This window comes from Microtus oregoni, unplaced genomic scaffold, assembly GCF_018167655.1.
Source record: "Microtus oregoni isolate MIOR12 unplaced genomic scaffold, Mior012 000041F_ref0000270, whole genome shotgun sequence".
Lineage (NCBI taxonomy): Eukaryota > Metazoa > Chordata > Mammalia > Rodentia > Cricetidae > Microtus > Microtus oregoni.
The window spans coordinates 16,645,563-16,717,651 of record NW_024543208.1 but is presented as its reverse complement, the minus strand read 5'-3'; positions in this window follow the sequence as shown (position 1 = coordinate 16,717,651).

The following is a 72,089-nucleotide window of genomic DNA, read 5'->3' as shown; positions in this document are numbered from 1 at the left end:
TTCAAGGTAAAACTGGGCTACATTGTGAGACCTTCCTTCAAAAACAACAACAAAAATCATGAAGAATAAGGAGCAGAAAAATATGCTGAAAGACACTGTAACCTATATCATCGTTAAACATGTTTAAGAAAAATGAAGAGGAAATGAAAGGAAAATTAGAGTTAGAAAAGTTTGAAAAATTAATAAAATTCATGAAGTTGATGTAAAAGAAAACTCGTTTCAGAAGAGAAAGCCAAACACAAAACAGAATGCCTTTAGTTAAATAAGAAAAAGGATAAATCAAAAACATATTAATCACAATTGGTAAAAAAAATATACACAACCAAAAGTAAAGGTTAACAGAAACCTGCAAGGAAAAAAATGAAAGCATCGGAGCTGACCGAATGCTATGCATCATGCAATTCGAGAGTTTCTGCAAACACACGATCCATACATGAAGAATACATTGAGTATGTGCAAATACCAACCGAGAACGCCACACACACACACATGCAAACTCTAATAAATGAGTAGACCAGGAAGCAAGGGAGAGCGGGAGGGGCAGGCAGGGAGGGACAGACTGACTGGAGAGAGCTACTGATCTGGCTCTGGCTTCAGAATGACCATGAAGAAGAACGCTGCATACTAGAGTCATTAGCAATGAGCCTCATACCCTCCACTTCTTTAGTCTATGTTCAGTAAGTAGCTTTAAGGCTAAGATATATCTTCCTAACAAGATTTTAATCAGAAAAGAATGGAGGTAATGATATGATTTCTTTTGTAGTATCTATCCGTTTCCTTTGAGTTCTGCCATGAGCCTGTTCCTGAGATACAGAATCTCTGTGTGCGATTAAAATGGAGTATCTTGACCCAAGGAATAAAAACAGTCATCATAAAGCTATGGCAAGTTCACCAACCTAAATGGCATTTTTGAGGGTTTCTGATGTTTCCTACTAAGAAATGAACCACTTACCATACTTGTAGCTTCTTCTGCCACATCCTCCTAGGCTTGGCTTTAATATCCTACCTACCATACTTTCATCTACCAAGCTTTTCAAGTGACTGCCGGGATTGACTTGCCACCTGCACCATTCTGGACCCCAGGGATACTATCCTAATGGTGGCGCCATCATCCTACCTGTGCAGCTTGATCTTCCTGTGTCTGCTTGAGCTCAGTGCGCAAAGTACTAATGATTTTTTCCTTTTCTTGAAGCTGCTGCTTCATCAGGCTGAAATCCTTCATCTCAACCAAATTCTTGTCCAACTGAAGGGGAAAATATTTACTTAAGTAATGGGATTGGCAACTTTTAGTTCTTTTGACTTTCTCATTTGCCTTGAATACCTACCCTATTTTATACTAATTTCCACTTTAATGCAAAAAGAATTTTATTTGCTAATTTATAAAGTATCATTGAATTGCCAAAACTTTTCAGAAGAAGACAGAAGCAATAGCAATACGCTTTTCAATTTCGTTGAAAGCTAACATAGCAAAGAGACAGACCAAATAGACAGTGAGAGGAAACATGGAAATCAGTAACAATATGTAAAAACTATCCTACAAACCTTGCACTAAACAAGTTAAGGGCAAACCAGAAAAATTGGGATTTTCTTGGCATTAGAGAATATAAAATAATAATGATAAAAAAGACAGCAATAGAGCTACATCTGATGTTCCTGTGAAATAGGGAAAAATCCAAGGTAAACAAGAAGTATTTGCAGGAATAGGTGGCAGCTAGTATTAGAAGAGATGCAACACTTCCCATTCTTTGATCATGGGTAAATGCAGGCCATCCACAGGAAAAAAAAAAACCCAAATGCGATCTGTATAGACGTTTAGCAATGGTTCAGTGGCAACTAGCACTTGCTGCTCTTGTGAAAAGATCCAGGTTCCATCACAGCACCCACGCTATCTGTAACTCCAGTTCCAGGGGATCTGATGTCCTCGTCTGACCTCTGGGGGTATGTAGTGCATATACATACATGTAAGCAAAAACATTCACACAAAAGATGCATGAACAATTACATAATATCATTCAAAAGTCAGGCATGGTGGCTCATGCCTATAATTCCAGCACTCAAGAGGCTGAGACAGGAGGACTGCCACAAGTTCAAGGTAAAACTGGGCTACATTGTGAGACCTTCCTTCAAAAACAACAAAAATCACGAAGAATAAGGAGAAGAAAAATATGCTGAAAGACACTGTAACCTATATCATCGTTAAACATGTTTAAGAAAAATGAAGAGGAAATGAAAGGAAAATTAGAGTTAGAAAAGTTTGAAAAATTAATAAAATTCATGAAGTTGATGTAAAAGAAAACTCGTTTCAGAAGAGAAAGCCAAACACAAAACAGAATGCCTTGAGTTAAATAAGAAAAAGGATAAATCAAAAAAATATTAATCACAATTGGTAAAAAAAAAAACACACAACCAAAAGTAAAGGTTAACAGAAACCTGCAAGGAAAAAAATGAAAGCATCGGAGCAGACCGAATGCTATATGCATCATGTAATTCAAGAGTTTCTGAAAACACACGATCCATACATGAAGAATACACAGAGTATGTGCAAATACCAACCAAGAACACCACACACACACACAGACACACACATGCAAACTCTAATAAATGAGTAGACCAGGAAGCAGGGGAGAGCAGGAGGGGCAGGCAGGGAGGGACAGACTGACTGGAGAGAGCTACTGATCTGGCTCTGGCTTCAGAATGACCATGAAGAAGAACGCTGCATACTAGAGTCATTAGCAATGAGCCTCATACCCTCTCCACTTCTTTAGTTTATGTTCAGTAAGTAGCTTTAAGGCTAAGATATATCTTCCTAACAAGATTTTAATCAGAAAAGAATGGAGGTAATGATTTGATTTCTTTTGTTGTATCTATCCGTTTCCTTTGAGTTCTGCCATGAGCCCGTTCCTGAGATACAGAATCTCTGTGTGCGATTAAAATGGAGTATCTTGACCCAAGGAATAAAAACAGTCATCATAAAGCTAGGGCAAGTTCACCAACCTAAATGGCATTTTTGAGGGTTTCTGATGTTTCCTACTAAGATATGAACCACTTGTATACTTGTAGCTTCTTCTGCCACACCCTCCTAGGCTTGGCTTTAATATCCTACCTACCATACTTTCATCTACCAAGTTTTTCAAGTGACTGCCGGGATTGACTTGCCACCTGCACCATTCTGGACCCCATGGATACTATCCTAATGGAGGCGCCATCATCCTACCTGTGCAGCTTGCTCTTCCTTTGTCTGCCTGAGCTCAGTCCGGAAAGTGCTAATGAGTTCTTCATTTTCTTGAAGCTGCTGCTTCATCAGGACAATCTCCTCCATATCAGCCGATTTCTTATCCAAATGAAGGGGAAAATATTTATTTAATCAATGGGATTGGCAACTTTTAGTTCTTTTGACTTTCTCATTTGCCTTGAATACCTACCCTATTTTATACTAATTTCCACTTTAATGCAAAAAAAATTTTATTTGCTAATTTATAAAGTATCATTGAATTGCCAAAACTTTTCAGAAGAAGACAGAAGCAATAGCAATACGCTTTTCAATTTCGTTGAAAGCTAACATAGCAAAGAGACAGACCAAATAGACAGTGAGCAGAAAAACATGGAAATCAGTAACAATATGTAAAAACTATCCTACAAACCTTGCACTAAACAAGTTAAGGGCAAACCAGAAAAATTGGGATTTTCTTGGCATTAGAGAATATAAAATAATAATGATAAAAAAGACAGCAATAGAGCTACATCTGATGTTCCTGTGAAATAGGGAAAAATCCAAGGTAAACAAGAAGTATTTGCAGGAATAGGTGGCAGCTAGTATTAGAAGAGATGCAACACTTCCCATTCTTTGATCATGGGTAAATGCAGGCCATCCACAGGAAAAAAAAACCCAAATGCGATCTGTATAGACGTTTAGCAATGTTTCAGTGGCAACTAGCACTTGCTGCTCTTGTGAAAAGATCCAGGTTCCATCACAGCACCCACGCTATCTGTAACTCCAGTTCCAGGGGATCTGATGTCCTCGTCTGACCTCTGGGGGTATGTAGTGCATATACATACATGTAAGCAAAAACATTCACACAAAAGATGCATGAACAATTACATAATATCATTCAAAAGTCAGGCAAGGTGGCTCATGCCTATAATTCCAGCACTCAAGAGGCTGAGACAGGAGGACTGCCACAAGTTCAAGGTAAAACTGGGCTACATTGTGAGACCTTCCTTCAAAAACAACAACAAAAATCATGAAGAATAAGGAGCAGAAAAATATGCTGAAAGACACTGTAACCTATATCATCGTTAAACATGTTTAAGAAAAATGAAGAGGAAATGAAAGGAAAATTAGAGTTAGAAAAGTTTGAAAAATTAATAAAATTCATGAAGTTGATGTAAAAGAAAACTCGTTTCAGAAGAGAAAGCCAAACACAAAACAGAATGCCTTTAGTTAAATAAGAAAAAGGATAAATCAAAAACATATTAATCACAATTGGTAAAAAAAATATACACAACCAAAAGTAAAGGTTAACAGAAACCTGCAAGGAAAAAAATGAAAGCATCGGAGCTGACCGAATGCTATGCATCATGCAATTCGAGATTTTCTGCAAACACACGATCCATACATGAAGAATACATTGAGTATGTGCAAATACCAACCGAGAACGCCACACACACACACATGCAAACTCTAATAAATGAGTAGACCAGGAAGCAAGGGAGAGCGGGAGGGGCAGGCAGGGAGGGACAGACTGACTGGAGAGAGCTACTGATCTGGCTCTGGCTTCAGAATGACCATGAAGAAGAACGCTGCATACTAGAGTCATTAGCAATGAGCCTCATACCCTCCACTTCTTTAGTCTATGTTCAGTAAGTAGCTTTAAGGCTAAGATATATCTTCCTAACAAGATTTTAATCAGAAAAGAATGGAGGTAATGATATGATTTCTTTTGTAGTATCTATCCGTTTCCTTTGAGTTCTGCCATGAGCCTGTTCCTGAGATACAGAATCTCTGTGTGCGATTAAAATGGAGTATCTTGACCCAAGGAATAAAAACAGTCATCATAAAGCTATGGCAAGTTCACCAACCTAAATGGCATTTTTGAGGGTTTCTGATGTTTCCTACTAAGAAATGAACCACTTACCATACTTGTAGCTTCTTCTGCCACATCCTCCTAGGCTTGGCTTTAATATCCTACCTACCATACTTTCATCTACCAAGCTTTTCAAGTGACTGCCGGGATTGACTTGCCACCTGCACCATTCTGGACCCCAGGGATACTATCCTAATGGTGGCGCCATCATCCTACCTGTGCAGCTTGATCTTCCTGTGTCTGCTTGAGCTCAGTGCGCAAAGTACTAATGATTTTTTCCTTTTCTTGAAGCTGCTGCTTCATCAGGCTGAAATCCTTCATCTCAACCAAATTCTTGTCCAACTGAAGGGGAAAATATTTACTTAAGTAATGGGATTGGCAACTTTTAGTTCTTTTGACTTTCTCATTTGCCTTGAATACCTACCCTATTTTATACTAATTTCCACTTTAATGCAAAAAGAATTTTATTTGCTAATTTATAAAGTATCATTGAATTGCCAAAACTTTTCAGAAGAAGACAGAAGCAATAGCAATACGCTTTTCAATTTCGTTGAAAGCTAACATAGCAAAGAGACAGACCAAATAGACAGTGAGAGGAAACATGGAAATCAGTAACAATATGTAAAAACTATCCTACAAACCTTGCACTAAACAAGTTAAGGGCAAACCAGAAAAATTGGGATTTTCTTGGCATTAGAGAATATAAAATAATAATGATAAAAAAGACAGCAATAGAGCTACATCTGATGTTCCTGTGAAATAGGGAAAAATCCAAGGTAAACAAGAAGTATTTGCAGGAATAGGTGGCAGCTAGTATTAGAAGAGATGCAACACTTCCCATTCTTTGATCATGGGTAAATGCAGGCCATCCACAGGAAAAAAAAACCCAAATGCGATCTGTATAGACGTTTAGCAATGTTTCAGTGGCAACTAGCACTTGCTGCTCTTGTGAAAAGATCCAGGTTCCATCACAGCACCCACGCTATCTGTAACTCCAGTTCCAGGGGATCTGATGTCCTCGTCTGACCTCTGGGGGTATGTAGTGCATATACATACATGTAAGCAAAAACATTCACACAAAAGATGCATGAACAATTACATAATATCATTCAAAAGTCAGACAAGGTGGCTCATGCCTATAATTCCAGCACTCAAGAGGCTGAGACAGGAGGACTGCCACAAGTTCAAGGTAAAACTGGGCTACATTGTGAGACCTTCCTTCAAAAACAACAACAAAAATCATGAAGAATAAGGAGCAGAAAAATATGCTGAAAGACACTGTAACCTATATCATCGTTAAACATGTTTAAGAAAAATGAAGAGGAAATGAAAGGAAAATTAGAGTTAGAAAAGTTTGAAAAATTAATAAAATTCATGAAGTTGATGTAAAAGAAAACTCGTTTCAGAAGAGAAAGCCAAACACAAAACAGAATGCCTTGAGTTAAATAAGAAAAAGGATAAATCAAAAAAATATTAATCACAATTGGTAAAAAAAAAAAACACACAACCAAAAGTAAAGGTTAACAGAAACCTGCAAGGAAAAAAATGAAAGCATCGGAGCAGACCGAATGCTATATGCATCATGTAATTCAAGAGTTTCTGAAAACACACGATCCATACATGAAGAATACACAGAGTATGTGCAAATACCAACCAAGAACACCACACACACACACAGACACACACATGCAAACTCTAATAAATGAGTAGACCAGGAAGCAGGGGAGAGCAGGAGGGGCAGGCAGGGAGGGACAGACTGACTGGAGAGAGCTACTGATCTGGCTCTGGCTTCAGAATGACCATGAAGAAGAACGCTGCATACTAGAGTCATTAGCAATGAGCCTCATACCCTCTCCACTTCTTTAGTTTATGTTCAGTAAGTAGCTTTAAGGCTAAGATATATCTTCCTAACAAGATTTTAATCAGAAAAGAATGGAGGTAATGATTTGATTTCTTTTGTTGTATCTATCCGTTTCCTTTGAGTTCTGCCATGAGCCCGTTCCTGAGATACAGAATCTCTGTGTGCGATTAAAATGGAGTATCTTGACCCAAGGAATAAAAACAGTCATCATAAAGCTAGGGCAAGTTCACCAACCTAAATGGCATTTTTGAGGGTTTCTGATGTTTCCTACTAAGATATGAACCACTTGTATACTTGTAGCTTCTTCTGCCACACCCTCCTAGGCTTGGCTTTAATATCCTACCTACCATACTTTCATCTACCAAGTTTTTCAAGTGACTGCCGGGATTGACTTGCCACCTGCACCATTCTGGACCCCATGGATACTATCCTAATGGAGGCGCCATCATCCTACCTGTGCAGCTTGCTCTTCCTTTGTCTGCCTGAGCTCAGTCCGGAAAGTGCTAATGAGTTCTTCATTTTCTTGAAGCTGCTGCTTCATCAGGACAATCTCCTCCATATCAGCCGATTTCTTATCCAAATGAAGGGGAAAATATTTATTTAATCAATGGGATTGGCAACTTTTAGTTCTTTTGACTTTCTCATTTGCCTTGAATACCTACCCTATTTTATACTAATTTCCACTTTAATGCAAAAAGAATTTTATTTGCTAATTTATAAAGTATCATTGAATTGCCAAAACTTTTCAGAAGAAGACAGAAGCAATAGCAATACGCTTTTCAATTTCGTTGAAAGCTAACATAGCAAAGAGACAGACCAAATAGACAGTGAGCAGAAAAACATGGAAATCAGTAACAATATGTAAAAACTATCCTACAAACCTTGCACTAAACAAGTTAAGGGCAAACCAGAAAAACTGGGATTTTCTTGGCATTAGAGAATATAAAATAATAATGATAAAAAAGACAGCAATAGAGCTACATCTGATGTTCCTGTGAAATAGGGAAAAATCCAAGGTAAACAAGAAGTATTTGCAGGAATAGGTGGCAGCTAGTATTAGAAGAGATGCAACACTTCCCATTCTTTGATCATGGGTAAATGCAGGCCATCCACAGGAAAAAAAAACCCAAATGCGATCTGTATAGACGTTTAGCAATGTTTCAGTGGCAACTAGCACTTGCTGCTCTTGTGAAAAGATCCAGGTTCCATCACAGCACCCACGCTATCTGTAACTCCAGTTCCAGGGGATCTGATGTCCTCGTCTGACCTCTGGGGGTATGTAGTGCATATACATACATGTAAGCAAAAACATTCACACAAAAGATGCATGAACAATTACATAATATCATTCAAAAGTCAGGCAAGGTGGCTCATGCCTATAATTCCAGCACTCAAGAGGCTGAGACAGGAGGACTGCCACAAGTTCAAGGTAAAACTGGGCTACATTGTGAGACCTTCCTTCAAAAACAACAACAAAAATCATGAAGAATAAGGAGCAGAAAAATATGCTGAAAGACACTGTAACCTATATCATCGTTAAACATGTTTAAGAAAAATGAAGAGGAAATGAAAGGAAAATTAGAGTTAGAAAAGTTTGAAAAATTAATAAAATTCATGAAGTTGATGTAAAAGAAAACTCGTTTCAGAAGAGAAAGCCAAACACAAAACAGAATGCCTTTAGTTAAATAAGAAAAAGGATAAATCAAAAACATATTAATCACAATTGGTAAAAAAAATATACACAACCAAAAGTAAAGGTTAACAGAAACCTGCAAGGAAAAAAATGAAAGCATCGGAGCTGACCGAATGCTATGCATCATGCAATTCGAGAGTTTCTGCAAACACACGATCCATACATGAAGAATACATTGAGTATGTGCAAATACCAACCGAGAACGCCACACACACACACATGCAAACTCTAATAAATGAGTAGACCAGGAAGCAAGGGAGAGCGGGAGGGGCAGGCAGGGAGGGACAGACTGACTGGAGAGAGCTACTGATCTGGCTCTGGCTTCAGAATGACCATGAAGAAGAACGCTGCATACTAGAGTCATTAGCAATGAGCCTCATACCCTCCACTTCTTTAGTCTATGTTCAGTAAGTAGCTTTAAGGCTAAGATATATCTTCCTAACAAGATTTTAATCAGAAAAGAATGGAGGTAATGATATGATTTCTTTTGTAGTATCTATCCGTTTCCTTTGAGTTCTGCCATGAGCCTGTTCCTGAGATACAGAATCTCTGTGTGCGATTAAAATGGAGTATCTTGACCCAAGGAATAAAAACAGTCATCATAAAGCTATGGCAAGTTCACCAACCTAAATGGCATTTTTGAGGGTTTCTGATGTTTCCTACTAAGAAATGAACCACTTACCATACTTGTAGCTTCTTCTGCCACATCCTCCTAGGCTTGGCTTTAATATCCTACCTACCATACTTTCATCTACCAAGCTTTTCAAGTGACTGCCGGGATTGACTTGCCACCTGCACCATTCTGGACCCCAGGGATACTATCCTAATGGTGGCGCCATCATCCTACCTGTGCAGCTTGATCTTCCTGTGTCTGCTTGAGCTCAGTGCGCAAAGTACTAATGATTTTTTCCTTTTCTTGAAGCTGCTGCTTCATCAGGCTGAAATCCTTCATCTCAACCAAATTCTTGTCCAACTGAAGGGGAAAATATTTACTTAAGTAATGGGATTGGCAACTTTTAGTTCTTTTGACTTTCTCATTTGCCTTGAATACCTACCCTATTTTATACTAATTTCCACTTTAATGCAAAAAGAATTTTATTTGCTAATTTATAAAGTATCATTGAATTGCCAAAACTTTTCAGAAGAAGACAGAAGCAATAGCAATACGCTTTTCAATTTCGTTGAAAGCTAACATAGCAAAGAGACAGACCAAATAGACAGTGAGAGGAAACATGGAAATCAGTAACAATATGTAAAAACTATCCTACAAACCTTGCACTAAACAAGTTAAGGGCAAACCAGAAAAATTGGGATTTTCTTGGCATTAGAGAATATAAAATAATAATGATAAAAAAGACAGCAATAGAGCTACATCTGATGTTCCTGTGAAATAGGGAAAAATCCAAGGTAAACAAGAAGTATTTGCAGGAATAGGTGGCAGCTAGTATTAGAAGAGATGCAACACTTCCCATTCTTTGATCATGGGTAAATGCAGGCCATCCACAGGAAAAAAAAAACCCAAATGCGATCTGTATAGACGTTTAGCAATGGTTCAGTGGCAACTAGCACTTGCTGCTCTTGTGAAAAGATCCAGGTTCCATCACAGCACCCACGCTATCTGTAACTCCAGTTCCAGGGGATCTGATGTCCTCGTCTGACCTCTGGGGGTATGTAGTGCATATACATACATGTAAGCAAAAACATTCACACAAAAGATGCATGAACAATTACATAATATCATTCAAAAGTCAGGCATGGTGGCTCATGCCTATAATTCCAGCACTCAAGAGGCTGAGACAGGAGGACTGCCACAAGTTCAAGGTAAAACTGGGCTACATTGTGAGACCTTCCTTCAAAAACAACAACAAAAATCATGAAGAATAAGGAGCAGAAAAATATGCTGAAAGACACTGTAACCTATATCATCGTTAAACATGTTTAAGAAAAATGAAGAGGAAATGAAAGGAAAATTAGAGTTAGAAAAGTTTGAAAAATTAATAAAATTCATGAAGTTGATGTAAAAGAAAACTCGTTTCAGAAGAGAAAGCCAAACACAAAACAGAATGCCTTGAGTTAAATAAGAAAAAGGATAAATCAAAAAAATATTAATCACAATTGGTAAAAAAAAAAAACACACAACCAAAAGTAAAGGTTAACAGAAACCTGCAAGGAAAAAAATGAAAGCATCGGAGCAGACCGAATGCTATATGCATCATGTAATTCAAGAGTTTCTGAAAACACACGATCCATACATGAAGAATACACAGAGTATGTGCAAATACCAACCAAGAACACCACACACACACACAGACACACACATGCAAACTCTAATAAATGAGTAGACCAGGAAGCAGGGGAGAGCAGGAGGGGCAGGCAGGGAGGGACAGACTGACTGGAGAGAGCTACTGATCTGGCTCTGGCTTCAGAATGACCATGAAGAAGAACGCTGCATACTAGAGTCATTAGCAATGAGCCTCATACCCTCTCCACTTCTTTAGTTTATGTTCAGTAAGTAGCTTTAAGGCTAAGATATATCTTCCTAACAAGATTTTAATCAGAAAAGAATGGAGGTAATGATTTGATTTCTTTTGTTGTATCTATCCGTTTCCTTTGAGTTCTGCCATGAGCCCGTTCCTGAGATACAGAATCTCTGTGTGCGATTAAAATGGAGTATCTTGACCCAAGGAATAAAAACAGTCATCATAAAGCTAGGGCAAGTTCACCAACCTAAATGGCATTTTTGAGGGTTTCTGATGTTTCCTACTAAGATATGAACCACTTGTATACTTGTAGCTTCTTCTGCCACACCCTCCTAGGCTTGGCTTTAATATCCTACCTACCATACTTTCATCTACCAAGTTTTTCAAGTGACTGCCGGGATTGACTTGCCACCTGCACCATTCTGGACCCCATGGATACTATCCTAATGGAGGCGCCATCATCCTACCTGTGCAGCTTGCTCTTCCTTTGTCTGCCTGAGCTCAGTCCGGAAAGTGCTAATGAGTTCTTCATTTTCTTGAAGCTGCTGCTTCATCAGGACAATCTCCTCCATATCAGCCGATTTCTTATCCAAATGAAGGGGAAAATATTTATTTAATCAATGGGATTGGCAACTTTTAGTTCTTTTGACTTTCTCATTTGCCTTGAATACCTACCCTATTTTATACTAATTTCCACTTTAATGCAAAAAGAATTTTATTTGCTAATTTATAAAGTATCATTGAATTGCCAAAACTTTTCAGAAGAAGACAGAAGCAATAGCAATACGCTTTTCAATTTCGTTGAAAGCTAACATAGCAAAGAGACAGACCAAATAGACAGTGAGCAGAAAAACATGGAAATCAGTAACAATATGTAAAAACTATCCTACAAACCTTGCACTAAACAAGTTAAGGGCAAACCAGAAAAACTGGGATTTTCTTGGCATTAGAGAATATAAAATAATAATGATAAAAAAGACAGCAATAGAGCTACATCTGATGTTCCTGTGAAATAGGGAAAAATCCAAGGTAAACAAGAAGTATTTGCAGGAATAGGTGGCAGCTAGTATTAGAAGAGATGCAACACTTCCCATTCTTTGATCATGGGTAAATGCAGGCCATCCACAGGAAAAAAAAACCCAAATGCGATCTGTATAGACGTTTAGCAATGTTTCAGTGGCAACTAGCACTTGCTGCTCTTGTGAAAAGATCCAGGTTCCATCACAGCACCCACGCTATCTGTAACTCCAGTTCCAGGGGATCTGATGTCCTCGTCTGACCTCTGGGGGTATGTAGTGCATATACATACATGTAAGCAAAAACATTCACACAAAAGATGCATGAACAATTACATAATATCATTCAAAAGTCAGGCAAGGTGGCTCATGCCTATAATTCCAGCACTCAAGAGGCTGAGACAGGAGGACTGCCACAAGTTCAAGGTAAAACTGGGCTACATTGTGAGACCTTCCTTCAAAAACAACAACAAAAATCATGAAGAATAAGGAGCAGAAAAATATGCTGAAAGACACTGTAACCTATATCATCGTTAAACATGTTTAAGAAAAATGAAGAGGAAATGAAAGGAAAATTAGAGTTAGAAAAGTTTGAAAAATTAATAAAATTCATGAAGTTGATGTAAAAGAAAACTCGTTTCAGAAGAGAAAGCCAAACACAAAACAGAATGCCTTTAGTTAAATAAGAAAAAGGATAAATCAAAAAAATATTAATCACAATTGGTAAAAAAAATATACACAACCAAAAGTAAAGGTTAACAGAAACCTGCAAGGAAAAAAATGAAAGCATCGGAGCTGACCGAATGCTATGCATCATGCAATTCGAGAGTTTCTGCAAACACACGATCCATACATGAAGAATACATTGAGTATGTGCAAATACCAACCGAGAACGCCACACACACACACATGCAAACTCTAATAAATGAGTAGACCAGGAAGCAAGGGAGAGCGGGAGGGGCAGGCAGGGAGGGACAGACTGACTGGAGAGAGCTACTGATCTGGCTCTGGCTTCAGAATGACCATGAAGAAGAACGCTGCATACTAGAGTCATTAGCAATGAGCCTCATACCCTCCACTTCTTTAGTCTATGTTCAGTAAGTAGCTTTAAGGCTAAGATATATCTTCCTAACAAGATTTTAATCAGAAAAGAATGGAGGTAATGATATGATTTCTTTTGTAGTATCTATCCGTTTCCTTTGAGTTCTGCCATGAGCCTGTTCCTGAGATACAGAATCTCTGTGTGCGATTAAAATGGAGTATCTTGACCCAAGGAATAAAAACAGTCATCATAAAGCTATGGCAAGTTCACCAACCTAAATGGCATTTTTGAGGGTTTCTGATGTTTCCTACTAAGAAATGAACCACTTACCATACTTGTAGCTTCTTCTGCCACATCCTCCTAGGCTTGGCTTTAATATCCTACCTACCATACTTTCATCTACCAAGCTTTTCAAGTGACTGCCGGGATTGACTTGCCACCTGCACCATTCTGGACCCCAGGGATACTATCCTAATGGTGGCGCCATCATCCTACCTGTGCAGCTTGATCTTCCTGTGTCTGCTTGAGCTCAGTGCGCAAAGTACTAATGATTTTTTCCTTTTCTTGAAGCTGCTGCTTCATCAGGCTGAAATCCTTCATCTCAACCAAATTCTTGTCCAACTGAAGGGGAAAATATTTACTTAAGTAATGGGATTGGCAACTTTTAGTTCTTTTGACTTTCTCATTTGCCTTGAATACCTACCCTATTTTATACTAATTTCCACTTTAATGCAAAAAGAATTTTATTTGCTAATTTATAAAGTATCATTGAATTGCCAAAACTTTTCAGAAGAAGACAGAAGCAATAGCAATACGCTTTTCAATTTCGTTGAAAGCTAACATAGCAAAGAGACAGACCAAATAGACAGTGAGCAGAAAAACATGGAAATCAGTAACAATATGTAAAAACTATCCTACAAACCTTGCACTAAACAAGTTAAGGGCAAACCAGAAAAATTGGGATTTTCTTGGCATTAGAGAATATAAAATAATAATGATAAAAAAGACAGCAATAGAGCTACATCTGATGTTCCTGTGAAATAGGGAAAAATCCAAGGTAAACAAGAAGTATTTGCAGGAATAGGTGGCAGCTAGTATTAGAAGAGATGCAACACTTCCCATTCTTTGATCATGGGTAAATGCAGGCCATCCACAGGAAAAAAAAACCCAAATGCGATCTGTATAGACGTTTAGCAATGTTTCAGTGGCAACTAGCACTTGCTGCTCTTGTGAAAAGATCCAGGTTCCATCACAGCACCCACGCTATCTGTAACTCCAGTTCCAGGGGATCTGATGTCCTCGTCTGACCTCTGGGGGTATGTAGTGCATATACATACATGTAAGCAAAAACATTCACACAAAAGATGCATGAACAATTACATAATATCATTCAAAAGTCAGACAAGGTGGCTCATGCCTATAATTCCAGCACTCAAGAGGCTGAGACAGGAGGACTGCCACAAGTTCAAGGTAAAACTGGGCTACATTGTGAGACCTTCCTTCAAAAACAACAACAAAAATCATGAAGAATAAGGAGCAGAAAAATATGCTGAAAGACACTGTAACCTATATCATCGTTAAACATGTTTAAGAAAAATGAAGAGGAAATGAAAGGAAAATTAGAGTTAGAAAAGTTTGAAAAATTAATAAAATTCATGAAGTTGATGTAAAAGAAAACTCGTTTCAGAAGAGAAAGCCAAACACAAAACAGAATGCCTTGAGTTAAATAAGAAAAAGGATAAATCAAAAAAATATTAATCACAATTGGTAAAAAAAAAAAACACACAACCAAAAGTAAAGGTTAACAGAAACCTGCAAGGAAAAAAATGAAAGCATCGGAGCAGACCGAATGCTATATGCATCATGTAATTCAAGAGTTTCTGAAAACACACGATCCATACATGAAGAATACACAGAGTATGTGCAAATACCAACCAAGAACACCACACACACACACAGACACACACATGCAAACTCTAATAAATGAGTAGACCAGGAAGCAGGGGAGAGCAGGAGGGGCAGGCAGGGAGGGACAGACTGACTGGAGAGAGCTACTGATCTGGCTCTGGCTTCAGAATGACCATGAAGAAGAACGCTGCATACTAGAGTCATTAGCAATGAGCCTCATACCCTCTCCACTTCTTTAGTTTATGTTCAGTAAGTAGCTTTAAGGCTAAGATATATCTTCCTAACAAGATTTTAATCAGAAAAGAATGGAGGTAATGATTTGATTTCTTTTGTTGTATCTATCGGTTTCCTTTGAGTTCTGCCATGAGCCCGTTCCTGAGATACAGAATCTCTGTGTGCGATTAAAATGGAGTATCTTGACCCAAGGAATAAAAACAGTCATCATAAAGCTAGGGCAAGTTCACCAACCTAAATGGCATTTTTGAGGGTTTCTGATGTTTCCTACTAAGATATGAACCACTTGTATACTTGTAGCTTCTTCTGCCACACCCTCCTAGGCTTGGCTTTAATATCCTACCTACCATACTTTCATCTACCAAGTTTTTCAAGTGACTGCCGGGATTGACTTGCCACCTGCACCATTCTGGACCCCATGGATACTATCCTAATGGAGGCGCCATCATCCTACCTGTGCAGCTTGCTCTTCCTTTGTCTGCCTGAGCTCAGTCCGGAAAGTGCTAATGAGTTCTTCATTTTCTTGAAGCTGCTGCTTCATCAGGACAATCTCCTCCATATCAGCCGATTTCTTATCCAAATGAAGGGGAAAATATTTATTTAATCAATGGGATTGGCAACTTTTAGTTCTTTTGACTTTCTCATTTGCCTTGAATACCTACCCTATTTTATACTAATTTCCACTTTAATGCAAAAAGAATTTTATTTGCTAATTTATAAAGTATCATTGAATTGCCAAAACTTTTCAGAAGAAGACAGAAGCAATAGCAATACGCTTTTCAATTTCGTTGAAAGCTAACATAGCAAAGAGACAGACCAAATAGACAGTGAGCAGAAAAACATGGAAATCAGTAACAATATGTAAAAACTATCCTACAAACCTTGCACTAAACAAGTTAAGGGCAAACCAGAAAAATTGGGATTTTCTTGGCATTAGAGAATATAAAATAATAATGATAAAAAAGACAGCAATAGAGCTACATCTGATGTTCCTGTGAAATAGGGAAAAATCCAAGGTAAACAAGAAGTATTTGCAGGAATAGGTGGCAGCTAGTATTAGAAGAGATGCAACACTTCCCATTCTTTGATCATGGGTAAATGCAGGCCATCCACAGGAAAAAAAAACCCAAATGCGATCTGTATAGACGTTTAGCAATGTTTCAGTGGCAACTAGCACTTGCTGCTCTTGTGAAAAGATCCAGGTTCCATCACAGCACCCACGCTATCTGTAACTCCAGTTCCAGGGGATCTGATGTCCTCGTCTGACCTCTGGGGGTATGTAGTGCATATACATACATGTAAGCAAAAACATTCACACAAAAGATGCATGAACAATTACATAATATCATTCAAAAGTCAGGCAAGGTGGCTCATGCCTATAATTCCAGCACTCAAGAGGCTGAGACAGGAGGACTGCCACAAGTTCAAGGTAAAACTGGGCTACATTGTGAGACCTTCCTTCAAAAACAACAACAAAAATCATGAAGAATAAGGAGCAGAAAAATATGCTGAAAGACACTGTAACCTATATCATCGTTAAACATGTTTAAGAAAAATGAAGAGGAAATGAAAGGAAAATTAGAGTTAGAAAAGTTTGAAAAATTAATAAAATTCATGAAGTTGATGTAAAAGAAAACTCGTTTCAGAAGAGAAAGCCAAACACAAAACAGAATGCCTTTAGTTAAATAAGAAAAAGGATAAATCAAAAAAATATTAATCACAATTGGTAAAAAAAATATACACAACCAAAAGTAAAGGTTAACAGAAACCTGCAAGGAAAAAAATGAAAGCATCGGAGCTGACCGAATGCTATGCATCATGCAATTCGAGAGTTTCTGCAAACACACGATCCATACATGAAGAATACATTGAGTATGTGCAAATACCAACCGAGAACGCCACACACACACACATGCAAACTCTAATAAATGAGTAGACCAGGAAGCAAGGGAGAGCGGGAAGGGCAGGCAGGGAGGGACAGACTGACTGGAGAGAGCTACTGATCTGGCTCTGGCTTCAGAATGACCATGAAGAAGAACGCTGCATACTAGAGTCATTAGCAATGAGCCTCATACCCTCCACTTCTTTAGTCTATGTTCAGTAAGTAGCTTTAAGGCTAAGATATATCTTCCTAACAAGATTTTAATCAGAAAAGAATGGAGGTAATGATATGATTTCTTTTGTAGTATCTATCCGTTTCCTTTGAGTTCTGCCATGAGCCTGTTCCTGAGATACAGAATCTCTGTGTGCGATTAAAATGGAGTATCTTGACCCAAGGAATAAAAACAGTCATCATAAAGCTATGGCAAGTTCACCAACCTAAATGGCATTTTTGAGGGTTTCTGATGTTTCCTACTAAGAAATGAACCACTTACCATACTTGTAGCTTCTTCTGCCACATCCTCCTAGGCTTGGCTTTAATATCCTACCTACCATACTTTCATCTACCAAGCTTTTCAAGTGACTGCCGGGATTGACTTGCCACCTGCACCATTCTGGACCCCAGGGATACTATCCTAATGGTGGCGCCATCATCCTACCTGTGCAGCTTGATCTTCCTGTGTCTGCTTGAGCTCAGTGCGCAAAGTACTAATGATTTTTTCCTTTTCTTGAAGCTGCTGCTTCATCAGGCTGAAATCCTTCATCTCAACCAAATTCTTGTCCAACTGAAGGGGAAAATATTTACTTAAGTAATGGGATTGGCAACTTTTAGTTCTTTTGACTTTCTCATTTGCCTTGAATACCTACCCTATTTTATACTAATTTCCACTTTAATGCAAAAAGAATTTTATTTGCTAATTTATAAAGTATCATTGAATTGCCAAAACTTTTCAGAAGAAGACAGAAGCAATAGCAATACGCTTTTCAATTTCGTTGAAAGCTAACATAGCAAAGAGACAGACCAAATAGACAGTGAGCAGAAAAACATGGAAATCAGTAACAATATGTAAAAACTATCCTACAAACCTTGCACTAAACAAGTTAAGGGCAAACCAGAAAAATTGGGATTTTCTTGGCATTAGAGAATATAAAATAATAATGATAAAAAAGACAGCAATAGAGCTACATCTGATGTTCCTGTGAAATAGGGAAAAATCCAAGGTAAACAAGAAGTATTTGCAGGAATAGGTGGCAGCTAGTATTAGAAGAGATGCAACACTTCCCATTCTTTGATCATGGGTAAATGCAGGCCATCCACAGGAAAAAAAAACCCAAATGCGATCTGTATAGACGTTTAGCAATGTTTCAGTGGCAACTAGCACTTGCTGCTCTTGTGAAAAGATCCAGGTTCCATCACAGCACCCACGCTATCTGTAACTCCAGTTCCAGGGGATCTGATGTCCTCGTCTGACCTCTGGGGGTATGTAGTGCATATACATACATGTAAGCAAAAACATTCACACAAAAGATGCATGAACAATTACATAATATCATTCAAAAGTCAGACAAGGTGGCTCATGCCTATAATTCCAGCACTCAAGAGGCTGAGACAGGAGGACTGCCACAAGTTCAAGGTAAAACTGGGCTACATTGTGAGACCTTCCTTCAAAAACAACAACAAAAATCATGAAGAATAAGGAGCAGAAAAATATGCTGAAAGACACTGTAACCTATATCATCGTTAAACATGTTTAAGAAAAATGAAGAGGAAATGAAAGGAAAATTAGAGTTAGAAAAGTTTGAAAAATTAATAAAATTCATGAAGTTGATGTAAAAGAAAACTCGTTTCAGAAGAGAAAGCCAAACACAAAACAGAATGCCTTGAGTTAAATAAGAAAAAGGATAAATCAAAAAAATATTAATCACAATTGGTAAAAAAAAAAAACACACAACCAAAAGTAAAGGTTAACAGAAACCTGCAAGGAAAAAAATGAAAGCATCGGAGCAGACCGAATGCTATATGCATCATGTAATTCAAGAGTTTCTGAAAACACACGATCCATACATGAAGAATACACAGAGTATGTGCAAATACCAACCAAGAACACCACACACACACACAGACACACACATGCAAACTCTAATAAATGAGTAGACCAGGAAGCAGGGGAGAGCAGGAGGGGCAGGCAGGGATGGACAGACTGACTGGAGAGAGCTACTGATCTGGCTCTGGCTTCAGAATGACCATGAAGAAGAACGCTGCATACTAGAGTCATTAGCAATGAGCCTCATACCCTCTCCACTTCTTTAGTTTATGTTCAGTAAGTAGCTTTAAGGCTAAGATATATCTTCCTAACAAGATTTTAATCAGAAAAGAATGGAGGTAATGATTTGATTTCTTTTGTTGTATCTATCCGTTTCCTTTGAGTTCTGCCATGAGCCCGTTCCTGAGATACAGAATCTCTGTGTGCGATTAAAATGGAGTATCTTGACCCAAGGAATAAAAACAGTCATCATAAAGCTAGGGCAAGTTCACCAACCTAAATGGCATTTTTGAGGGTTTCTGATGTTTCCTACTAAGATATGAACCACTTGTATACTTGTAGCTTCTTATGCCACACCCTCCTAGGCTTGGCTTTAATATCCTAGCTACCATACTTTCATCTACCAAGTTTTTCAAGTGACTGCCGGGATTGACTTGCCACCTGCACCATTCTGGACCCCATGGATACTATCCTAATGGAGGCGCCATCATCCTACCTGTGCAGCTTGCTCTTCCTTTGTCTGCCTGAGCTCAGTCCGGAAAGTGCTAATGAGTTCTTCATTTTCTTGAAGCTGCTGCTTCATCAGGACAATCTCCTCCATATCAGCCGATTTCTTATCCAAATGAAGGGGAAAATATTTATTTAATCAATGGGATTGGCAACTTTTAGTTCTTTTGACTTTCTCATTTGCCTTGAATACCTACCCTATTTTATACTAATTTCCACTTTAATGCAAAAAAAATTTTATTTGCTAATTTATAAAGTATCATTGAATTGCCAAAACTTTTCAGAAGAAGACAGAAGCAATAGCAATACGCTTTTCAATTTCGTTGAAAGCTAACATAGCAAAGAGACAGACCAAATAGACAGTGAGCAGAAAAACATGGAAATCAGTAACAATATGTAAAAACTATCCTACAAACCTTGCACTAAACAAGTTAAGGGCAAACCAGAAAAATTGGGATTTTCTTGGCATTAGAGAATATAAAATAATAATGATAAAAAAGACAGCAATAGAGCTACATCTGATGTTCCTGTGAAATAGGGAAAAATCCAAGGTAAACAAGAAGTATTTGCAGGAATAGGTGGCAGCTAGTATTAGAAGAGATGCAACACTTCCCATTCTTTGATCATGGGTAAATGCAGGCCATCCACAGGAAAAAAAAACCCAAATGCGATCTGTATAGACGTTTAGCAATGTTTCAGTGGCAACTAGCACTTGCTGCTCTTGTGAAAAGATCCAGGTTCCATCACAGCACCCACGCTATCTGTAACTCCAGTTCCAGGGGATCTGATGTCCTCGTCTGACCTCTGGGGGTATGTAGTGCATATACATACATGTAAGCAAAAACATTCACACAAAAGATGCATGAACAATTACATAATATCATTCAAAAGTCAGGCAAGGTGGCTCATGCCTATAATTCCAGCACTCAAGAGGCTGAGACAGGAGGACTGCCACAAGTTCAAGGTAAAACTGGGCTACATTGTGAGACCTTCCTTCAAAAACAACAACAAAAATCATGAAGAATAAGGAGCAGAAAAATATGCTGAAAGACACTGTAACCTATATCATCGTTAAACATGTTTAAGAAAAATGAAGAGGAAATGAAAGGAAAATTAGAGTTAGAAAAGTTTGAAAAATTAATAAAATTCATGAAGTTGATGTAAAAGAAAACTCGTTTCAGAAGAGAAAGCCAAACACAAAACAGAATGCCTTTAGTTAAATAAGAAAAAGGATAAATCAAAAACATATTAATCACAATTGGTAAAAAAAATATACACAACCAAAAGTAAAGGTTAACAGAAACCTGCAAGGAAAAAAATGAAAGCATCGGAGCTGACCGAATGCTATGCATCATGCAATTCGAGAGTTTCTGCAAACACACGATCCATACATGAAGAATACATTGAGTATGTGCAAATACCAACCGAGAACGCCACACACACACACATGCAAACTCTAATAAATGAGTAGACCAGGAAGCAAGGGAGAGCGGGAGGGGCAGGCAGGGAGGGACAGACTGACTGGAGAGAGCTACTGATCTGGCTCTGGCTTCAGAATGACCATGAAGAAGAACGCTGCATACTAGAGTCATTAGCAATGAGCCTCATACCCTCCACTTCTTTAGTCTATGTTCAGTAAGTAGCTTTAAGGCTAAGATATATCTTCCTAACAAGATTTTAATCAGAAAAGAATGGAGGTAATGATATGATTTCTTTTGTAGTATCTATCCGTTTCCTTTGAGTTCTGCCATGAGCCTGTTCCTGAGATACAGAATCTCTGTGTGCGATTAAAATGGAGTATCTTGACCCAAGGAATAAAAACAGTCATCATAAAGCTATGGCAAGTTCACCAACCTAAATGGCATTTTTGAGGGTTTCTGATGTTTCCTACTAAGAAATGAACCACTTACCATACTTGTAGCTTCTTCTGCCACATCCTCCTAGGCTTGGCTTTAATATCCTACCTACCATACTTTCATCTACCAAGCTTTTCAAGTGACTGCCGGGATTGACTTGCCACCTGCACCATTCTGGACCCCAGGGATACTATCCTAATGGTGGCGCCATCATCCTACCTGTGCAGCTTGATCTTCCTGTGTCTGCTTGAGCTCAGTGCGCAAAGTACTAATGATTTTTTCCTTTTCTTGAAGCTGCTGCTTCATCAGGCTGAAATCCTTCATCTCAACCAAATTCTTGTCCAACTGAAGGGGAAAATATTTACTTAAGTAATGGGATTGGCAACTTTTAGTTCTTTTGACTTTCTCATTTGCCTTGAATACCTACCCTATTTTATACTAATTTCCACTTTAATGCAAAAAGAATTTTATTTGCTAATTTATAAAGTATCATTGAATTGCCAAAACTTTTCAGAAGAAGACAGAAGCAATAGCAATACGCTTTTCAATTTCGTTGAAAGCTAACATAGCAAAGAGACAGACCAAATAGACAGTGAGAGGAAACATGGAAATCAGTAACAATATGTAAAAACTATCCTACAAACCTTGCACTAAACAAGTTAAGGGCAAACCAGAAAAATTGGGATTTTCTTGGCATTAGAGAATATAAAATAATAATGATAAAAAAGACAGCAATAGAGCTACATCTGATGTTCCTGTGAAATAGGGAAAAATCCAAGGTAAACAAGAAGTATTTGCAGGAATAGGTGGCAGCTAGTATTAGAAGAGATGCAACACTTCCCATTCTTTGATCATGGGTAAATGCAGGCCATCCACAGGAAAAAAAAAACCCAAATGCGATCTGTATAGACGTTTAGCAATGTTTCAGTGGCAACTAGCACTTGCTGCTCTTGTGAAAAGATCCAGGTTCCATCACAGCACCCACGCTATCTGTAACTCCAGTTCCAGGGGATCTGATGTCCTCGTCTGACCTCTGGGGGTATGTAGTGCATATACATACATGTAAGCAAAAACATTCACACAAAAGATGCATGAACAATTACATAATATCATTCAAAAGTCAGACAAGGTGGCTCATGCCTATAATTCCAGCACTCAAGAGGCTGAGACAGGAGGACTGCCACAAGTTCAAGGTAAAACTGGGCTACATTGTGAGACCTTCCTTCAAAAACAACAACAAAAATCATGAAGAATAAGGAGCAGAAAAATATGCTGAAAGACACTGTAACCTATATCATCGTTAAACATGTTTAAGAAAAATGAAGAGGAAATGAAAGGAAAATTAGAGTTAGAAAAGTTTGAAAAATTAATAAAATTCATGAAGTTGATGTAAAAGAAAACTCGTTTCAGAAGAGAAAGCCAAACACAAAACAGAATGCCTTGAGTTAAATAAGAAAAAGGATAAATCAAAAAAATATTAATCACAATTGGTAAAAAAAAAAAACACACAACCAAAAGTAAAGGTTAACAGAAACCTGCAAGGAAAAAAATGAAAGCATTGGAGCAGACCGAATGCTATATGCATCATGTAATTCAAGAGTTTCTGAAAACACACGATCCATACATGAAGAATACACAGAGTATGTGCAAATACCAACCAAGAACACCACACACACACACAGACACACACATGCAAACTCTAATAAATGAGTAGACCAGGAAGCAGGGGAGAGCAGGAGGGGCAGGCAGGGAGGGACAGACTGACTGGAGAGAGCTACTGATCTGGCTCTGGCTTCAGAATGACCATGAAGAAGAACGCTGCATACTAGAGTCATTAGCAATGAGCCTCATACCCTCTCCACTTCTTTAGTTTATGTTCAGTAAGTAGCTTTAAGGCTAAGATATATCTTCCTAACAAGATTTTAATCAGAAAAGAATGGAGGTAATGATTTGATTTCTTTTGTTGTATCTATCCGTTTCCTTTGAGTTCTGCCATGAGCCCGTTCCTGAGATACAGAATCTCTGTGTGCGATTAAAATGGAGTATCTTGACCCAAGGAATAAAAACAGTCATCATAAAGCTAGGGCAAGTTCACCAACCTAAATGGCATTTTTGAGGGTTTCTGATGTTTCCTACTAAGATATGAACCACTTGTATACTTGTAGCTTCTTCTGCCACACCCTCCTAGGCTTGGCTTTAATATCCTACCTACCATACTTTCATCTACCAAGTTTTTCAAGTGACTGCCGGGATTGACTTGCCACCTGCACCATTCTGGACCCCATGGATACTATCCTAATGGAGGCGCCATCATCCTACCTGTGCAGCTTGCTCTTCCTTTGTCTGCCTGAGCTCAGTCCGGAAAGTGCTAATGAGTTCTTCATTTTCTTGAAGCTGCTGCTTCATCAGGACAATCTCCTCCATATCAGCCGATTTCTTATCCAAATGAAGGGGAAAATATTTATTTAATCAATGGGATTGGCAACTTTTAGTTCTTTTGACTTTCTCATTTGCCTTGAATACCTACCCTATTTTATACTAATTTCCACTTTAATGCAAAAAGAATTTTATTTGCTAATTTATAAAGTATCATTGAATTGCCAAAACTTTTCAGAAGAAGACAGAAGCAATAGCAATACGCTTTTCAATTTCGTTGAAAGCTAACATAGCAAAGAGACAGACCAAATAGACAGTGAGCAGAAAAACATGGAAATCAGTAACAATATGTAAAAACTATCCTACAAACCTTGCACTAAACAAGTTAAGGGCAAACCAGAAAAATTGGGATTTTCTTGGCATTAGAGAATATAAAATAATAATGATAAAAAAGACAGCAATAGAGCTACATCTGATGTTCCTGTGAAATAGGGAAAAATCCAAGGTAAACAAGAAGTATTTGCAGGAATAGGTGGCAGCTAGTATTAGAAGAGATGCAACACTTCCCATTCTTTGATCATGGGTAAATGCAGGCCATCCACAGGAAAAAAAAACCCAAATGCGATCTGTATAGACGTTTAGCAATGTTTCAGTGGCAACTAGCACTTGCTGCTCTTGTGAAAAGATCCAGGTTCCATCACAGCACCCACGCTATCTGTAACTCCAGTTCCAGGGGATCTGATGTCCTCGTCTGACCTCTGGGGGTATGTAGTGCATATACATACATGTAAGCAAAAACATTCACACAAAAGATGCATGAACAATTACATAATATCATTCAAAAGTCAGGCAAGGTGGCTCATGCCTATAATTCCAGCACTCAAGAGGCTGAGACAGGAGGACTGCCACAAGTTCAAGGTAAAACTGGGCTACATTGTGAGACCTTCCTTCAAAAACAACAACAAAAATCATGAAGAATAAGGAGCAGAAAAATATGCTGAAAGACACTGTAACCTATATCATCGTTAAACATGTTTAAGAAAAATGAAGAGGAAATGAAAGGAAAATTAGAGTTAGAAAAGTTTGAAAAATTAATAAAATTCATGAAGTTGATGTAAAAGAAAACTCGTTTCAGAAGAGAAAGCCAAACACAAAACAGAATGCCTTTAGTTAAATAAGAAAAAGGATAAATCAAAAACATATTAATCACAATTGGTAAAAAAAATATACACAACCAAAAGTAAAGGTTAACAGAAACCTGCAAGGAAAAAAATGAAAGCATCGGAGCTGACCGAATGCTATGCATCATGCAATTCGAGAGTTTCTGCAAACACACGATCCATACATGAAGAATACATTGAGTATGTGCAAATACCAACCGAGAACGCCACACACACACACATGCAAACTCTAATAAATGAGTAGACCAGGAAGCAAGGGAGAGCGGGAGGGGCAGGCAGGGAGGGACAGACTGACTGGAGAGAGCTACTGATCTGGCTCTGGCTTCAGAATGACCATGAAGAAGAACGCTGCATACTAGAGTCATTAGCAATGAGCCTCATACCCTCCACTTCTTTAGTCTATGTTCAGTAAGTAGCTTTAAGGCTAAGATATATCTTCCTAACAAGATTTTAATCAGAAAAGAATGGAGGTAATGATATGATTTCTTTTGTAGTATCTATCCGTTTCCTTTGAGTTCTGCCATGAGCCTGTTCCTGAGATACAGAATCTCTGTGTGCGATTAAAATGGAGTATCTTGACCCAAGGAATAAAAACAGTCATCATAAAGCTATGGCAAGTTCACCAACCTAAATGGCATTTTTGAGGGTTTCTGATGTTTCCTACTAAGAAATGAACCACTTACCATACTTGTAGCTTCTTCTGCCACATCCTCCTAGGCTTGGCTTTAATATCCTACCTACCATACTTTCATCTACCAAGCTTTTCAAGTGACTGCCGGGATTGACTTGCCACCTGCACCATTCTGGACCCCAGGGATACTATCCTAATGGTGGCGCCATCATCCTACCTGTGCAGCTTGATCTTCCTGTGTCTGCTTGAGCTCAGTGCGCAAAGTACTAATGATTTTTTCCTTTTCTTGAAGCTGCTGCTTCATCAGGCTGAAATCCTTCATCTCAACCAAATTCTTGTCCAACTGAAGGGGAAAATATTTACTTAAGTAATGGGATTGGCAACTTTTAGTTCTTTTGACTTTCTCATTTGCCTTGAATACCTACCCTATTTTATACTAATTTCCACTTTAATGCAAAAAGAATTTTATTTGCTAATTTATAAAGTATCATTGAATTGCCAAAACTTTTCAGAAGAAGACAGAAGCAATAGCAATACGCTTTTCAATTTCGTTGAAAGCTAACATAGCAAAGAGACAGACCAAATAGACAGTGAGAGGAAACATGGAAATCAGTAACAATATGTAAAAACTATCCTACAAACCTTGCACTAAACAAGTTAAGGGCAAACCAGAAAAATTGGGATTTTCTTGGCATTAGAGAATATAAAATAATAATGATAAAAAAGACAGCAATAGAGCTACATCTGATGTTCCTGTGAAATAGGGAAAAATCCAAGGTAAACAAGAAGTATTTGCAGGAATAGGTGGCAGCTAGTATTAGAAGAGATGCAACACTTCCCATTCTTTGATCATGGGTAAATGCAGGCCATCCACAGGAAAAAAAAAACCCAAATGCGATCTGTATAGACGTTTAGCAATGTTTCAGTGGCAACTAGCACTTGCTGCTCTTGTGAAAAGATCCAGGTTCCATCACAGCACCCACGCTATCTGTAACTCCAGTTCCAGGGGATCTGATGTCCTCGTCTGACCTCTGGGGGTATGTAGTGCATATACATACATGTAAGCAAAAACATTCACACAAAAGATGCATGAACAATTACATAATATCATTCAAAAGTCAGACAAGGTGGCTCATGCCTATAATTCCAGCACTCAAGAGGCTGAGACAGGAGGACTGCCACAAGTTCAAGGTAAAACTGGGCTACATTGTGAGACCTTCCTTCAAAAACAACAACAAAAATCATGAAGAATAAGGAGCAGAAAAATATGCTGAAAGACACTGTAACCTATATCATCGTTAAACATGTTTAAGAAAAATGAAGAGGAAATGAAAGGAAAATTAGAGTTAGAAAAGTTTGAAAAATTAATAAAATTCATGAAGTTGATGTAAAAGAAAACTCGTTTCAGAAGAGAAAGCCAAACACAAAACAGAATGCCTTGAGTTAAATAAGAAAAAGGATAAATCAAAAAAATATTAATCACAATTGGTAAAAAAAAAAAAACACACAACCAAAAGTAAAGGTTAACAGAAACCTGCAAGGAAAAAAATGAAAGCATTGGAGCAGACCGAATGCTATATGCATCATGTAATTCAAGAGTTTCTGAAAACACACGATCCATACATGAAGAATACACAGAGTATGTGCAAATACCAACCAAGAACACCACACACACACACAGACACACACATGCAAACTCTAATAAATGAGTAGACCAGGAAGCAGGGGAGAGCAGGAGGGGCAGGCAGGGAGGGACAGACTGACTGGAGAGAGCTACTGATCTGGCTCTGGCTTCAGAATGACCATGAAGAAGAACGCTGCATACTAGAGTCATTAGCAATGAGCCTCATACCCTCTCCACTTCTTTAGTTTATGTTCAGTAAGTAGCTTTAAGGCTAAGATATATCTTCCTAACAAGATTTTAATCAGAAAAGAATGGAGGTAATGATTTGATTTCTTTTGTTGTATCTATCCGTTTCCTTTGAGTTCTGCCATGAGCCCGTTCCTGAGATACAGAATCTCTGTGTGCGATTAAAATGGAGTATCTTGACCCAAGGAATAAAAACAGTCATCATAAAGCTAGGGCAAGTTCACCAACCTAAATGGCATTTTTGAGGGTTTCTGATGTTTCCTACTAAGATATGAACCACTTGTATACTTGTAGCTTCTTCTGCCACACCCTCCTAGGCTTGGCTTTAATATCCTACCTACCATACTTTCATCTACCAAGTTTTTCAAGTGACTGCCGGGATTGACTTGCCACCTGCACCATTCTGGACCCCATGGATACTATCCTAATGGAGGCGCCATCATCCTACCTGTGCAGCTTGCTCTTCCTTTGTCTGCCTGAGCTCAGTCCGGAAAGTGCTAATGAGTTCTTCATTTTCTTGAAGCTGCTGCTTCATCAGGACAATCTCCTCCATATCAGCCGATTTCTTATCCAAATGAAGGGGAAAATATTTATTTAATCAATGGGATTGGCAACTTTTAGTTCTTTTGACTTTCTCATTTGCCTTGAATACCTACCCTATTTTATACTAATTTCCACTTTAATGCAAAAAAAATTTTATTTGCTAATTTATAAAGTATCATTGAATTGCCAAAACTTTTCAGAAGAAGACAGAAGCAATAGCAATACGCTTTTCAATTTCGTTGAAAGCTAACATAGCAAAGAGACAGACCAAATAGACAGTGAGCAGAAAAACATGGAAATCAGTAACAATATGTAAAAACTATCCTACAAACCTTGCACTAAACAAGTTAAGGGCAAACCAGAAAAATTGGGATTTTCTTGGCATTAGAGAATATAAAATAATAATGATAAAAAAGACAGCAATAGAGCTACATCTGATGTTCCTGTGAAATAGGGAAAAATCCAAGGTAAACAAGAAGTATTTGCAGGAATAGGTGGCAGCTAGTATTAGAAGAGATGCAACACTTCCCATTCTTTGATCATGGGTAAATGCAGGCCATCCACAGGAAAAAAAAACCCAAATGCGATCTGTATAGACGTTTAGCAATGTTTCAGTGGCAACTAGCACTTGCTGCTCTTGTGAAAAGATCCAGGTTCCATCACAGCACCCACGCTATCTGTAACTCCAGTTCCAGGGGATCTGATGTCCTCGTCTGACCTCTGGGGGTATGTAGTGCATATACATACATGTAAGCAAAAACATTCACACAAAAGATGCATGAACAATTACATAATATCATTCAAAAGTCAGGCAAGGTGGCTCATGCCTATAATTCCAGCACTCAAGAGGCTGAGACAGGAGGACTGCCACAAGTTCAAGGTAAAACTGGGCTACATTGTGAGACCTTCCTTCAAAAACAACAACAAAAATCATGAAGAATAAGGAGCAGAAAAATATGCTGAAAGACACTGTAACCTATATCATCGTTAAACATGTTTAAGAAAAATGAAGAGGAAATGAAAGGAAAATTAGAGTTAGAAAAGTTTGAAAAATTAATAAAATTCATGAAGTTGATGTAAAAGAAAACTCGTTTCAGAAGAGAAAGCCAAACACAAAACAGAATGCCTTGAGTTAAATAAGAAAAAGGATAAATCAAAAACATATTAATCACAATTGGTAAAAAAAATATACACAACCAAAAGTAAAGGTTAACAGAAACCTGCAAGGAAAAAAATGAAAGCATCGGAGCTGACCGAATGCTATGCATCATGCAATTCGAGAGTTTCTGCAAACACACGATCCATACATGAAGAATACATTGAGTATGTGCAAATACCAACCGAGAACGCCACACACACACACATGCAAACTCTAATAAATGAGTAGACCAGGAAGCAAGGGAGAGCGGGAGGGGCAGGCAGGGAGGGACAGACTGACTGGAGAGAGCTACTGATCTGGCTCTGGCTTCAGAATGACCATGAAGAAGAACGCTGCATACTAGAGTCATTAGCAATGAGCCTCATACCCTCCACTTCTTTAGTCTATGTTCAGTAAGTAGCTTTAAGGCTAAGATATATCTTCCTAACAAGATTTTAATCAGAAAAGAATGGAGGTAATGATATGATTTCTTTTGTAGTATCTATCCGTTTCCTTTGAGTTCTGCCATGAGCCCGTTCCTGAGATACAGAATCTCTGTGTGCGATTAAAATGGAGTATCTTGACCCAAGGAATAAAAACAGTCATCATAAAGCTATGGCAAGTTCACCAACCTAAATGGCATTTTTGAGGGTTTCTGATGTTTCCTACTAAGAAATGAACCACTTACCATACTTGTAGCTTCTTCTGCCACATCCTCCTAGGCTTGGCTTTAATATCCTACCTACCATACTTTCATCTACCAAGCTTTTCAAGTGACTGCCGGGATTGACTTGCCACCTGCACCATTCTGGACCCCAGGGATACTATCCTAATGGTGGCGCCATCATCCTACCTGTGCAGCTTGATCTTCCTGTGTCTGCTTGAGCTCAGTGCGCAAAGTACTAATGATTTTTTCCTTTTCTTGAAGCTGCTGCTTCATCAGGCTGAAATACTTCATCTCAACCAAATTCTTGTCCAACTGAAGGGGAAAATATTTACTTAAGTAATGGGATTGGCAACTTTTAGTTCTTTTGACTTTCTCATTTGCCTTGAATACCTACCCTATTTTATACTAATTTCCACTTTAATGCAAAAAGAATTTTATTTGCTAATTTATAAAGTATCATTGAATTGCCAAAACTTTTCAGAAGAAGACAGAAGCAATAGCAATACGCTTTTCAATTTCGTTGAAAGCTAACATAGCAAAGAGACAGACCAAATAGACAGTGAGCAGAAAAACATGGAAATCAGTAACAATATGTAAAAACTATCCTACAAACCTTGCACTAAACAAGTTAAGGGCAAACCAGAAAAATTGGGATTTTCTTGGCATTAGAGAATATAAAATAATAATGATAAAAAAGACAGCAATAGAGCTACATCTGATGTTCCTGTGAAATAGGGAAAAATCCAAGGTAAACAAGAAGTATTTGCAGGAATAGGTGGCAGCTAGTATTAGAAGAGATGCAACACTTCCCATTCTTTGATCATGGGTAAATGCAGGCCATCCACAGGAAAAAAAAACCCAAATGCGATCTGTATAGACGTTTAGCAATGTTTCAGTGGCAACTAGCACTTGCTGCTCTTGTGAAAAGATCCAGGTTCCATCACAGCACCCACGCTATCTGTAACTCCAGTTCCAGGGGATCTGATGTCCTCGTCTGACCTCTGGGGGTATGTAGTGCATATACATACATGTAAGCAAAAACATTCACACAAAAGATGCATGAACAATTACATAATATCATTCAAAAGTCAGGCAAGGTGGCTCATGCCTATAATTCCAGCACTCAAGAGGCTGAGACAGGAGGACTGCCACAAGTTCAAGGTAAAACTGGGCTACATTGTGAGACCTTCCTTCAAAAACAACAACAAAAATCACGAAGAATAAGGAGCAGAAAAATATGCTGAAAGACACTGTAACCTATATCATCGTTAAACATGTTTAAGAAAAATGAAGAGGAAATGAAAGGAAAATTAGAGTTAGAAAAGTTTGAAAAATTAATAAAATTCATGAAGTTGATGTAAAAGAAAACTCGTTTCAGAAGAGAAAGCCAAACACAAAACAGAATGCCTTTAGTTAAATAAGAAAAAGGATAAATCAAAAAAATATTAATCACAATTGGTAAAAAAAATATACACAACCAAAAGTAAAGGTTAACAGAAACCTGCAAGGAAAAAAATGAAAGCATCGGAGCTGACCGAATGCTATGCATCATGCAATTCGAGAGTTTCTGCAAACACACGATCCATACATGAAGAATACATTGAGTATGTGCAAATACCAACCGAGAACGCCACACACACACACATGCAAACTCTAATAAATGAGTAGACCAGGAAGCAAGGGAGAGCGGGAGGGGCAGGCAGGGAGGGACAGACTGACTGGAGAGAGCTACTGATCTGGCTCTGGCTTCAGAATGACCATGAAGAAGAACGCTGCATACTAGAGTCATTAGCAATGAGCCTCATACCCTCCACTTCTTTAGTCTATGTTCAGTAAGTAGCTTTAAGGCTAAGATATATCTTCCTAACAAGATTTTAATCAGAAAAGAATGGAGGTAATGATATGATTTCTTTTGTAGTATCTATCCGTTTCCTTTGAGTTCTGCCATGAGCCTGTTCCTGAGATACAGAATCTCTGTGTGCGATTAAAATGGAGTATCTTGACCCAAGGAATAAAAACAGTCATCATAAAGCTATGGCAAGTTCACCAACCTAAATGGCATTTTTGAGGGTTTCTGATGTTTCCTACTAAGAAATGAACCACTTACCATACTTGTAGCTTCTTCTGCCACATCCTCCTAGGCTTGGCTTTAATATCCTACCTACCATACTTTCATCTACCAAGCTTTTCAAGTGACTGCCGGGATTGACTTGCCACCTGCACCATTCTGGACCCCAGGGATACTATCCTAATGGTGGCGCCATCATCCTACCTGTGCAGCTTGATCTTCCTGTGTCTGCTTGAGCTCAGTGCGCAAAGTACTAATGATTTTTTCCTTTTCTTGAAGCTGCTGCTTCATCAGGCTGAAATCCTTCATCTCAACCAAATTCTTGTCCAACTGAAGGGGAAAATATTTACTTAAGTAATGGGATTGGCAACTTTTAGTTCTTTTGACTTTCTCATTTGCCTTGAATACCTACCCTATTTTATACTAATTTCCACTTTAATGCAAAAAGAATTTTATTTGCTAATTTATAAAGTATCATTGAATTGCCAAAACTTTTCAGAAGAAGACAGAAGCAATAGCAATACGCTTTTCAATTTCGTTGAAAGCTAACATAGCAAAGAGACAGACCAAATAGACAGTGAGAGGAAACATGGAAATCAGTAACAATATGTAAAAACTATCCTACAAACCTTGCACTAAACAAGTTAAGGGCAAACCAGAAAAATTGGGATTTTCTTGGCATTAGAGAATATAAAATAATAATGATAAAAAAGACAGCAATAGAGCTACATCTGATGTTCCTGTGAAATAGGGAAAAATCCAAGGTAAACAAGAAGTATTTGCAGGAATAGGTGGCAGCTAGTATTAGAAGAGATGCAACACTTCCCATTCTTTGATCATGGGTAAATGCAGGCCATCCACAGGAAAAAAAAACCCAAATGCGATCTGTATAGACGTTTAGCAATGTTTCAGTGGCAACTAGCACTTGCTGCTCTTGTGAAAAGATCCAGGTTCCATCACAGCACCCACGCTATCTGTAACTCCAGTTCCAGGGGATCTGATGTCCTAGTCTGACCTCTGGGGGTATGTAGTGCATATACATACATGTAAGCAAAAACATTCACACAAAAGATGCATGAACAATTACATAATATCATTCAAAAGTCAGGCAAGGTGGCTCATGCCTATAATTCCAGCACTCAAGAGGCTGAGACAGGAGGACTGCCACAAGTTCAAGGTAAAACTGGGCTACATTGTGAGACCTTCCTTCAAAAACAACAACAAAAATCATGAAGAATAAGGAGCAGAAAAATATGCTGAAAGACACTGTAACCTATATCATCGTTAAACATGTTTAAGAAAAATGAAGAGGAAATGAAAGGAAAATTAGAGTTAGAAAAGTTTGAAAAATTAATAAAATTCATGAAGTTGATGTAAAAGAAAACTCGTTTCAGAAGAGAAAGCCAAACACAAAACAGAATGCCTTGAGTTAAATAAGAAAAAGGATAAATCAAAAAAATATTAATCACAATTGGTAAAAAAAAAACACACAACCAAAAGTAAAGGTTAACAGAAACCTGCAAGGAAAAAAATGAAAGCATCGGAGCAGACCGAATGCTATATGCATCATGTAATTCAAGAGTTTCTGAAAACACACGATCCATACATGAAGAATACACAGAGTATGTGCAAATACCAACCAAGAACACCACACACACACACAGACACACACATGCAAACTCTAATAAATGAGTAGACCAGGAAGCAGGGGAGAGCAGGAGGGGCAGGCAGGGAGGGACAGACTGACTGGAGAGAGCTACTGATCTGGCTCTGGCTTCAGAATGACCATGAAGAAGAATGCTGCATACTAGAGTCATTAGCAATGAGCCTCATACCCTCTCCACTTCTTTAGTTTATGTTCAGTAAGTAGCTTTAAGGCTAAGATATATCTTCCTAACAAGATTTTAATCAGAAAAGAATGGAGGTAATGATTTGATTTCTTTTGTTGTATCTATCCGTTTCCTTTGAGTTCTGCCATGAGCCCGTTCCTGAGATACAGAATCTCTGTGTGCGATTAAAATGGAGTATCTTGACCCAAGGAATAAAAACAGTCATCATAAAGCTAGGGAAAGTTCACCAACCTAAATGGCATTTTTGAGGGTTTCTGATGTTTCCTACTAAGATATGAACCACTTGTATACTTGTAGCTTCTTCTGCCACACCCTCCTTGGCTTGGCTTTAATATCCTACCTACCATACTTTCATCTACCAAGTTTTTCAAGTGACTGCCGGGATTGACTTGCCACCTGCACCATTCTGGACCCCATGGATACTATCCTAATGGAGGCGCCATCATCCTACCTGTGCAGCTTGCTCTTCCTTTGTCTGCCTGAGCTCAGTCAGGAAAGTGCTAATGAGTTCTTCATTTTCTTGAAGCTGCTGCTTCATCAGGACAATCTCCTCCATATCAGCCGATTTCTTATCCAAATGAAGGGGAAAATATTTATTTAATCAATGGGATTGGCAACTTTTAGTTCTTTTGACTTTCTCATTTGCCTTGAATACCTACCCTATTTTATACTAATTTCCACTTTAATGCAAAAAGAATTTTATTTGCTAATTCATAAAGTATCATTGAATTGCCAAAACTTTTCAGAAGAAGACAGAAGCAATAGCAATACGCTTTTCAATTTCGTTGAAAGCTAACATAGCAAAGAGACAGACCAAATAGACAGTGAGAGGAAACATGGAAATCAGTAACAATATGTAAAAACTATCCTACAAACCTTGCACTAAACAAGTTAAGGGCAAACCAGAAAAATTGGGATTTTCTTGGCATTAGAGAATATAAAATAATAATGATAAAAAAGACAGCAATAGAGCTACATCTGATGTTCCTGTGAAATAGGGAAAAATCCAAGGTAAACAAGAAGTATTTGCAGGAATAGGTGGCAGCTAGTATTAGAAGAGATGCAACACTTCCCATTCTTTGATCATGGGTAAATGCAGGCCATCCACAGGAAAAAAAAACCCAAATGCGATCTGTATAGACGTTTAGCAATGTTTCAGTGGCAACTAGCACTTGCTGCTCTTGTGAAAAGATCCAGGTTCCATCACAGCACCCACGCTATCTGTAACTCCAGTTCCAGGGGATCTGATGTCCTCGTCTGACCTCTGGGGGTATGTAGTGCATATACATACATGTAAGCAAAAACATTCACACAAAAGATGCATGAACAATTACATAATATCATTCAAAAGTCAGGCAAGGTGGCTCATGCCTATAATTCCAGCACTCAAGAGGCTGAGACAGGAGGACTGCCACAAGTTCAAGGTAAAACTGGGCTACATTGTGAGACCTTCCTTCAAAAACAACAACAAAAATCATGAAGAATAAGGAGCAGAAAAATATGCTGAAAGACACTGTAACCTATATCATCGTTAAACATGTTTAAGAAAAATGAAGAGGAAATGAAAGGAAAATTAGAGTTAGAAAAGTTTGAAAAATTAATAAAATTCATGAAGTTGATGTAAAAGAAAACTCGTTTCAGAAGAGAAAGCCAAACACAAAACAGAATGCCTTGAGTTAAATAAGAAAAAGGATAAATCAAAAAAATATTAATCACAATTGGTAAAAAAAAAAAAACACACAACCAAAAGTAAAGGTTAACAGAAACCTGCAAGGAAAAAAATGAAAGCATCGGAGCAGACCGAATGCTATATGCATCATGTAATTCAAGAGTTTCTGAAAACACACGATCCATACATGAAGAATACACAGAGTATGTGCAAATACCAACCAAGAACACCACACACACACACAGACACACACATGCAAACTCTAATAAATGAGTAGACCAGGAAGCAGGGGAGAGCAGGAGGGGCAGGCAGGGAGGGACAGACTGACTGGAGAGAGCTACTGATCTGGCTCTGGCTTCAGAATGACCATGAAGAAGAATGCTGCATACTAGAGTCATTAGCAATGAGCCTCATACCCTCTCCACTTCTTTAGTTTATGTTCAGTAAGTAGCTTTAAGGCTAAGATATATCTTCCTAACAAGATTTTAATCAGAAAAGAATGGAGGTAATGATTTGATTTCTTTTGTTGTATCTATCCGTTTCCTTTGAGTTCTGCCATGAGCCCGTTCCTGAGATACAGAATCTCTGTGTGCGATTAAAATGGAGTATCTTGACCCAAGGAATAAAAACAGTCATCATAAAGCTAGGGAAAGTTCACCAACCTAAATGGCATTTTTGAGGGTTTCTGATGTTTCCTACTAAGATATGAACCACTTGTATACTTGTAGCTTCTTCTGCCACACCCTCCTTGGCTTGGCTTTAATATCCTACCTACCATACTTTCATCTACCAAGTTTTTCAAGTGACTGCCGGGATTGACTTGCCACCTGCACCATTCTGGACCCCATGGATACTATCCTAATGGAGGCGCCATCATCCTACCTGTGCAGCTTGCTCTTCCTTTGTCTGCCTGAGCTCAGTCAGGAAAGTGCTAATGAGTTCTTCATTTTCTTGAAGCTGCTGCTTCATCAGGACAATCTCCTCCATATCAGCCGATTTCTTATCCAAATGAAGGGGAAAATATTTATTTAATCAATGGGATTGGCAACTTTTAGTTCTTTTGACTTTCTCATTTGCCTTGAATACCTACCCTATTTTATACTAATTTCCACTTTAATGCAAAAAGAATTTTATTTGCTAATTCATAAAGTATCATTGAATTGCCAAAACTTTTCAGAAGAAGACAGAAGCAATAGCAATACGCTTTTCAATTTCGTTGAAAGCTAACATAGCAAAGAGACAGACCAAATAGACAGTGAGAGGAAACATGGAAATCAGTAACAATATGTAAAAACTATCCTACAAACCTTGCACTAAACAAGTTAAGGGCAAACCAGAAAAATTGGGATTTTCTTGGCATTAGAGAATATAAAATAATAATGATAAAAAAGACAGCAATAGAGCTACATCTGATGTTCCTGTGAAATAGGGAAAAATCCAAGGTAAACAAGAAGTATTTGCAGGAATAGGTGGCAGCTAGTATTAGAAGAGATGCAACACTTCCCATTCTTTGATCATGGGTAAATGCAGGCCATCCACAGGAAAAAAAAACCCAAATGCGATCTGTATAGACGTTTAGCAATGTTTCAGTGGCAACTAGCACTTGCTGCTCTTGTGAAAAGATCCAGGTTCCATCACAGCACCCACGCTATCTGTAACTCCAGTTCCAGGGGATCTGATGTCCTCGTCTGACCTCTGGGGGTATGTAGTGCATATACATACATGTAAGCAAAAACATTCACACAAAAGATGCATGAACAATTACATAATATCATTCAAAAGTCAGGCAAGGTGGCTCATGCCTATAATTCCAGCACTCAAGAGGCTGAGACAGGAGGACTGCCACAAGTTCAAGGTAAAACTGGGCTACATTGTGAGACCTTCCTTCAAAAACAACAACAAAAATCATGAAGAATAAGGAGCAGAAAAATATGCTGAAAGACACTGTAACCTATATCATCGTTAAACATGTTTAAGAAAAATGAAGAGGAAATGAAAGGAAAATTAGAGTTAGAAAAGTTTGAAAAATTAATAAAATTCATGAAGTTGATGTAAAAGAAAACTCGTTTCAGAAGAGAAAGCCAAACACAAAACAGAATGCCTTGAGTTAAATAAGAAAAAGGATAAATCAAAAAAATATTAATCACAATTGGTAAAAAAAAAAAAACACACAACCAAAAGTAAAGGTTAACAGAAACCTGCAAGGAAAAAAATGAAAGCATCGGAGCAGACCGAATGCTATATGCATCATGTAATTCAAGAGTTTCTGAAAACACACGATCCATACATGAAGAATACACAGAGTATGTGCAAATACCAACCAAGAACACCACACACACACACAGACACACACATGCAAACTCTAATAAATGAGTAGACCAGGAAGCAGGGGAGAGCAGGAGGGGCAGGCAGGGAGGGACAGACTGACTGGAGAGAGCTACTGATCTGGCTCTGGCTTCAGAATGACCATGAAGAAGAATGCTGCATACTAGAGTCATTAGCAATGAGCCTCATACCCTCTCCACTTCTTTAGTTTATGTTCAGTAAGTAGCTTTAAGGCTAAGATATATCTTCCTAACAAGATTTTAATCAGAAAAGAATGGAGGTAATGATTTGATTTCTTTTGTTGTATCTATCCGTTTCCTTTGAGTTCTGCCATGAGCCCGTTCCTGAGATACAGAATCTCTGTGTGCGATTAAAATGGAGTATCTTGACCCAAGGAATAAAAACAGTCATCATAAAGCTAGGGAAAGTTCACCAACCTAAATGGCATTTTTGAGGGTTTCTGATGTTTCCTACTAAGATATGAACCACTTGTATACTTGTAGCTTCTTCTGCCACACCCTCCTTGGCTTGGCTTTAATATCCTACCTACCATACTTTCATCTACCAAGTTTTTCAAGTGACTGCCGGGATTGACTTGCCACCTGCACCATTCTGGACCCCATGGATACTATCCTAATGGAGGCGCCATCATCCTACCTGTGCAGCTTGCTCTTCCTTTGTCTGCCTGAGCTCAGTCAGGAAAGTGCTAATGAGTTCTTCATTTTCTTGAAGCTGCTGCTTCATCAGGACAATCTCCTCCATATCAGCCGATTTCTTATCCAAATGAAGGGGAAAATATTTATTTAATCAATGGGATTGGCAACTTTTAGTTCTTTTGACTTTCTCATTTGCCTTGAATACCTACCCTATTTTATACTAATTTCCACTTTAATGCAAAAAGAATTTTATTTGCTAATTTATAAAGTATCATTGAATTGCCAAAACTTTTCAGAAGAAGACAGAAGCAATAGCAATACGCTTTTCAATTTCGTTGAAAGCTAACATAGCAAAGAGACAGACCAAATAGACAGTGAGCAGAAAAACATGGAAATCAGTAACAATATGTAAAAACTATCCTACAAACCTTGCACTAAACAAGTTAAGGGCAAACCAGAAAAATTGGGATTTTCTTGGCATTAGAGAATATAAAATAATAATGATAAAAAAGACAGCAATAGAGCTACATCTGATGTTCCTGTGAAACAGGGAAAAATCCAAGGTAAACAAGAAGTATTTGCAGGAATAGGTGGCAGCTAGTATTAGAAGAGATGCAACACTTCCCATTCTTTGATCATGGGTAAATGCAGGCCATCCACAGGAAAAAAAGAAACCCAAATGCGATCTGTATAGACGTTTAGCAATGGTTCAGTGGCAACTAGCACTTGCTGCTCTTGTGAAAAGATCCAGGTTCCATCACAGCACCCACGCTATCTGTAACTCCAGTTCCAGGGGATCTGATGTCCTCGTCTGACCTCTGGGGGTATGTAGTGCATATACATACATGTAAGCAAAAACATTCACACAAAAGATGCATGAACAATTACATAATATCATTCAAAAGTCAGGCAAGGTGGCTCATGCCTATAATTCCAGCACTCAAGAGGCTGAGACAGGAGGACTGCCACAAGTTCAAGGTAAAACTGGGCTACATTGTGAGACCTTCCTTCAAAAACAACAACAAAAATCACGAAGAATAAGGAGCAGAAAAATATGCTGAAAGACACTGTAACCTATATCATCGTTAAACATGTTTAAGAAAAATGAAGAGGAAATGAAAGGAAAATTAGAGTTAGAAAAGTTTGAAAAATTAATAAAATTCATGAAGTTGATGTAAAAGAAAACTCGTTTCAGAAGAGAAAGCCAAACACAAAACAGAATGCCTTGAGTTAAATAAGAAAAAGGATAAATCAAAAAAATATTAATCACAATTGGTAAAAAAAAAATACACAACCAAAAGTAAAGGTTAACAGAAACCTGCAAGGAAAAAAATGAAAGCATCGGAGCTGACCGAATTCTATGCATCATGCAATTCGAGAGTTTCTGAAAACACACGATCCATACATGAAGAATACATTGAGTATGTGCAAATACCAACCGAGAACGCCACACACACACATGCAAACTCTAATAAATGAGTAGACCAGGAAGCAAGGGAGAGCGGGAGGGGCAGGCAGGGAGGGACAGACTGACTGGAGAGAGCTACTGATCTGGCTCTGGCTTCAGAATGACCATGAAGAAGAACGCTGCATACTAGAGTCATTAGCAATGAGCCTCATACCCTCCACTTCTTTAGTCTATGTTCAGTAAGTAGCTTTAAGGCTAAGATATATCTTCCTAACAAGATTTTAATCAGAAAAGAATGGAGGTAATGATATGATTTCTTTTGTAGTATCTATCCGTTTCCTTTGAGTTCTGCCATGAGCCTGTTCCTGAGATACAGAATCTCTGTGTGCGATTAAAATGGAGTATCTTGACCCAAGGAATAAAAACAGTCATCATAAAGCTATGGCAAGTTCACCAACCTAAATGGCATTTTTGAGGGTTTCTGATGTTTCCTACTAAGAAATGAACCACTTACCATACTTGTAGCTTCTTCTGCCACATCCTCCTAGGCTTGGCTTTAATATCCTACCTACCATACTTTCATCTACCAAGCTTTTCAAGTGACTGCCGGGATTGACTTGCCACCTGCACCATTCTGGACCCCAGGGATACTATCCTAATGGTGGCGCCATCATCCTACCTGTGCAGCTTGATCTTCCTGTGTCTGCTTGAGCTCAGTGCGCAAAGTACTAATGATTTTTTCCTTTTCTTGAAGCTGCTGCTTCATCAGGCTGAAATCCTTCATCTCAACCAAATTCTTGTCCAACTGAAGGGGAAAATATTTACTTAAGTAATGGGATTGGCAACTTTTAGTTCTTTTGACTTTCTCATTTGCCTTGAATACCTACCCTATTTTATACTAATTTCCACTTTAATGCAAAAAGAATTTTATTTGCTAATTTATAAAGTATCATTGAATTGCCAAAACTTTTCAGAAGAAGACAGAAGCAATAGCAATACGCTTTTCAATTTCGTTGAAAGCTAACATAGCAAAGAGACAGACCAAATAGACAGTGAGAGGAAACATGGAAATCAGTAACAATATGTAAAAACTATCCTACAAACCTTGCACTAAACAAGTTAAGGGCAAACCAGAAAAATTGGGATTTTCTTGGCATTAGAGAATATAAAATAATAATGATAAAAAAGACAGCAATAGAGCTACATCTGATGTTCCTGTGAAATAGGGAAAAATCCAAGGTAAACAAGAAGTATTTGCAGGAATAGGTGGCAGCTAGTATTAGAAGAGATGCAACACTTCCCATTCTTTGATCATGGGTAAATGCAGGCCATCCACAGGAAAAAAAAACCCAAATGCGATCTGTATAGACGTTTAGCAATGTTTCAGTGGCAACTAGCACTTGCTGCTCTTGTGAAAAGATCCAGGTTCCATCACAGCACCCACGCTATCTGTAACTCCAGTTCCAGGGGATCTGATGTCCTCGTCTGACCTCTGGGGGTATGTGGTGCATATACATACATGTAAGCAAAAACATTCACACAAAAGATGCATGAACAATTACATAATATCATTCAAAAGTCAGGCAAGGTGGCTCATGCCTATAATTCCAGCACTCAAGAGGCTGAGACAGGAGGACTGCCACAAGTTCAAGGTAAAACTGGGCTACATTGTGAGACCTTCCTTCAAAAACAACAACAAAAATCACGAAGAATAAGGAGAAGAAAAATATGCTGAAAGACACTGTAACCTATATCATCGTTAAACATGTTTAAGAAAAATAAAGAGGAAATGAAAGGAAAATTAGAGTTAGAAAAGTTTGAAAAATTAATAAAATTCATGAAGTTGATGTAAAAGAAAACTCGTTTCAGAAGAGAAAGCCAAACACAAAACAGAATGCCTTGAGTTAAATAAGAAAAAGGATAAATCAAAAACATATTAATCACAATTGGTAAAAAAAAATATACACAACCAAAAGTAAAGGTTAACAGAAACCTGCAAGGAAAAAAATGAAAGCATCGGAGCTGACCGAATGCTATGCATCATGCAATTCGAGAGTTTCTGAAAACACACGATCCATACATGAAGAATACATTGAGTATGTGCAAATACCAACCGAGAACGCCACACACACACACATGCAAACTCTAATAAATGAGTAGACCAGGAAGCAAGGGAGAGCGGGAGGGGCAGGCAGGGAGGGACAGACTGACTGGAGAGAGCTACTGATCTGGCTCTGGCTTCAGAATGACCATGAAGAAGAACGCTGCATACTAGAGTCATTAGCAATGAGCCTCATACCCTCCACTTCTTTAGTCTATGTTCAGTAAGTAGCTTTAAGGCTAAGATATATCTTCCTAACAAGATTTTAATCAGAAAAGAATGGAGGTAATGATATGATTTCTTTTGTAGTATCTATCCGTTTCCTTTGAGTTCTGCCATGAGCCTGTTCCTGAGATACAGAATCTCTGTGTGCGATTAAAATGGAGTATCTTGACCCAAGGAATAAAAACAGTCATCATAAAGCTATGGCAAGTTCACCAACCTAAATGGCATTTTTGAGGGTTTCTGATGTTTCCTACTAAGAAATGAACCACTTACCATACTTGTAGCTTCTTCTGCCACATCCTCCTAGGCTTGGCTTTAATATCCTACCTACCATACTTTCATCTACCAAGCTTTTCAAGTGACTGCCGGGATTGACTTGCCACCTGCACCATTCTGGACCCCAGGGATACTATCCTAATGGTGGCGCCATAATCCTACCTGTGCAGCTTGATCTTCCTGTGTCTGCTTGAGCTCAGTGCGCAAAGTACTAATGATTTTTTCCTTTTCTTGAAGCTGCTGCTTCATCAGGCTGAAATCCTTCATCTCAACCAAATTCTTGTCCAACTGAAGGGGAAAATATTTACTTAAGTAATGGGATTGGCAACCTTTAGTTCTTTTGACTTTCTCATTTGCCTTGAATACCTACCCTATTTTATACTAATTTCCACTTTAATGCAAAAAGAATTTTATTTGCTAATTTATAAAGTATCATTGAATTGCCAAAACTTTTCAGAAGAAGACAGAAGCAATAGCAATACGCTTTTCAATTTCGTTGAAAGCTAACATAGCAAAGAGACAGACCAAATAGACAGTGAGCAGAAAAACATGGAAATCAGTAACAATATGTAAAAACTATCCTACAAACCTTGCACTAAACAAGTTAAGGGCAAACCAGAAAAATTGGGATTTTCTTGGCATTAGAGAATATAAAATAATAATGATAAAAAAGACAGCAATAGAGCTACATCTGATGTTCCTGTGAAATAGGGAAAAATCCAAGGTAAACAAGAAGTATTTGCAGGAATAGGTGGCAGCTAGTATTAGAAGAGATGCAACACTTCCCATTCTTTGATCATGGGTAAATGCAGGCCATCCACAGGAAAAAAAAAACCCAAATGCGATCTGTATAGACGTTTAGCAATGGTTCAGTGGCAACTAGCACTTGCTGCTCTTGTGAAAAGATCCAGGTTCCATCACAGCACCCACGCTATCTGTAACTCCAGTTCCAGGGGATCTGATGTCCTCGTCTGACCTCTGGGGGTATGTAGTGCATATACATACATGTAAGCAAAAACATTCACACAAAAGATGCATGAACAATTACATAATATCATTCAAAAGTCAGGCATGGTGGCTCATGCCTATAATTCCAGCACTCAAGAGGCTGAGACAGGAGGACTGCCACAAGTTCAAGGTAAAACTGGGCTACATTGTGAGACCTTCCTTCAAAAACAACAACAAAAATCACGAAGAATAAGGAGCAGAAAAATATGCTGAAAGACACTGTAACCTATATCATCGTTAAACATGTTTAAGAAAAATGAAGAGGAAATGAAAGGAAAATTAGAGTTAGAAAAGTTTGAAAAATTAATAAAATTCATGAAGTTGATGTAAAAGAAAACTCGTTTCAGAAGAGAAATCCAAACACAAAACAGAATGCCTATAGTTAAATAAGAAAAAGGATAAATCAAAAAAATATTAATCACAATTGGTAAAAAAAAAAAAAACACACAACCAAAAGTAAAGGTTAACAGAAACCTGCAAGGAAAAAAATGAAAGCATCGGAGCAGACCGAATGCTATATGGATCATGTAATTCAAGAGTTTCTGAAAACACACGATCCATACATGAAGAATCCACAGAGTATGTGCAAATACCAACCAAGAACGCCACACACACGCACACACATACACACACATGCAAACTCTAATAAATGAGTAGACCAGGAAGCAGGGGAGAGCAGGAGGGGCAGGCAGGGAGGGACAGACTGACTGGAGAGAGCTACTGATCTGGCTCTGGCTTCAGAATGACCATGAAGAAGAACGCTGCATACTAGAGTCATTAGCAATGAGCCTCATACCCTCTCCACTTCTTTAGTTTATGTTCAGTAAGTAGCTTTAAGGCTAAGATATATCTTCCTAACAAGATTTTAATCAGAAAAGAATGGAGGTAATGATTTGATTTCTTTTGTTGTATCTATCCGTTTCCTTTGAGTTCTGCCATGAGCCCATTCCTGAGATACAGAATCTCTGTGTGCGATTAAAATGGAGTATCTTGACCCAAGGAATAAAAACAGTCATCATAAAGCTATGGCAAGTTCACCAACCTAAATGGCATTTTTGAGGGTTTCTGATGTTTCCTACTAAGATATTAACCACTTGTATACTTGTAGCTTCTTATGCCACACCCTCCTAGGCTTGGCTTTAATATCCTAGCTACCATACTTTCATCTACCAAGCTTTTCAAGTGACTGCCGAGATTGACTTGCCACCTGCACCATTCTGGACCCCATGGATACTATCCTAATGGAGGCGCCATCATCCTACCTGTGCAGCTTGCTCTTCCTTTGTCTGCCTGAGCTCAGTCCGGAAAGTGCTAATGAGTTCTTCATTTTCTTGAAGCTGCTGCTTCATCAGGACAATCTCCTCCATATCAGCCGATTTCTTATCCAAATGAAGGGGAAAATATTTATTTAATCAATGGGATTGGCAACTTTTAGTTCTTTTGACTTTCTCATTTGCCTTGAATACCTACCCTATTTTATACTAATTTCCACTTTAATGCAAAAAGAATTTTATTTGCTAATTTATAAAGTATCATTGAATTGCCAAAACTTTTCAGAAGAATACAGAAGCAATAGCAATACGCTTTTCAATTTCGTTGAAAGCTAACATAGCAAAGAGACAGACCAAATAGACAGTGAGCAGAAAAACATGGAAATCAGTAACAATATGTAAAAACTATCCTACAAACCTTGCACTAAACAAGTTAAGGGCAAACCAGAAAAATTGGGATTTTCTTGGCATTAGAGAATATAAAATAATAATGATAAAAAAGACAGCAATAGAGCTACATCTGATGTTCCTGTGAAATAGGGAAAAATCCAAGGTAAACAAGAAGTATTTGCAGGAATAGGTGGCAGCTAGTATTAGAAGAGATGCAACACTTCCCATTCTTTGATCATGGGTAAATGCAGGCCATCCACAGGAAAAAAAACCCAAATGCGATCTGTATAGACGTTTAGCAATGGTTCAGTGGCAACTAGCACTTGCTGCTCTTGTGAAAAGATCCAGGTTCCATCACAGCACCCACGCTATCTGTAACTCCAGTTCCAGGGGATCTGATGTCCTCGTCTGACCTCTGGGGGTATGTAGTGCATATACATACATGTAAGCAAAAACATTCACACAAAAGATGCATGAACAATTACATAATATCATTCAAAAGTCAGGCAAGGTGGCTCATGCCTATAATTCCAGCACTCAAGAGGCTGAGACAGGAGGACTGCCACAAGTTCAAGGTAAAACTGGGCTACATTGTGAGACCTTCCTTCAAAAACAACAACAAAAATCACGAAGAATAAGGAGCAGAAAAATATGCTGAAAGACACTGTAACCTATATCATCGTTAAACATGTTTAAGAAAAATGAAGAGGAAATGAAAGGAAAATTAGAGTTAGAAAAGTTTGAAAAATTAATAAAATTCATGAAGTTGATGTAAAAGAAAACTCGTTTCAGAAGAGAAAGCCAAACACAAAACAGAATGCCTTTAGTTAAATAAGAAAAAGGATAAATCAAAAAAATATTAATCACAATTGGTAAAAAAAAAATACACAACCAAAAGTAAAGGTTAACAGAAACCTGCAAGGAAAAAAATGAAAGCATCGGAGCTGACCGAATGCTATGCATCATGCAATTCGAGAGTTTCTGAAAACACACGATCCATACATGAAGAATACATTGAGTATGTGCAAATACCAACCGAGAACGCCACACACACACACATGCAAACTCTAATAAATGAGTAGACCAGGAAGCAAGGGAGAGCGGGAGGGGCAGGCAGGGAGGGACAGACTGACTGGAGAGAGCTACTGATCTGGCTCTGGCTTCAGAATGACCATGAAGAAGAACGCTGCATACTAGAGTCATTAGCAATGAGCCTCATACCCTCCACTTCTTTAGTCTATGTTCAGTAAGTAGCTTTAAGGCTAAGATATATCTTCCTAACAAGATTTTAATCAGAAAAGAATGGAGGTAATGATATGATTTCTTTTGTAGTATCTATCCGTTTCCTTTGAGTTCTGCCATGAGCCTGTTCCTGAGATACAGAATCTCTGTGTGCGATTAAAATGGAGTATCTTGACCCAAGGAATAAAAACAGTCATCATAAAGCTATGGCAAGTTCACCAACCTAAATGGCATTTTTGAGGGTTTCTGATGTTTCCTACTAAGAAATGAACCACTTACCATACTTGTAGCTTCTTCTGCCATACCCTCCTAGGCTTGGCTTTAATATCCTACCTACCATACTTTCATCTACCAAGCTTTTCAAGTGACTGCCGGGATTGACTTGCCACCTGCACCATTCTGGACCCCAGGGATACTATCCTAATGGTGGCGCCATCATCCTACCTGTGCAGCTTGATCTTCCTGTGTCTGCTTGAGCTCAGTGCGCAAAGTACTAATGATTTTTTCCTTTTCTTGAAGCTGCTGCTTCATCAGGCTGAAATCCTTCATCTCAACCAAATTCTTGTCCAACTGAAGGGGAAAATATTTACTTAAGTAATGGGATTGGCAACTTTTAGTTCTTTTGACTTTCTCATTTGCCTTGAATACCTACCCTATTTTATACTAATTTCCACTTTAATGCAAAAAGAATTTTATTTGCTAATTTATAAAGTATCATTGAATTGCCAAAACTTTTCAGAAGAAGACAGAAGCAATAGCAATACGCTTTTCAATTTCGTTGAAAGCTAACATAGCAAAGAGACAGACCAAATAGACAGTGAGAGGAAACATGGAAATCAGTAACAATATGTAAAAACTATCCTACAAACCTTGCACTAAACAAGTTAAGGGCAAACCAGAAAAATTGGGATTTTCTTGGCATTAGAGAATATAAAATAATAATGATAAAAAAGACAGCAATAGAGCTACATCTGATGTTCCTGTGAAATAGGGAAAAATCCAAGGTAAACAAGAAGTATTTGCAGGAATAGGTGGCAGCTAGTATTAGAAGAGATGCAACACTTCCCATTCTTTGATCATGGGTAAATGCAGGCCATCCACAGGAAAAAAAAAACCCAAATGCGATCTGTATAGACGTTTAGCAATGGTTCAGTGGCAACTAGCACTTGCTGCTCTTGTGAAAAGATCCAGGTTCCATCACAGCACCCACGCTATCTGTAACTCCAGTTCCAGGGGATCTGATGTCCTCGTCTGACCTCTGGGGGTATGTAGTGCATATACATACATGTAAGCAAAAACATTCACACAAAAGATGCATGAACAATTACATAATATCATTCAAAAGTCAGGCATGGTGGCTCATGCCTATAATTCCAGCACTCAAGAGGCTGAGACAGGAGGACTGCCACAAGTTCAAGGTAAAACTGGGCTACATTGTGAGACCTTCCTTCAAAAACAACAACAAAAATCACGAAGAATAAGGAGCAGAAAAATATGCTGAAAGACACTGTAACCTATATCATCGTTAAACATGTTTAAGAAAAATGAAGAGGAAATGAAAGGAAAATTAGAGTTAGAAAAGTTTGAAAAATTAATAAAATTCATGAAGTTGATGTAAAAGAAAACTCGTTTCAGAAGAGAAAGCCAAACACAAAACAGAATGCCTTGAGTTAAATAAGAAAAAGGATAAATCAAAAAAATATTAATCACAATTGGTAAAAAAAAATACACAACCAAAAGTAAAGGTTAACAGAAACCTGCAAGGAAAAAAATGAAAGCATCGGAGCTGACCGAATGCTATGCATCATGCAATTCGAGAGTTTCTGAAAACACACGATCCATACATGAAGAATACATTGAGTATGTGCAAATACCAACCGAGAACGCCACACACACACACATGCAAACTCTAATAAATGAGTAGACCAGGAAGCAAGGGAGTGCGGGAGGGGCAGGCAGGGAGGGACAGACTGACTGGAGAGAGCTACTGATCTGGCTCTGGCTTCAGAATGACCATGAAGAAGAACGCTGCATACTAGAGTCATTAGCAATGAGCCTCAAACCCTCCACTTCTTTAGTCTATGTTCAGTAAGTAGCTTTAAGGCTAAGATATATCTTCCTAACAAGATTTTAATCAGAAAAGAATGGAGGTAATGATATGATTTCTTTTGTAGTATCTATCCGTTTCCTTTGAGTTCTGCCATGAGCCTGTTCCTGAGATACAGAATCTCTGTGTGCGATTAAAATGGAGTATCTTGACCCAAGGAATAAAAACAGTCATCATAAAGCTATGGCAAGTTCACCAACCTAAATGGCATTTTTGAGGGTTTCTGATGTTTCCTACTAAGAAATGAACCACTTACCATACTTGTAGCTTCTTCTGCCACATCCTCCTAGGCTTGGCTTTAATATCCTACCTACCATACTTTCATCTACCAAGCTTTTCAAGTGACTGCCGGGATTGACTTGCCACCTGCACCATTCTGGACCCCAGGGATACTATCCTAATGGTGGCGCCATCATCCTACCTGTGCAGCTTGATCTTCCTGTGTCTGCTTGAGCTCAGTGCGCAAAGTACTAATGATTTTTTCCTTTTCTTGAAGCTGCTGCTTCATCAGGCTGAAATCCTTCATCTCAACCAAATTCTTGTCCAACTGAAGGGGAAAATATTTACTTAAGTAATGGGATTGGCAACTTTTAGTTCTTTTGACTTTCTCATTTGCCTTGAATACCTACCCTATTTTATACTAATTTCCACTTTAATGCAAAAAGAATTTTATTTGCTAATTTATAAAGTATCATTGAATTGCCAAAACTTTTCAGAAGAAGACAGAAGCAATAGCAATACGCTTTTCAATTTCGTTGAAAGCTAACATAGCAAAGAGACAGACCAAATAGACAGTGAGCAGAAAAACATGGAAATCAGTAACAATATGTAAAAACTATCCTACAAACCTTGCACTAAACAAGTTAAGGGCAAACCAGAAAAATTGGGATTTTCTTGGCATTAGAGAATATAAAATAATAATTATAAAAAAGACAGCAATAGAGCTACATCTGATGTTCCTGTGAAATAGGGAAAAATCCAAGGTAAACAAGAAGTATTTGCAGGAATAGGTGGCATCTAGTATTAGAAGAGATGCAACACTTCCCATTCTTTGATCATGGGTAAATGCAGGCCATCCACAGGAAAAAAAAAAACCCAAATGCGATCTATATAGACGTTTAGCAATGGTTCAGTGGCAACTAGCACTTGCTGCTCTTGTGAAAAGATCCAGGTTCCATCACAGCACCCATGCTATCTGTAACTCCAGTTCCAGGGGATCTGATGTCCTCGTCTGACCTCTGGGGGTATGTAGTGCATATACATACATGTAAGCAAAAACATTCACACAAAAGATGCATGAACAATTACATAATATCATTCAAAAGTCAGGCATGGTGGCTCATGCCTATAATTCCAGCACTCAAGAGGCTGAGACAGGAGGACTGCCACAAGTTCAAGGTAAAACTGGGCTACATTGTGAGACCTTCCTTCAAAAACAACAACAAAAATCACGAAGAATAAGGAGAAGAAAAATATGCTGAAAGACACTGTGTAACCTATATCATCGTTAAACATGTTTAAGAAAAATGAAGAGGAAATGAAAGGAAAATTAGAGTTAGAAAAGTTTGAAAAATTAATAAAATTCATGAAGTTGATGTAAAAGAAAACTCATTTCAGAAGAGAAAGCCAAAAACAAAACAGAATGCCTTTAGTTAAATAAGAAAAAGGATAAATCAAAAAAATATTAATCACAATTGGTAAAAAAAAAAAAAACCACACAACGAAAAGTAAAGGTTAACAGAAACCTGCAAGGAAAAAAATGAAAGCATCGGAGCAGACCGAATGCTATATGCATCATGTAATTCAAGAGTTTCTGAAAACACACGATCCATACATGAAGAATACACTGAGTATGTGCAAATACCAATCAAGAACGCCACACACACACACACACACACACATGCAAACTCTAATAAATGAGTAGACCAGGAAGCAGGGGAGAGCAGGAGGGGCAGGCAGGAAGAACAGAATGACTGGAGGGAGCTACTGATCTGGCTCTGGCTTCAGAATGACCATGAAGAAGAACGCTGCATACTAGAGTCATTAGCAATGAGCCTCATACCCTCTCCACTTCTTTAGTTCATGTTCAGTAAGTAGCTTTAAGGCTAAGATATATCTTCCTAACAAGATTTTAATCAGAAAAGAATGGAGGTAATGATTTGATTTCTTTTGTTGTATCTATCCGTTTCCTTTGAGTTCTGCCATGAGCCCATTCCTGAGATACAGAATCTCTGTGTGCGATTAAAATGGAGTATCTTGACCCAAGGAATAAAAACAGTCATCATAAAGCTATGGCAAGTTCACCAACCTAAATGGCATTTTTGAGGGTTTCTGATGTTTCCTACTAAGATATTAACCACTTGTATACTTGTAGCTTCTTATGCCACACCCTCCTAGGCTTGGCTTTAATATCCTAGCTACCATACTTTCATCTACCAAGCTTTTCAAGTGACTGCCGAGATTGACTTGCCACCTGCACCATTCTGGACCCCATGGATACTATCCTAATGGAGGCGCCATCATCCTACCTGTGCAGCTTGCTCTTCCTTTGTCTGCCTGAGCTCAGTCCGGAAAGTGCTAATGAGTTCTTCATTTTCTTGAAGCTGCTGCTTCATCAGGACAATCTCCTCCATATCAGCCGATTTCTTATCCAAATGAAGGGGAAAATATTTATTTAATCAATGGGATTGGCAACTTTTAGTTCTTTTGACTTTCTCATTTGCCTTGAATACCTACCCTATTTTATACTAATTTCCACTTTAATGCAAAAAGAATTTTATTTGCTAATTTATAAAGTATCATTGAATTGCCAAAACTTTTCAGAAGAATACAGAAGCAATAGCAATACGCTTTTCAATTTCGTTGAAAGCTAACATAGCAAAGAGACAGACCAAATAGACAGTGAGCAGAAAAACATGGAAATCAGTAACAATATGTAAAAACTATCCTACAAACCTTGCACTAAACAAGTTAAGGGCAAACCAGAAAAATTGGGATTTTCTTGGCATTAGAGAATATAAAATAATAATGATAAAAAAGACAGCAATAGAGCTACATCTGATGTTCCTGTGAAATAGGGAAAAATCCAAGGTAAACAAGAAGTATTTGCAGGAATAGGTGGCAGCTAGTATTAGAAGAGATGCAACACTTCCCATTCTTTGATCATGGGTAAATGCAGGCCATCCACAGGAAAAAAAACCCAAATGCGATCTGTATAGACGTTTAGCAATGGTTCAGTGGCAACTAGCACTTGCTGCTCTTGTGAAAAGATCCAGGTTCCATCACAGCACCCACGCTATCTGTAACTCCAGTTCCAGGGGATCTGATGTCCTCGTCTGACCTCTGGGGGTATGTAGTGCATATACATACATGTAAGCAAAAACATTCACACAAAAGATGCATGAACAATTACATAATATCATTCAAAAGTCAGGCAAGGTGGCTCATGCCTATAATTCCAGCACTCAAGAGGCTGAGACAGGAGGACTGCCACAAGTTCAAGGTAAAACTGGGCTACATTGTGAGACCTTCCTTCAAAAACAACAACAAAAATCACGAAGAATAAGGAGCAGAAAAATATGCTGAAAGACACTGTAACCTATATCATCGTTAAACATGTTTAAGAAAAATGAAGAGGAAATGAAAGGAAAATTAGAGTTAGAAAAGTTTGAAAAATTAATAAAATTCATGAAGTTGATGTAAAAGAAAACTCGTTTCAGAAGAGAAAGCCAAACACAAAACAGAATGCCTTTAGTTAAATAAGAAAAAGGATAAATCAAAAAAATATTAATCACAATTGGTAAAAAAAAAATACACAACCAAAAGTAAAGGTTAACAGAAACCTGCAAGGAAAAAAATGAAAGCATCGGAGCTGACCGAATGCTATGCATCATGCAATTCGAGAGTTTCTGAAAACACACGATCCATACATGAAGAATACATTGAGTATGTGCAAATACCAACCGAGAACGCCACACACACACACATGCAAACTCTAATAAATGAGTAGACCAGGAAGCAAGGGAGAGCGGGAGGGGCAGGCAGGGAGGGACAGACTGACTGGAGAGAGCTACTGATCTGGCTCTGGCTTCAGAATGACCATGAAGAAGAACGCTGCATACTAGAGTCATTAGCAATGAGCCTCATACCCTCCACTTCTTTAGTCTATGTTCAGTAAGTAGCTTTAAGGCTAAGATATATCTTCCTAACAAGATTTTAATCAGAAAAGAATGGAGGTAATGATATGATTTCTTTTGTAGTATCTATCCGTTTCCTTTGAGTTCTGCCATGAGCCTGTTCCTGAGATACAGAATCTCTGTGTGCGATTAAAATGGAGTATCTTGACCCAAGGAATAAAAACAGTCATCATAAAGCTATGGCAAGTTCACCAACCTAAATGGCATTTTTGAGGGTTTCTGATGTTTCCTACTAAGAAATGAACCACTTACCATACTTGTAGCTTCTTCTGCCATACCCTCCTAGGCTTGGCTTTAATATCCTACCTACCATACTTTCATCTACCAAGCTTTTCAAGTGACTGCCGGGATTGACTTGCCACCTGCACCATTCTGGACCCCAGGGATACTATCCTAATGGTGGCGCCATCATCCTACCTGTGCAGCTTGATCTTCCTGTGTCTGCTTGAGCTCAGTGCGCAAAGTACTAATGATTTTTTCCTTTTCTTGAAGCTGCTGCTTCATCAGGCTGAAATCCTTCATCTCAACCAAATTCTTGTCCAACTGAAGGGGAAAATATTTACTTAAGTAATGGGATTGGCAACTTTTAGTTCTTTTGACTTTCTCATTTGCCTTGAATACCTACCCTATTTTATACTAATTTCCACTTTAATGCAAAAAGAATTTTATTTGCTAATTTATAAAGTATCATTGAATTGCCAAAACTTTTCAGAAGAAGACAGAAGCAATAGCAATACGCTTTTCAATTTCGTTGAAAGCTAACATAGCAAAGAGACAGACCAAATAGACAGTGAGAGGAAACATGGAAATCAGTAACAATATGTAAAAACTATCCTACAAACCTTGCACTAAACAAGTTAAGGGCAAACCAGAAAAATTGGGATTTTCTTGGCATTAGAGAATATAAAATAATAATGATAAAAAAGACAGCAATAGAGCTACATCTGATGTTCCTGTGAAATAGGGAAAAATCCAAGGTAAACAAGAAGTATTTGCAGGAATAGGTGGCAGCTAGTATTAGAAGAGATGCAACACTTCCCATTCTTTGATCATGGGTAAATGCAGGCCATCCACAGGAAAAAAAAAACCCAAATGCGATCTGTATAGACGTTTAGCAATGGTTCAGTGGCAACTAGCACTTGCTGCTCTTGTGAAAAGATCCAGGTTCCATCACAGCACCCACGCTATCTGTAACTCCAGTTCCAGGGGATCTGATGTCCTCGTCTGACCTCTGGGGGTATGTAGTGCATATACATACATGTAAGCAAAAACATTCACACAAAAGATGCATGAACAATTACATAATATCATTCAAAAGTCAGGCATGGTGGCTCATGCCTATAATTCCAGCACTCAAGAGGCTGAGACAGGAGGACTGCCACAAGTTCAAGGTAAAACTGGGCTACATTGTGAGACCTTCCTTCAAAAACAACAACAAAAATCACGAAGAATAAGGAGCAGAAAAATATGCTGAAAGACACTGTAACCTATATCATCGTTAAACATGTTTAAGAAAAATGAAGAGGAAATGAAAGGAAAATTAGAGTTAGAAAAGTTTGAAAAATTAATAAAATTCATGAAGTTGATGTAAAAGAAAACTCGTTTCAGAAGAGAAAGCCAAACACAAAACAGAATGCCTTGAGTTAAATAAGAAAAAGGATAAATCAAAAAAATATTAATCACAATTGGTAAAAAAAAATACACAACCAAAAGTAAAGGTTAACAGAAACCTGCAAGGAAAAAAATGAAAGCATCGGAGCTGACCGAATGCTATGCATCATGCAATTCGAGAGTTTCTGAAAACACACGATCCATACATGAAGAATACATTGAGTATGTGCAAATACCAACCGAGAACGCCACACACACACACATGCAAACTCTAATAAATGAGTAGACCAGGAAGCAAGGGAGAGCGGGAGGGGCAGGCAGGGAGGGACAGACTGACTGGAGAGAGCTACTGATCTGGCTCTGGCTTCAGAATGACCATGAAGAAGAACGCTGCATACTAGAGTCATTAGCAATGAGCCTCAAACCCTCCACTTCTTTAGTCTATGTTCAGTAAGTAGCTTTAAGGCTAAGATATATCTTCCTAACAAGATTTTAATCAGAAAAGAATGGAGGTAATGATATGATTTCTTTTGTAGTATCTATCCGTTTCCTTTGAGTTCTGCCATGAGCCTGTTCCTGAGATACAGAATCTCTGTGTGCGATTAAAATGGAGTATCTTGACCCAAGGAATAAAAACAGTCATCATAAAGCTATGGCAAGTTCACCAACCTAAATGGCATTTTTGAGGGTTTCTGATGTTTCCTACTAAGAAATGAACCACTTACCATACTTGTAGCTTCTTCTGCCACATCCTCCTAGGCTTGGCTTTAATATCCTACCTACCATACTTTCATCTACCAAGCTTTTCAAGTGACTGCCGGGATTGACTTGCCACCTGCACCATTCTGGACCCCAGGGATACTATCCTAATGGTGGCGCCATCATCCTACCTGTGCAGCTTGATCTTCCTGTGTCTGCTTGAGCTCAGTGCGCAAAGTACTAATGATTTTTTCCTTTTCTTGAAGCTGCTGCTTCATCAGGCTGAAATCCTTCATCTCAACCAAATTCTTGTCCAACTGAAGGGGAAAATATTTACTTAAGTAATGGGATTGGCAACTTTTAGTTCTTTTGACTTTCTCATTTGCCTTGAATACCTACCCTATTTTATACTAATTTCCACTTTAATGCAAAAAGAATTTTATTTGCTAATTTATAAAGTATCATTGAATTGCCAAAACTTTTCAGAAGAAGACAGAAGCAATAGCAATACGCTTTTCAATTTCGTTGAAAGCTAACATAGCAAAGAGACAGACCAAATAGACAGTGAGCAGAAAAACATGGAAATCAGTAACAATATGTAAAAACTATCCTACAAACCTTGCACTAAACAAGTTAAGGGCAAACCAGAAAAATTGGGATTTTCTTGGCATTAGAGAATATAAAATAATAATTATAAAAAAGACAGCAATAGAGCTACATCTGATGTTCCTGTGAAATAGGGAAAAATCCAAGGTAAACAAGAAGTATTTGCAGGAATAGGTGGCATCTAGTATTAGAAGAGATGCAACACTTCCCATTCTTTGATCATGGGTAAATGCAGGCCATCCACAGGAAAAAAAAAAACCCAAATGCGATCTATATAGACGTTTAGCAATGGTTCAGTGGCAACTAGCACTTGCTGCTCTTGTGAAAAGATCCAGGTTCCATCACAGCACCCATGCTATCTGTAACTCCAGTTCCAGGGGATCTGATGTCCTCGTCTGACCTCTGGGGGTATGTAGTGCATATACATACATGTAAGCAAAAACATTCACACAAAAGATGCATGAACAATTACATAATATCATTCAAAAGTCAGGCATGGTGGCTCATGCCTATAATTCCAGCACTCAAGAGGCTGAGACAGGAGGACTGCCACAAGTTCAAGGTAAAACTGGGCTACATTGTGAGACCTTCCTTCAAAAACAACAACAAAAATCACGAAGAATAAGGAGAAGAAAAATATGCTGAAAGACACTGTGTAACCTATATCATCGTTAAACATGTTTAAGAAAAATGAAGAGGAAATGAAAGGAAAATTAGAGTTAGAAAAGTTTGAAAAATTAATAAAATTCATGAAGTTGATGTAAAAGAAAACTCATTTCAGAAGAGAAAGCCAAAAACAAAACAGAATGCCTTTAGTTAAATAAGAAAAAGGATAAATCAAAAAAATATTAATCACAATTGGTAAAAAAAAAAAACCACACAACGAAAAGTAAAGGTTAACAGAAACCTGCAAGGAAAAAAATGAAAGCATCGGAGCAGACCGAATGCTATATGCATCATGTAATTCAAGAGTTTCTGAAAACACACGATCCATACATGAAGAATACACTGAGTATGTGCAAATACCAATCAAGAACGCCACACACACACACACACACACATGCAAACTCTAATAAATGAGTAGACCAGGAAGCAGGGGAGAGCAGGAGGGGCAGGCAGGAAGAACAGAATGACTGGAGGGAGCTACTGATCTGGCTCTGGCTTCAGAATGACCATGAAGAAGAACGCTGCATACTAGAGTCATTAGCAATGAGCCTCATACCCTCTCCACTTCTTTAGTTCATGTTCAGTAAGTAGCTTTAAGGCTAAGATATATCTTCCTAACAAGATTTTAATCAGAAAAGAATGGAGGTAATGATTTGATTTCTTTTGTTGTATCTATCCGTTTCCTTTGAGTTCTGCCATGAGCCTGTTCCTGAGATACAGAATCTCTGTGTGCGATTAAAATGGAGTATCTTGACCCAAGGAATAAAAACAGTCATCATAAAGCTATGGCAAGTTCACCAACCTAAATGGCATTTTTGAGGGTTTCTGATGTTTCCTACTAAGAAATGAACCACTTACCATACTTGTAGCTTCTTCTGCCACACCCTCCTAGGCTTGGCTTTAATATCCTACCTACCATACTTTCATCTACCAAGCTTTTCAAGTGACTGCCGGGACTGACTTGCCACCTGCACCATTCTGGACCCCAGGGATACTATCCTAATGGTGGCGCCATCATCCTACCTGTGCAGCTTGATCTTCCTGTGTCTGCTTGAGCTCAGTGCGCAAAGTACTAATGATTTTTTCCTTTTCTTGAAGCTGCTGCTTCATCAGGCTGAAATCCTTCATCTCAACCAAATTCTTGTCCAACTGAAGGGGAAAATATTTACTTAAGTAATGGGATTGGCAACTTTTAGTTCTTTTGACTTTCTCATTTGCCTTGAATACCTACCCTATTTTATACTAATTTCCACTTTAATGCAAAAAGAATTTTATTTGCTAATTTATAAAGTATCATTGAATTGCCAAAACTTTTCAGAAGAAGACAGAAGCAATAGCAATACGCTTTTCAATTTCGTTGAAAGCTAACATAGCAAAGAGACAGACCAAATAGACAGTGAGCAGAAAAACATGGAAATCAGTAACAATATGTAAAAACTATCCTACAAACCTTGCACTAAACAAGTTAAGGGCAAACCAGAAAAATTGGGATTTTCTTGGCATTAGAGAATATAAAATAATAATTATAAAAAAGACAGCAATAGAGCTACATCTGATGTTCCTGTGAAATAGGGAAAAATCCAAGGTAAACAAGAAGTATTTGCAGGAATAGGTGGCATCTAGTATTAGAAGAGATGCAACACTTCCCATTCTTTGATCATGGGTAAATGCAGGCCATCCACAGGAAAAAAAAAAACCCAAATGCGATCTATATAGACGTTTAGCAATGGTTCAGTGGCAACTAGCACTTGCTGCTCTTGTGAAAAGATCCAGGTTCCATCACAGCAACCATGCTATCTGTAACTCCAGTTCCAGGGGATCTGATGTCCTCGTCTGACCTCTGGGGGTATGTAGTGCATATACATACATGTAAGCAAAAACATTCACACAAAAGATGCATGAACAATTACATAATATCATTCAAAAGTCAGGCATGGTGGCTCATGCCTATAATTCCAGCACTCAAGAGGCTGAGACAGGAGGACTGCCACAAGTTCAAGGTAAAACTGGGCTACATTGTGAGACCTTCCTTCAAAAACAACAACAAAAATCACGAAGAATAAGGAGAAGAAAAATATGCTGAAAGACACTGTGTAACCTATATCATCGTTAAACATGTTTAAGAAAAATGAAGAGGAAATGAAAGGAAAATTAGAGTTAGAAAAGTTTGAAAAATTAATAAAATTCATGAAGTTGATGTAAAAGAAAACTCATTTCAGAAGAGAAAGCCAAAAACAAAACAGAATGCCTTTAGTTAAATAAGAAAAAGGATAAATCAAAAAAATATTAATCACAATTGGTAAAAAAAAAAAAACCACACAACGAAAAGTAAAGGTTAACAGAAACCTGCAAGGAAAAAAATGAAAGCATCGGAGCAGACCGAATGCTATATGCATCATGTAATTCAAGAGTTTCTGAAAACACACGATCCATACATGAAGAATACACTGAGTATGTGCAAATACCAATCAAGAACGCCACACACACACACACACACACATGCAAACTCTAATAAATGAGTAGACCAGGAAGCAGGGGAGAGCAGGAGGGGCAGGCAGGAAGAACAGAATGACTGGAGGGAGCTACTGATCTGGCTCTGGCTTCAGAATGACCATGAAGAAGAACGCTGCATACTAGAGTCATTAGCAATGAGCCTCATACCCTCTCCACTTCTTTAGTTCATGTTCAGTAAGTAGCTTTAAGGCTAAGATATATCTTCCTAACAAGATTTTAATCAGAAAAGAATGGAGGTAATGATTTGATTTCTTTTGTTGTATCTATCCGTTTCCTTTGAGTTCTGCCATGAGCCTGTTCCTGAGATACAGAATCTCTGTGTGCGATTAAAATGGAGTATCTTGACCCAAGGAATAAAAACAGTCATCATAAAGCTATGGCAAGTTCACCAACCTAAATGGCATTTTTGAGGGTTTCTGATGTTTCCTACTAAGAAATGAACCACTTACCATACTTGTAGCTTCTTCTGCCACACCCTCCTAGGCTTGGCTTTAATATCCTACCTACCATACTTTCATCTACCAAGCTTTTCAAGTGACTGCCGGGACTGACTTGCCACCTGCACCATTCTGGACCCCAGGGATACTATCCTAATGGTGGCGCCATCATCCTACCTGTGCAGCTTGATCTTCCTGTGTCTGCTTGAGCTCAGTGCGCAAAGTACTAATGATTTTTTCCTTTTCTTGAAGCTGCTGCTTCATCAGGCTGAAATCCTTCATCTCAACCAAATTCTTGTCCAACTGAAGGGGAAAATATTTACTTAAGTAATGGGATTGGCAACTTTTAGTTCTTTTGACTTTCTCATTTGCCTTGAATACCTACCCTATTTTATACTAATTTCCACTTTAATGCAAAAAGAATTTTATTTGCTAATTTATAAAGTATCATTGAATTGCCAAAACTTTTCAGAAGAAGACAGAAGCAATAGCAATACGCTTTTCAATTTCGTTGAAAGCTAACATAGCAAAGAGACAGACCAAATAGACAGTGAGAGGAAACATGGAAATCAGTAACAATATGTAAAAACTATCCTACAAACCTTGCACTAAACAAGTTAAGGGCAAACCAGAAAAATTGGGATTTTCTTGGCATTAGAGAATATAAAATAATAATGATAAAAAAGACAGCAATAGAGCTACATCTGATGTTCCTGTGAAATAGGGAAAAATCCAAGGTAAACAAGAAGTATTTGCAGGAATAGGTGGCAGCTAGTATTAGAAGAGATGCAACACTTCCCATTCTTTGATCATGGGTAAATGCAGGCCATCCACAGGAAAAAAAGAAACCCAAATGCGATCTGTATAGACGTTTAGCAATGGTTCAGTGGCAACTAGCACTTGCTGCTCTTGTGAAAAGATCCAGGTTCCATCACAGCACCCACGCTATCTGTAACTCCAGTTCCAGGGGATCTGATGTCCTCGTCTGACCTCTGGGGGTATGTAGTGCATATACATACATGTAAGCAAAAACATTCACACAAAAGATGCATGAACAATTACATAATATCATTCAAAAGTCAGGCAAGGTGGCTCATGCCTATAATTCCAGCACTCAAGAGGCTGAGACAGGAGGACTGCCACAAGTTCAAGGTAAAACTGGGCTACATTGTGAGACCTTCCTTCAAAAACAACAACAAAAATCACGAAGAATAAGGAGCAGAAAAATATGCTGAAAGACACTGTAACCTATATCATCGTTAAACATGTTTAAGAAAAATGAAGAGGAAATGAAAGGAAAATTAGAGTTAGAAAAGTTTGAAAAATTAATAAAATTCATGAAGTTGATGTAAAAGAAAACTCGTTTCAGAAGAGAAAGCCAAACACAAAACAGAATGCCTTGAGTTAAATAAGAAAAAGGATAAATCAAAAAAATATTAATCACAATTGGTAAAAAAAAATACACAACCAAAAGTAAAGGTTAACAGAAACCTGCAAGGAAAAAAATGAAAGCATCGGAGCTGACCGAATGCTATGCATCATGCAATTCGAGAGTTTCTGCAAACACACGATCCATACATGAAGAATACATTGAGTATGTGCAAATACCAACCGAGAACGCCACACACACACACATGCAAACTCTAATAAATGAGTAGACCAGGAAGCAAGGGAGAGCGGGAGGGGCAGGCAGGGAGGGACAGACTGACTGGAGAGAGCTACTGATCTGGCTCTGGCTTCAGAATGACCATGAAGAAGAACGCTGCATACTAGAGTCATTAGCAATGAGCCTCATACCCTCCACTTCTTTAGTCTATGTTCAGTAAGTAGCTTTAAGGCTAAGATATATCTTCCTAACCAGATTTTAATCAGAAAAGAATGGAGGTAATGATTGGATTTCTTTTGTAGTATCTATCCGTTTCCTTTGAGTTCTGCCATGAGCCTGTTCCTGAGATACAGAATCTCTGTGTGCGATTAAAATGGAGTATCTTGACCCAAGGAATAAAAACAGTCATCATAAAGCTATGGCAAGTTCACCAACCTAAATGGCATTTTTGAGGGTTTCTGATGTTTCCTACTAAGAAATGAACCACTTACCATACTTGTAGCTTCTTCTGCCACACCCTCCTAGGCTTGGCTTTAATATCCTACCTACCATACTTTCATCTACCAAGCTTTTCAAGTGACTGCCGGGACTGACTTGCCACCTGCACCATTCTGGACCCCAGGGATACTATCCTAATGGTGGCGCCATCATCCTACCTGTGCAGCTTGATCTTCCTGTGTCTGCTTGAGCTCAGTGCGCAAAGTACTAATGATTTTTTCCTTTTCTTGAAGCTGCTGCTTCATCAGGCTGAAATCCTTCATCTCAACCAAATTCTTGTCCAACTGAAGGGGAAAATATTTACTTAAGTAATGGGATTGGCAACTTTTAGTTCTTTTGACTTTCTCATTTGCCTTGAATACCTACCCTATTTTATACTAATTTCCACTTTAATGCAAAAAGAATTTTATTTGCTAATTTATAAAGTATCATTGAATTGCCAAAACTTTTCAGAAGAAGACAGAAGCAATAGCAATACGCTTTTCAATTTCGTTGAAAGCTAACATAGCAAAGAGACAGACCAAATAGACAGTGAGAGGAAACATGGAAATCAGTAACAATATGTAAAAACTATCCTACAAACCTTGCACTAAACAAGTTAAGGGCAAACCAGAAAAATTGGGATTTTCTTGGCATTAGAGAATATAAAATAATAATGATAAAAAAGACAGCAATAGAGCTACATCTGATGTTCCTGTGAAATAGGGAAAAATCCAAGGTAAACAAGAAGTATTTGCAGGAATAGGTGGCAGCTAGTATTAGAAGAGATGCAACACTTCCCATTCTTTGATCATGGGTAAATGCAGGCCATCCACAGGAAAAAAAGAAACCCAAATGCGATCTGTATAGACGTTTAGCAATGGTTCAGTGGCAACTAGCACTTGCTGCTCTTGTGAAAAGATCCAGGTTCCATCACAGCACCCACGCTATCTGTAACTCCAGTTCCAGGGGATCTGATGTCCTCGTCTGACCTCTGGGGGTATGTAGTGCATATACATACATGTAAGCAAAAACATTCACACAAAAGATGCATGAACAATTACATAATATCATTCAAAAGTCAGGCAAGGTGGCTCATGCCTATAATTCCAGCACTCAAGAGGCTGAGACAGGAGGACTGCCACAAGTTCAAGGTAAAACTGGGCTACATTGTGAGACCTTCCTTCAAAAACAACAACAAAAATCACGAAGAATAAGGAGCAGAAAAATATGCTGAAAGACACTGTAACCTATATCATCGTTAAACATGTTTAAGAAAAATGAAGAGGAAATGAAAGGAAAATTAGAGTTAGAAAAGTTTGAAAAATTAATAAAATTCATGAAGTTGATGTAAAAGAAAACTCGTTTCAGAAGAGAAAGCCAAACACAAAACAGAATGCCTTGAGTTAAATAAGAAAAAGGATAAATCAAAAAAATATTAATCACAATTGGTAAAAAAAAATACACAACCAAAAGTAAAGGTTAACAGAAACCTGCAAGGAAAAAAATGAAAGCATCGGAGCTGACCGAATGCTATGCATCATGCAATTCGAGAGTTTCTGAAAACACACGATCCATACATGAAGAATACATTGAGTATGTGCAAATACCAACCGAGAACGCCACACACACACACATGCAAACTCTAATAAATGAGTAGACCAGGAAGCAAGGGAGAGCGGGAGGGGCAGGCAGGGAGGGACAGACTGACTGGAGAGAGCTACTGATCTGGCTCTGGCTTCAGAATGACCATGAAGAAGAACGCTGCATACTAGAGTCATTAGCAATGAGCCTCAAACCCTCCACTTCTTTAGTCTATGTTCAGTAAGTAGCTTTAAGGCTAAGATATATCTTCCTAACAAGATTTTAATCAGAAAAGAATGGAGGTAATGATATGATTTCTTTTGTAGTATCTATCCGTTTCCTTTGAGTTCTGCCATGAGCCTGTTCCTGAGATACAGAATCTCTGTGTGCGATTAAAATGGAGTATCTTGACCCAAGGAATAAAAACAGTCATCATAAAGCTATGGCAAGTTCACCAACCTAAATGGCATTTTTGAGGGTTTCTGATGTTTCCTACTAAGAAATGAACCACTTACCATACTTGTAGCTTCTTCTGCCACATCCTCCTAGGCTTGGCTTTAATATCCTACCTACCATACTTTCATCTACCAAGCTTTTCAAGTGACTGCCGGGATTGACTTGCCACCTGCACCATTCTGGACCCCAGGGATACTATCCTAATGGTGGCGCCATCATCCTACCTGTGCAGCTTGATCTTCCTGTGTCTGCTTGAGCTCAGTGCGCAAAGTACTAATGATTTTTTCCTTTTCTTGAAGCTGCTGCTTCATCAGGCTGAAATCCTTCATCTCAACCAAATTCTTGTCCAACTGAAGGGGAAAATATTTACTTAAGTAATGGGATTGGCAACTTTTAGTTCTTTTGACTTTCTCATTTGCCTTGAATACCTACCCTATTTTATACTAATTTCCACTTTAATGCAAAAAGAATTTTATTTGCTAATTTATAAAGTATCATTGAATTGCCAAAACTTTTCAGAAGAAGACAGAAGCAATAGCAATACGCTTTTCAATTTCGTTGAAAGCTAACATAGCAAAGAGACAGACCAAATAGACAGTGAGCAGAAAAACATGGAAATCAGTAACAATATGTAAAAACTATCCTACAAACCTTGCACTAAACAAGTTAAGGGCAAACCAGAAAAATTGGGATTTTCTTGGCATTAGAGAATATAAAATAATAATTATAAAAAAGACAGCAATAGAGCTACATCTGATGTTCCTGTGAAATAGGGAAAAATCCAAGGTAAACAAGAAGTATTTGCAGGAATAGGTGGCATCTAGTATTAGAAGAGATGCAACACTTCCCATTCTTTGATCATGGGTAAATGCAGGCCATCCACAGGAAAAAAAAAAACCCAAATGCGATCTATATAGACGTTTAGCAATGGTTCAGTGGCAACTAGCACTTGCTGCTCTTGTGAAAAGATCCAGGTTCCATCACAGCACCCATGCTATCTGTAACTCCAGTTCCAGGGGATCTGATGTCCTCGTCTGACCTCTGGGGGTATGTAGTGCATATACATACATGTAAGCAAAAACATTCACACAAAAGATGCATGAACAATTACATAATATCATTCAAAAGTCAGGCATGGTGGCTCATGCCTATAATTCCAGCACTCAAGAGGCTGAGACAGGAGGACTGCCACAAGTTCAAGGTAAAACTGGGCTACATTGTGAGACCTTCCTTCAAAAACAACAACAAAAATCACGAAGAATAAGGAGAAGAAAAATATGCTGAAAGACACTGTGTAACCTATATCATCGTTAAACATGTTTAAGAAAAATGAAGAGGAAATGAAAGGAAAATTAGAGTTAGAAAAGTTTGAAAAATTAATAAAATTCATGAAGTTGATGTAAAAGAAAACTCATTTCAGAAGAGAAAGCCAAAAACAAAACAGAATGCCTTTAGTTAAATAAGAAAAAGGATAAATCAAAAAAATATTAATCACAATTGGTAAAAAAAAAAAACCACACAACGAAAAGTAAAGGTTAACAGAAACCTGCAAGGAAAAAAATGAAAGCATCGGAGCAGACCGAATGCTATATGCATCATGTAATTCAAGAGTTTCTGAAAACACACGATCCATACATGAAGAATACACTGAGTATGTGCAAATACCAATCAAGAACGCCACACACACACACACACACACATGCAAACTCTAATAAATGAGTAGACCAGGAAGCAGGGGAGAGCAGGAGGGGCAGGCAGGAAGAACAGAATGACTGGAGGGAGCTACTGATCTGGCTCTGGCTTCAGAATGACCATGAAGAAGAACGCTGCATACTAGAGTCATTAGCAATGAGCCTCATACCCTCTCCACTTCTTTAGTTCATGTTCAGTAAGTAGCTTTAAGGCTAAGATATATCTTCCTAACAAGATTTTAATCAGAAAAGAATGGAGGTAATGATTTGATTTCTTTTGTTGTATCTATCCGTTTCCTTTGAGTTCTGCCATGAGCCTGTTCCTGAGATACAGAATCTCTGTGTGCGATTAAAATGGAGTATCTTGACCCAAGGAATAAAAACAGTCATCATAAAGCTATGGCAAGTTCACCAACCTAAATGGCATTTTTGAGGGTTTCTGATGTTTCCTACTAAGAAATGAACCACTTACCATACTTGTAGCTTCTTCTGCCACACCCTCCTAGGCTTGGCTTTAATATCCTACCTACCATACTTTCATCTACCAAGCTTTTCAAGTGACTGCCGGGACTGACTTGCCACCTGCACCATTCTGGACCCCAGGGATACTATCCTAATGGTGGCGCCATCATCCTACCTGTGCAGCTTGATCTTCCTGTGTCTGCTTGAGCTCAGTGCGCAAAGTACTAATGATTTTTTCCTTTTCTTGAAGCTGCTGCTTCATCAGGCTGAAATCCTTCATCTCAACCAAATTCTTGTCCAACTGAAGGGGAAAATATTTACTTAAGTAATGGGATTGGCAACTTTTAGTTCTTTTGACTTTCTCATTTGCCTTGAATACCTACCCTATTTTATACTAATTTCCACTTTAATGCAAAAAGAATTTTATTTGCTAATTTATAAAGTATCATTGAATTGCCAAAACTTTTCAGAAGAAGACAGAAGCAATAGCAATACGCTTTTCAATTTCGTTGAAAGCTAACATAGCAAAGAGACAGACCAAATAGACAGTGAGCAGAAAAACATGGAAATCAGTAACAATATGTAAAAACTATCCTACAAACCTTGCACTAAACAAGTTAAGGGCAAACCAGAAAAATTGGGATTTTCTTGGCATTAGAGAATATAAAATAATAATTATAAAAAAGACAGCAATAGAGCTACATCTGATGTTCCTGTGAAATAGGGAAAAATCCAAGGTAAACAAGAAGTATTTGCAGGAATAGGTGGCATCTAGTATTAGAAGAGATGCAACACTTCCCATTCTTTGATCATGGGTAAATGCAGGCCATCCACAGGAAAAAAAAAAACCCAAATGCGATCTATATAGACGTTTAGCAATGGTTCAGTGGCAACTAGCACTTGCTGCTCTTGTGAAAAGATCCAGGTTCCATCACAGCAACCATGCTATCTGTAACTCCAGTTCCAGGGGATCTGATGTCCTCGTCTGACCTCTGGGGGTATGTAGTGCATATACATACATGTAAGCAAAAACATTCACACAAAAGATGCATGAACAATTACATAATATCATTCAAAAGTCAGGCATGGTGGCTCATGCCTATAATTCCAGCACTCAAGAGGCTGAGACAGGAGGACTGCCACAAGTTCAAGGTAAAACTGGGCTACATTGTGAGACCTTCCTTCAAAAACAACAACAAAAATCACGAAGAATAAGGAGAAGAAAAATATGCTGAAAGACACTGTGTAACCTATATCATCGTTAAACATGTTTAAGAAAAATGAAGAGGAAATGAAAGGAAAATTAGAGTTAGAAAAGTTTGAAAAATTAATAAAATTCATGAAGTTGATGTAAAAGAAAACTCATTTCAGAAGAGAAAGCCAAAAACAAAACAGAATGCCTTTAGTTAAATAAGAAAAAGGATAAATCAAAAAAATATTAATCACAATTGGTAAAAAAAAAAAAACCACACAACGAAAAGTAAAGGTTAACAGAAACCTGCAAGGAAAAAAATGAAAGCATCGGAGCAGACCGAATGCTATATGCATCATGTAATTCAAGAGTTTCTGAAAACACACGATCCATACATGAAGAATACACTGAGTATGTGCAAATACCAATCAAGAACGCCACACACACACACACACACACATGCAAACTCTAATAAATGAGTAGACCAGGAAGCAGGGGAGAGCAGGAGGGGCAGGCAGGAAGAACAGAATGACTGGAGGGAGCTACTGATCTGGCTCTGGCTTCAGAATGACCATGAAGAAGAACGCTGCATACTAGAGTCATTAGCAATGAGCCTCATACCCTCTCCACTTCTTTAGTTCATGTTCAGTAAGTAGCTTTAAGGCTAAGATATATCTTCCTAACAAGATTTTAATCAGAAAAGAATGGAGGTAATGATTTGATTTCTTTTGTTGTATCTATCCGTTTCCTTTGAGTTCTGCCATGAGCCTGTTCCTGAGATACAGAATCTCTGTGTGCGATTAAAATGGAGTATCTTGACCCAAGGAATAAAAACAGTCATCATAAAGCTATGGCAAGTTCACCAACCTAAATGGCATTTTTGAGGGTTTCTGATGTTTCCTACTAAGAAATGAACCACTTACCATACTTGTAGCTTCTTCTGCCACACCCTCCTAGGCTTGGCTTTAATATCCTACCTACCATACTTTCATCTACCAAGCTTTTCAAGTGACTGCCGGGACTGACTTGCCACCTGCACCATTCTGGACCCCAGGGATACTATCCTAATGGTGGCGCCATCATCCTACCTGTGCAGCTTGATCTTCCTGTGTCTGCTTGAGCTCAGTGCGCAAAGTACTAATGATTTTTTCCTTTTCTTGAAGCTGCTGCTTCATCAGGCTGAAATCCTTCATCTCAACCAAATTCTTGTCCAACTGAAGGGGAAAATATTTACTTAAGTAATGGGATTGGCAACTTTTAGTTCTTTTGACTTTCTCATTTGCCTTGAATACCTACCCTATTTTATACTAATTTCCACTTTAATGCAAAAAGAATTTTATTTGCTAATTTATAAAGTATCATTGAATTGCCAAAACTTTTCAGAAGAAGACAGAAGCAATAGCAATACGCTTTTCAATTTCGTTGAAAGCTAACATAGCAAAGAGACAGACCAAATAGACAGTGAGAGGAAACATGGAAATCAGTAACAATATGTAAAAACTATCCTACAAACCTTGCACTAAACAAGTTAAGGGCAAACCAGAAAAATTGGGATTTTCTTGGCATTAGAGAATATAAAATAATAATGATAAAAAAGACAGCAATAGAGCTACATCTGATGTTCCTGTGAAATAGGGAAAAATCCAAGGTAAACAAGAAGTATTTGCAGGAATAGGTGGCAGCTAGTATTAGAAGAGATGCAACACTTCCCATTCTTTGATCATGGGTAAATGCAGGCCATCCACAGGAAAAAAAGAAACCCAAATGCGATCTGTATAGACGTTTAGCAATGGTTCAGTGGCAACTAGCACTTGCTGCTCTTGTGAAAAGATCCAGGTTCCATCACAGCACCCACGCTATCTGTAACTCCAGTTCCAGGGGATCTGATGTCCTCGTCTGACCTCTGGGGGTATGTAGTGCATATACATACATGTAAGCAAAAACATTCACACAAAAGATGCATGAACAATTACATAATATCATTCAAAAGTCAGGCAAGGTGGCTCATGCCTATAATTCCAGCACTCAAGAGGCTGAGACAGGAGGACTGCCACAAGTTCAAGGTAAAACTGGGCTACATTGTGAGACCTTCCTTCAAAAACAACAACAAAAATCACGAAGAATAAGGAGCAGAAAAATATGCTGAAAGACACTGTAACCTATATCATCGTTAAACATGTTTAAGAAAAATGAAGAGGAAATGAAAGGAAAATTAGAGTTAGAAAAGTTTGAAAAATTAATAAAATTCATGAAGTTGATGTAAAAGAAAACTCGTTTCAGAAGAGAAAGCCAAACACAAAACAGAATGCCTTGAGTTAAATAAGAAAAAGGATAAATCAAAAAAATATTAATCACAATTGGTAAAAAAAAATACACAACCAAAAGTAAAGGTTAACAGAAACCTGCAAGGAAAAAAATGAAAGCATCGGAGCTGACCGAATGCTATGCATCATGCAATTCGAGAGTTTCTGCAAACACACGATCCATACATGAAGAATACATTGAGTATGTGCAAATACCAACCGAGAACGCCACACACACACACATGCAAACTCTAATAAATGAGTAGACCAGGAAGCAAGGGAGAGCGGGAGGGGCAGGCAGGGAGGGACAGACTGACTGGAGAGAGCTACTGATCTGGCTCTGGCTTCAGAATGACCATGAAGAAGAACGCTGCATACTAGAGTCATTAGCAATGAGCCTCATACCCTCCACTTCTTTAGTCTATGTTCAGTAAGTAGCTTTAAGGCTAAGATATATCTTCCTAACCAGATTTTAATCAGAAAAGAATGGAGGTAATGATTGGATTTCTTTTGTAGTATCTATCCGTTTCCTTTGAGTTCTGCCATGAGCCTGTTCCTGAGATACAGAATCTCTGTGTGCGATTAAAATGGAGTATCTTGACCCAAGGAATAAAAACAGTCATCATAAAGCTATGGCAAGTTCACCAACCTAAATGGCATTTTTGAGGGTTTCTGATGTTTCCTACTAAGAAATGAACCACTTACCATACTTGTAGCTTCTTCTGCCACACCCTCCTAGGCTTGGCTTTAATATCCTACCTACCATACTTTCATCTACCAAGCTTTTCAAGTGACTGCCGGGACTGACTTGCCACCTGCACCATTCTGGACCCCAGGGATACTATCCTAATGGTGGCGCCATCATCCTACCTGTGCAGCTTGATCTTCCTGTGTCTGCTTGAGCTCAGTGCGCAAAGTACTAATGATTTTTTCCTTTTCTTGAAGCTGCTGCTTCATCAGGCTGAAATCCTTCATCTCAACCAAATTCTTGTCCAACTGAAGGGGAAAATATTTACTTAAGTAATGGGATTGGCAACTTTTAGTTCTTTTGACTTTCTCATTTGCCTTGAATACCTACCCTATTTTATACTAATTTCCACTTTAATGCAAAAAGAATTTTATTTGCTAATTTATAAAGTATCATTGAATTGCCAAAACTTTTCAGAAGAAGACAGAAGCAATAGCAATACGCTTTTCAATTTCGTTGAAAGCTAACATAGCAAAGAGACAGACCAAATAGACAGTGAGAGGAAACATGGAAATCAGTAACAATATGTAAAAACTATCCTACAAACCTTGCACTAAACAAGTTAAGGGCAAACCAGAAAAATTGGGATTTTCTTGGCATTAGAGAATATAAAATAATAATGATAAAAAAGACAGCAATAGAGCTACATCTGATGTTCCTGTGAAATAGGGAAAAATCCAAGGTAAACAAGAAGTATTTGCAGGAATAGGTGGCAGCTAGTATTAGAAGAGATGCAACACTTCCCATTCTTTGATCATGGGTAAATGCAGGCCATCCACAGGAAAAAAAGAAACCCAAATGCGATCTGTATAGACGTTTAGCAATGGTTCAGTGGCAACTAGCACTTGCTGCTCTTGTGAAAAGATCCAGGTTCCATCACAGCACCCACGCTATCTGTAACTCCAGTTCCAGGGGATCTGATGTCCTCGTCTGACCTCTGGGGGTATGTAGTGCATATACATACATGTAAGCAAAAACATTCACACAAAAGATGCATGAACAATTACATAATATCATTCAAAAGTCAGGCAAGGTGGCTCATGCCTATAATTCCAGCACTCAAGAGGCTGAGACAGGAGGACTGCCACAAGTTCAAGGTAAAACTGGGCTACATTGTGAGACCTTCCTTCAAAAACAACAACAAAAATCACGAAGAATAAGGAGCAGAAAAATATGCTGAAAGACACTGTAACCTATATCATCGTTAAACATGTTTAAGAAAAATGAAGAGGAAATGAAAGGAAAATTAGAGTTAGAAAAGTTTGAAAAATTAATAAAATTCATGAAGTTGATGTAAAAGAAAACTCGTTTCAGAAGAGAAAGCCAAACACAAAACAGAATGCCTTTAGTTAAATAAGAAAAAGGATAAATCAAAAAAATATTAATCACAATTGGTAAAAAAAACATACACAACCAAAAGTAAAGGTTAACAGAAACCTGCAAGGAAAAAAATGAAAGCATCGGAGCTGACCGAATGCTATGCATCATGCAATTCGAGAGTTTCTGAAAACACACGATCCATACATGAAGAATACATTGAGTATGTGCAAATACCAACCGAGAACGCCACACACACACATGCAAACTCTAATAAATGAGTAGACCAGGAAGCAAGGGAGAGCGGGAGGGGCAGGCAGGGAGGGACAGACTGACAGGAGAGAGCTACTGATCTGGCTCTGGCTTCAGAATGACCATGAAGAAGAACGCTGCATACTAGAGTCATTAGCAATGAGCCTCATACCCTCCACTTCTTTAGTCTATGTTCAGTAAGTAGCTTTAAGGCTAAGATATATCTTCCTAACAAGATTTTAATCAGAAAAGAATGGAGGTAATGATATGATTTCTTTTGTAGTATCTATCCGTTTCCTTTGAGTTCTGCCATGAGCCTGTTCCTGAGATACAGAATCTCTGTGTTCGATTAAAATGGAGTATCTTGACCCAAGGAATAAAAACAGTCATCATAAAGCTATGGCAAGTTCACCAACCTAAATGGCATTTTTGAGGGTTTCTGAT